A 72,089-nucleotide genomic window follows, 5' to 3' on the forward strand; every position below is an offset into this window, starting at 1 on the left:
ACCCTGCATAGAGATTAATGATCCATGCCAAAATATGTAATCATCTCCTTAAATTAATCCTTGATCATTAAATTATGCAATAAGTTGGCCAAAAATAGTTTACCTTAGTGTTTGTGGGTAAAAGTATAAAGTTGTGTCACCTTTCAGGCTAACTTATCAGAATGACTGAGTATTTCTATCCAAAAATCATTTTTTCTCAAACATATGATCAAGATAAGTTCATTCTAGCTAAGTTATATATGATCTCACACTTTTCCAATTGGAAATGTCTATTAAATGCATGTTTTATACTAGTTTGTAGCCAATTACTAAAGAAATAAAATTATTTCAGAAAACTAACATTTCAATAAATCTTACTATTTTCTATGATATCTTTTTAGTAACATATAAACACAATTTTATAGAGGTCAAAGTCAAGAATATTCTCATTTAGAATTTATATTGTTTTAATTAGATATAGTATATTGTAATTAAAAAATTGTACAAGCACGTATTTTAATATTCAAAAGTATGTTGATTTTGAGAAAGAAAAATATTAAATCAATCAAAAAAATAAAAAATTATATGACGTTCTAAAGGGCAGAGTCCTATTTCAAAATGTATAATTTTTCTTCTGGTTAGAATAGATTTGTTTTGAAAAATGTGGTGGGAGATGAAAACTATTGATTTCATGTGAGTTAAAGTTTGAATCATTATAAAAAAGAAAATAAAGGTCTAAAGTTAATTTTTATTTTTGATTGCTCTAATTATATATATTATCTATAACATAGTCTGAGATCAAATGGAAATAAGTTTATTTCCATATAGTTTTATGGTGGGAACTAAACCCCTAATTTTTAGTGTTTTCCAGCAACTAAAAATTTATCTATAAAAATTAGGAAAAAATATCAATTATTATTCCAAATAATTATTAAAAATTGTAATCCTAAACTTCATCTATTTGTACACATTTCATTAGTTTACTTCATTTTCAAATTCTAAATAATAATACTAGTTTTATGTCATTAAAGGTCAACAATTATATTTGTGTTAACCTTTTCCTTTACAAAAAGGTAACACAGGTTTGTGCTTTTACCCTTGTGAAATTTCAAAACAAATATGTTAATATTGGTTCACTCGACACATGAACACTTTGATGGTTGATCATGACTAATCTTCATGTTGTCCCCTGACTTCTGAATGCTTGACACTCATTGTATAACTCGACATGAACTGACTCTATGTTGCTCAATGCAAATTGACTTATGTCTTACTCAACATGTACAGGAGCATCAACAACCATAGAATTGATCAGCAATAACAATTGCTCAACCTTAAATTAAATAAGAACAATTTTAAATACATTGCTCAGCCTTAATAGGATGGCTTAGTCGTAGTGATAACCGACCAACTCTGCCAAATAAATGACTAAATGTTTGACTCTAATAGACAACAAACTATAGGGATTAACACCTGGATCTCGAAGACAGAAAGGCAACAAAGTAGAAACTCGAGAATAGAAGCAATCAAAGCATAAAGTGCATTGCTGAGCTAGGAGATCACAAAAGCGAGGGATAAAAGGTCTTACAAGGGAGTGCTTCTATTTTCAGATAGTATGATAGTTAAGAAAGATAATAAGTTTGTGGTCTATATAAATTACATAATATGTATAAATGGAAGGAAATCGTTATATTATAAAGCCTTTAGTTTCTAAATTTGATGAAGATGAGGATGAGATCAAAATTGAAATAGCCCGGTAGGTTATTGATTCTTTTAGCACTCACAACCCATACTTCAAGGATTAGACATTTCGACAAACAGTTAGCAACCAGGCACTGATGACCCTCACTATAAGAGTCTGAAGTATAAGCCTCTTATCAAATACTTGCCATGAACAAGACTAATCTTATGCAATGAATAATAATATGGACAAAAATCAGTAAGTGATTCAGTTGCAAAGAGCTATAGTATTAGCTATTCAGTTTTATGGGTAATCAAATGAAAATTACTAAGTCTGAAAATCGCAATAGCACAATCTTGGAAATAGAACCTGATGATTGTTGCTTCAAAATTTGATTAATTCATTCACAACGTCTATCTTCATATACTGTAGGAATTCTCTGCGAGTTTATGGGGGAAAGCCCGACTATTTCCGCATGTCTATTGAATCCACCGGTTGAGGAAATTATCGCGCCCAGCCTTCAGTGATTCAATGTTTCTTATGGCCATCGGACAAGTTCGGAAACTTCTCCCAGTCGATCACGTCCATCTATACCCGCAATATCTTCTCCTTGTTTTAATGGCCGACGACTTTTGTTTTCCTCCGCTGTGACTCCGCCGAAAAGACCCGTGCCGACACTGTACCATCTGCCGCAGGAGTTTAATGTGATATCCACTGAAATGGAAATGGTGATTGGTTAGCCTGATCCGGTGTTAATCAACCCGCAAACTGCTGATGGACGAGGTTCTCGTGATAGAGGGTTTGAGATCACGCAGACCCGGATGATAATGTGCCGCTGCTAATCAGTGGATAAAATCAAAGAAAAAATAACTGCCCATGAATATAATCCTAGCTCCCTTTTTTTGCCCTTCTGAGATGATATAGTTTTTAAAACTGCAAGTTGATTGTTGTTCTCCAGTGCTCGAATTCGCCACTCTTCAAGACTCCAAAACGTCACTCCTCCAGTATTCCAAAAAATAAATAATTTCCACATGAAATGGGTGAAGACCATCTCCAATGTGCAACCCTTCGGGGGAATATTTCACCTCCTCAGTTATGCAGATCCAAGGGAGTTTTTGTTCCCAGAGACCTAATGGAAATTTGCAGACAAACTACAAATTGCCTTAGTTGAAGAAGAAATCAAATCCACCAAATTGCCTGTTTCAAATGGGAGCCCTATGTCCTCTATTTATCTCCTTTGCTGAGAAGTTTCTGGAAATTCTCCAGAATCATCTTGCACTACAAATATTAACTTTATAAAATTAAATAATTAACTTTATAAAGTTAGAATACAACCTTTATTTAATATTGGAATGAGTAGGCCCCGCTTACTTAATTGGAAGACAAAATCGACCCTCTTCCCATAATCATTTTCCTACGAGAGTCAATGATAGGCAAATCCCCTGTTATAATTATGTTGCTAAGAGAGGGACATGACAGTCTGCCCTTCCAGATATTGCTTGCCCTCAAGCAATCTCAGAGCTGGATGCTGCAAAATGGTCTCATTCTCCCAAGTAGCATCTTCGACTGGTAGATCCTTCCATTTAACCAAATATTCTCTGATTACTCTTCGGCGGAGCTGTTTTTCTCTGCTTCCTAAAATGAATTTCGGTACTATGATCAATTTCCCTTCATCATCCAAAGGCGACAATACGACAGAAGGTATCACATTCTGTCCCAATGCCTTTTTGAGACGTGATACATGAAACACATTATATACTTTGCTGTCTGCTGGAAGCTCAAGTTCATAAGCCAATTCCCCTATTCGCCTAATGATCCTGAAAGGTCCATAATACCTGGGTTTAAGCTTCTCTGACCCACTCTTTTTGAGAGTAGATTGTCGAAATGGTTGAAGCATTAAGTAAACCATGTCGCCCACCTCAAACCTTCTCTCCGTCCTCTTTTGATCTGCGTATTGCTTATATTGATTCTGTGCTCGAGCGATGTTATCACGTAGAGAGCTAATGATATCTTTACTTTCTTGCAGTAAATCCCCAGCATGTGGAACCCGAACATCACTCATCAATAAGTCAATGAAACTGGGTGTATCATAGCCGTATAATGCTCGAAAAGGTGTTATTTGGATAGACATGTGGAAAGTGGTGTTATAGCAATACTCACACAAATAAATCCATCTTACCCAAGCCTTCTACTGATCAGCTACATAATTCCTCAAGTAGCCTTCCACCCATTTGTTTACTATTTCTGTCTGTCCATCGGTTTGCGGGTGATAACTAGTACTGGGTGTGAGCTCAGTGCCACATAATCGAAACACCTCTTGCCAGAAATGACTCATGAATCTACTATCCCTGTCACTGACAATACTGCGGGGTATCCCGTGTAACCTGAAAACCTCCCTAAAGAATACTTCAGCTACCTGTGCTGCAGTATAAGTAGTGGTGATGGGAAAGAAATGAGCATATTTTGTTAGCCTATCCACCACCACATAAATGCAATCACGTCCTTGAGCCTTGGGCAACCCGATAATGAAGTCCATGGATATGCATTCCCACTTCTAACACGGAATGGGAAGTGGCTGTAGCAGCCCCGCTGGAAAAGTGTGCTCCTGTTTATTCTGTTGGCAAACGGAACACTCACGAACATACTGCAAAACATCCTTCTTAAGTCCTTTCCATGTAAACCATTCTCGCACCTGTCTATATGTTTTAAAGTATCCAGAGTGACCAGCTATAGGTGAATCATGAAGAGCTCGCATAATGAACTGCCTCACCTTCGATCCTGGGACTAAAAATACCCTGCTCTTGTAAATAATCAATTCATCCACAAGTGTATACCTGGTATCAACAAGTGTCCCATCAAATATCCTAGATGCCCATGAATCTTTGGCATATTCTGCAATAATCAGATGCTTCCAATCCTCAGAGATCTCAATCATTGAACTAAGATGTGGTCTGCGTGACAAGGCATCTGCTACCACATTCTGTGTGCCCTTAACATAAGATATATCGAAGTCATATGCCTGTAACTTACTGACCCATTTCTGCTGCCTATCATTGAGATCCCTTTGCCCGAGGAAATGTCTTAAACTGTTGTGGTCAGTTTTTATGCAAAATTTGCCACCTACTAAGTACTGCCTGAACTTAGCTAGTGCATGCATGATAGCTAACATCTCCTTGTCGTAAATGCTGAATGATCTCTTTGGCCCACGGAGTTTCCTGCTTTCATATGCAATTGGGTGTTTATCCTGCATTAAAACAGCCCCAATACCATCTCCTGAGGCATCACACTGGAGTTCAAATGGTTTCAAGAAATCAGGCAATGCTAGTACCGGACATGAAGTCATGATCTCCTTGAATCTGTCAAAACAAGCCTGTTCCTTTGCTGTCCAAACGAAAGCTCCCCTTTTAAGCAAATCTGTTATAGGGGCCGCGTGTCGTGAATACCCGCAAACAAATCTGTGGTAGAAGCCACATAACCCAAGGAATCCTCTTAACTGAGTTAGGTTCTCAGGAGTAGGCCACTCCACAATAGCACGAATCTTATCAGGATCCATCTGTACACCTTCTCGGCTGATAATATGACCTAAGTATAACAACTCAATCATTCCCAAATCGCATTTGGACTCTTTGGCATACAAGGACTCTTCTTGCAAGGTCTTCAATACTGTTTCTAGATGCGCCATGTGCTCCTGCCATGTCCGACTGTATACCAAGATATCATCAAAAAATACCAACACGAATTTTCTCAGCTGATGATGGAAGACCTTATTCATGGTGGACTGGAAAGTAGCTGGTGCATTGGTCAATCCAAATGGCATCACTACAAACTCAAAATGCCCACAATGGCACCTGAATGCAGTCTTCTCAATGTCCTGTTCTCTGACTCTAATCTGGTGGTAACCTGATCTCAAATCAATCTTACTAAAGTAGCATGCCCCATGCAGTTCATCTATTAGCTCATCAATCCGTGGAATAGGATATCTATTCTTAATGGTTTTCTTATTCAGCATCCTGTAATCTATACACATCCGTAATGAACCATCTTTCTTCTTAACCAAAACTACTGAAGAAGCAAAAGGAGACTTACTAGGTCTGATGTGTCCCATCGCGAGAAGCTCCTTGATGGTTTTTTCTATCTCATCTTTAAGCCTTTTAGGATGCCTGTATGGAGTGATCATGAATGGTTTAGCGCCTTCTTCTAATTCAATGATGTGCTCGATCCCTCTATCAGGTGGTGTACCAGGTGGAATATCGCTGAATACCTTACTATACTTTTCCCTCAATATCTGTATGTCGGGATGATATTCTGTCTTTGGTTGTTCCTCCTGTGTAGGCATGAGAGTACACATGGCTGCCCATTCAAGATCCTCATGTCTCACCAATCTTTCCAATCGTCTAAGAGAGATCGTTCGGATATCACTATTCCGAATAGCTCTCAATACATGCTGCCTCCCATCTACTTCGAACTTAATCTCCATGTCCCTGAGTCGGAAGGTAACCTCACCTAATAAACGTAGCCATGTCATTCCCAAAACAATATCTAAATCACCCATATTGACCACGTGGTAATCCGCTCTGAACTCATAATTATTCAGGCGTAAAGGCATGTCTCTGACTATCTTGTTACACTTAAGAGTGTATCCGTCAGCAACCTGTACTCGAAGACCTTCGAATTCTTCTGTCTTAATACCACGACGCTCAACCAATCTTGCATCAATGAAGTTATGTGTAGCTCCAGTATCAACTAATGTAATCACCTTCTGTCTTGCTAGGACACCACGTAATCTGAAAGATCCTTCCTGTTGAATGCTAGACAAACGCCCTTGCTGTAGATGTAATTCAGGTTCTTCTTTCTGTTTTGACTTTCCTGTCTCTTCCTCAGATTCTGAACCAGTGTGTTCATCCTCTTTTGCCGCACTGTCAGAATCTGATCCTTCGTAATATGCCCACATAACTCTATTGGCTTTTCCTTTTGGTCGCAAGGGACAATCATGATCCCTGTCATATGGACCTTTGCAATAGAAGCATAATTTCTTCCTTCGCAAGTCATTTAATGCCTCTGTATCTAGGGGTGTGGTAGATTTCCCTTTGGTTTCAATGCTCTTCCCTTTATTTTTATCAAACTTCCTATTGTCTTTGAAAGAGGTAGTACTCCTGGGAGTGAACCGGCTAGAAGGGGCTGTAAGTTCCATACTTCGTGCTTTCCTCATGGCTTCCTGTAGTATTGGTGGGTCAAATGCCTTAATCCATCCCTTGAGGGGTTCAGACAATCCTTCTGTAAATAAGATAACTAACCTCCTTTCCGATGCATCTGGTACCATGACTGACAACCTCTGAAATTCACTAATATAAACCTCCACATTGCCAGTCTGTCTTAATTGTGCAAGGTCGCGAAAATAAATTTCTGGATCCTTCTTATCAAAACGTTCAACTAATCTATCCACAAAGTCTTGATACGTTGTTACCTGGTTGTGTTGCAAAGTAACCATTCCATGTGACCACCAGTCATGAGCTGCGCCTTCCAGATGCAAGGTAGCATACTTGATGGCATCTATTTCTGACATAGGCCTTAACGCTAGAAAGGTATCCAACTTATGAATCCAAGCTTGTGCTGTCATCTGACCACTCCCATCGAAAAAAGGCAAAGTAAGTTTACTGACAGCTCGTTGTAACTCACTTTCATGACCTCCTCTAGGTCTCCTATTCTGGCGGCTATTCCTCATATGTTCTCTTCTTTGGTTTAGATATCGATCAAAGTTCAATAATTCACGCACATGCGGGGGTAATGCTTGCCATTCTGTCGTAGCAGCCCTAAGATCATCCTAGAAATCTTTTGGTGCATCGTCTTCTCCCATCTCCTAAGCCTCTTCCCTTAGGAAGGTGGGACGAGTAGGTCTATTTGCTGTCCATGATCTGTGCCTAGGAGCACCTTGTGATCCTGCCACACTCCTATCATCGTGATCAGATGTGCCTCTTCCTTGATCCTGAATCCTGGGCTGAATAACTCTTTCCATTATGGTAGTCAAAGCCTGTAGTGTCTGAGTTATTTCTTGTTGTCCGGTAGTCATGGTTCTGTAAAATTCTCTGGTTTCATCATCGTCGACCCTGGGAAATCTTGGCGGACTCTGTGTTTGTCTTTCACCCATATCTCCATCCTTGAATATGGTTCTCTTGCGAATATAACACTGGGAATTAAAGTACCTTTACCCAATCAGGATGGTAGGATTACTGCTCTGATACCACTGAAATAGCCTGGTAGGTTATTGATTCTTTTAGCACTCACAACCCATACTTCAAGGATTAGACATTTCGAAAAACAGTTAGCAACCAGGCACTGATGACCCTCACTATAAGAGTCTGAAGTATAAGCCTCTTATCAAATACTTGCCATGAACAAGACTAATCTTATGCAACGAATAATAATATGGACAAAAATCAGTAAGTGATTCAGTTGCAAAGAGCTATAGTATTAGCTATTCAGTTTTATGGGTAATCAAATGAAAATTACTAAGTCTGAAAATCGCAACAACACAATCTTGGAAATAGAACCTGATGATTGTTGCTTCAAAATTTGATTAATTCATTCACAACGTCTATCTTCATATACTATAGGAATTCTCTGCGGGTTTATGGGGGAACGCCCGACTATTTCCGCATGTCTATTGAATCCACCGGTTGAGAAAATTATCGCGCCCAGCCTTCAGTGATTCAATGTTTCTTATGGCCACCGGACAAGTTCGGCAACTTCTCCCAATCGATCACGTCCATCTATACCCGCGGTATCTTCTCCTTGTTTTAATGGCCGACGGCTTTTGTTTTCCTCCGCTGTGACTCCGCCGAAAAGACCCGTGCCGACACTGTACCATCTGCCGTGAGAGTTTAATGTGATATCCACTGAAACAGAAATGGTGATTGGTTAGCCTGATCCGCTGTTAATCAACCCGCAAACTGCTGATGGACGAGGTTCTCACGATAGAGGGTTTGAGATCATGCAGACCCGGATGATAATGTGCCGCTGCTAATCAGTGGATAAAATCAAAGAAAAAATAACTGCCCATGAATATAACCCTAGCTCCCTTTGTCTGCCCTTTTGAGATGATATAGTTTTTAAAACTGCAAGTTGATTGTTGTTCTCCAGTGCTCGGATTAGCCACTCTTCAAGACTCCAAAACGTCACTCCTTCAGTATTCCAAAAAATAAATAATTTCCACATGAAATGGCTGAAGACCATCTCCAATGTGCAACCCTTCGGGGGAATATTTCACCTCCTCAGTTATGCAGATCCAAGGGAGTTTTCGTTCCCAGAGACCTAATGGAAATTTGCAGACAAACTACAAATTGCCTTAGTTGAAGAAGAAATCAAATCCACCAAATTGCCTGTTTCAAATGGGAGCCCTATGTCCTCTATTTATCTCCTTTGCTGAGAAGTTTCTGGAAATTCTCCAGAATCATCTTGCACTACAAATATTAACTTTATAAAATTAAATAATTAACTTTATAAAGTTAGAATACAACCTTTATTTAATATTGGAATGAGTAGGCCCCGCTTACTTAATTGGAAGACAAAATCGACCCTCTTCCCATAATCATTTGCCTACGAGAGTCAATGATAGGCAAATCCCATGTTATAATTATGTTGCTAAGAGAGGGACATGACAAAAATCCAAAAATAACGAGATGAAGTCTAAGTTTTCAAATAAAAGCTAAAGGGAAAAAAAAAAAAAAACATAAAAACTCATAAAAGGAAAATTTATGAACTCATTATCATACCTTATCTATGAAATAAAGTAAACTCAATATAATATGCGTAATAATAAATTTATCACTAATACATTCTTAAAATGTTTAAATAGAACTATATTATAAAAGTGTACCAAATCCAATTTTTAAAAATCTTTTTATAACAATATAAACTTTGATCTAAAAATAAATATATTAAATGTCTTTGAATATAAATATATAATAATAAATTACATATAATTATTATTATTATTTCATTATTCTTTTTACATGAATAAACATCATTGAAATACAAATAATTTAAAAATAATAATCATACAAGCATTATGAATACAAAGAAAGAACCAAAAAAGTAAATTTATAAGAAATATGAATGGAAACACTTTTTTTGACTTTACATAATTTTGTACCATTTAACTAAAATTAATTGTCATATTCATATGTTGAATGCCATTTTTTTTTAATTTAAAAAAATTGCAAGCAAGTTTGGTGACACATTTTATCACTATGCTAGGTACTGGATGGAGACATGTTGAAGGAGAACAATATTGTAAGCATAGTTATATTCCTACCAACCCACTAAAGTATGTTGCTTTATAACAACCTACTTCATTTCTTGGTAAATGTTTGGTATGTGTCGTTGCCACAACCATCATAAACAAGAAAACATTGTTTAGCTTGTGCCAAAAGTATAAAATTCTGCAAGTATATGCGAATCCCACCAACACCCATATATGTTCGTAATATTCACGGTCGTTATAGATGTGTATTTTACCACGTAGCGAATAACAAAAAAATTCTAGTTTAACAAACTCTTTCTTCTTTGACTTCATATATTTTATTTGCCTAACCTACACTTATTTCACCACTTTTCTAAAGTGCAATGAAGCTTCTTTCGTGGAGGAGAATCATGCGAGCAAGGGCTTAAATTTGAAAAAGTAAGTAAAACTGACTGATGTATATATAAAATGGAATTATTAATTTTATTTTGTCTTCATTAAAAATTTGAATCAATATAATTTTTATAAGATGGAAGACATGTTTGGAGTGATTGTGTATATTTATATAATAATACAATTATTTTATTAAAACATAATAAACATATTAGAATTATGATATGACGTTTAAACAAATTTAAGGTTTGTACTTTAGATATTTTACTTCAGATAATCTTGAGCATTTCATGTTAGTAGTTGTCCTTGTTCAAAGTTCATAAAGTTATTTTTTATCCAATGTAAATCAGTAAGCAATCAAAGTAAAATTAATGTCAAAGTACCTATAAAAAAAGATATTAAATATAGACATAGAATATATACTTGCTTCTCATAATTGAAAACAAGTTTCTAAATTCTTCCAATAATACCATATCCATGCAAAAAGCTTAAAAATCTCGGACATGTGGAAGCCTCCCAAAAAAGAGGTCGTACAAGACAAATTATTTTCAACCTACGAGATTTCAAATTAATAGTACTTTTTATAGGAAATAATTCAACAACAAAATTTAACTTTATAAAAAGTATGATTTTTTTTTTAAAAACAAAAAAGGTGACATGATTGGTAGAAATTAATTCACTAATTAGTACAAGTGAATACAATAGTATTGCCTACCACAAGCATAACAAGGACCACGTAGTGGTGTGTGCTTATAGGAGAATGTATTGTAATAGAAATAGTAATTAAATATTATAATAATTAATCAATAGAGTAAATGTATTATAAAAAGATAGATGTATGATAAAATTATTATTGAAATAAGTATTTCAAATCAACTAATCTAATTTCAATATTAAAAAGTAGTTAAATAAATAATAATTTTATAAATAATCTCATCAAAATCCTCACTTTTATTTGTGAAAGTTGAAACCAAACAATAATCTAGTAATAAGTTCAAACCTAACTTGAAAGTCAATGGAATTAGTGAAGTGAAGTGGTAATTCATTTGTGAGCAAACTCCTAGCATCATTGAATTATATCTACATTCTAATCAATGCTATTAGAAAGCTAATCTCATTTGATAAAAAAAGTGGACTATGAAATTGCTAATAAATTTGAATTGTTAGTAGATTATATTAATTTTTAAATACAAAATAGTTAAAAAAGAGCACTCTTAATTTTCCACTATTTCATTTGAGTTCCACTCTTCTCTAATTTTTTTTATTCAAACTAAATAGGGAAGCAATCTTTAAGATTTGTTTCCTTCAGTATATATTATTGTATTTGTTGGAGGCACATACTATTGCAATCACTTGTGGATAACGAGTGATTAATTTTTCCTACTTCAATCAATGAAATGTAAGTATTTTTATAATTAAGTTAATCTTTTTATTTTTTCTAATGTTTATATGTCAAATCTTAATTTCTTAAATAATGAAAAATATTTTACTTTAGTTTGATTTGCTCATATTATTTGAGTCTTATAGGAGTGGATTTCTAGGAACCACTACCTATATTTAAGGATGAAATATATAAAATATGAAACACATAATATTTATATCAAACTCATAAAACTTATCAAATAATTTTTTAGCTATAATGGTTACATATTATAAATTCAAAAATATTTTTATGTTAGAAACTATTATTTGATATATGTAGTTTGAATGATAATTGTTTTTAATCTTAATAATTTAAATAATTTAAAGGGAATAAATGAATTCTAACATTACTGAAATGAAGATATTTTTTTAATCTTAAAAAATATTGATTAAATTATATTAAATCACTATTAAATTTTTATTCTTAAACTATTATAACTTACCTCAACTCACTATTTTCTAACTATTAAATTTTTAATCTTAAACATTACAATTTTCGACAAATACAAGCCATGACGTGGCACTTGTTCTATTTTAGTTTTAGAACTTGGAAAGTCTAAAAAAACCTATTTCAATATAGAATTTTAAATTTATATGTAAATTAACTTTACATATATTTTCTAATCAAATAGCTTAAGAAAGAACTAGATCCAAAATCTTACTTTTAAATGAAATATATGATTAATTTCACTTTTACTTACAACTAGATTTTCTTCTCTCTTACATATATCAATATCTAAAGATACTTTTCAATAATATTTGGATAGCAAAAATAGTATAGGTATATATATATAGAATTCAATATAAAAATATTTGAGTAGGTTTCAATATAAAATTTAGTTTCTAAAATTTAAGGTGGATAAATGTTAAATAAAAAAATCAAATGTGTATTAAAATGAAAATGAAATTTAAAAGATTATGATTACATTTTTAAAAACTAAATGAATAATTTTTGAAAAAATTGAATACTTAATATTGTTGTCAACATAATATAGTTTATTAATTCATTCCTAAAATTGTGCTCATGAAAATGAGTAATGGAGCTATCTTAGAACAAAGAGGTCCTAATTAAATAACTTTCGAAACATGTTGGTTACATAAAAAAGGTGTCATTCGTGATTGGTGCAAATTAATTGAAAAATTAGAGCAACTAAATGCAATAGTATATTGCCTACAACAAGTACAATAAGAAAAACAATGTTACGCTTCAACTATCATGCAATATCAATATTTACAAAATTTAAAGATTATATTATATGTAAAAAACAATATAAAATTATAATAAGTATGATTTTAGTAATTATTAATATTTTATTCATTAACTATTTTTTAAAAAAAAATTAATATTTAATAAATAACTTCATATTAATAATGATAAAAAAATAATTGTCAAATTTAAATTCTAAATGAAAGAAATTTTTTAATTATTTTCTACTAGAATTAAGAAATATATGATATTTTGGTAAATAAGTAGCCAACACAAGGGGGTTGAACAAAGAACAAAATAGGATCTACAACTAAGACTATAGACCTACATAAAAACACATTAACAATATAGAAACAACATAAAAACTATTGGCAAGCACAACCCAAACAAGATAAACTAGACCTCACTGCTTACATATCAAAAATATTAACCAAACTAGGAGAGGAAGACAATAAATAACTCCTCTTCTACCTTCAAAAAACCTCTTATCCCATCTATAGTGTTAAATAGTTAACTAATAATAAATTGTAACAACTATGTGACATCTTACTACTAACCATAAACATATCATTATTTTTGTAATATAAAACATCCATAAACAAGATAATATAAAATTTTAGTCATCACACAGAATAATACCATAATTTTGGAGATTTTCATAATACTATTAAATAAAAAGACAATTTTCCCACTCCGACACTAGATATGGGACCACCAAATAATCCTTAACTTTAAAATGGTAGCAAGCATCAACACTTCTTTCCCTTCGTAGACATGGAAAACAACATCTTTGTCTAGTCATCTACAAGAAACTTAAAAAGTTCCATAGTGGTGTCATCTTCTTGATCCTTTTTATCCTCATTTTCCTTTTGCAAAAGGAAGAGTGTGGATGTTGTAGAGTCTATGACTTTGACAACAAAGTGGACCAATATGTTGAAGCTTTTTCTTCTAGATTCTATAGCTCATATTTCATTTTCTTCAACAACTCCTCTCCAGTGACACATAACACACAACATCTGTCACCCAAAGCCTTAGTGACCATCACATCATCTTTCTTTTGCAATCACATTTTTACTTTGTTCATGTGGTGAGAGAGGAGGGGAATCAATTTTAATAGGTTATCCATCCTTGCTATCCTCTTCTTGTTTCTCCTAGATCTCATTACATTCTTCTATCTTGATGCTCATAGAAACATGGGTGGAGATTCTACTATTCTAGGTGTCCAAATCCAACCTAGCATTACTCTTAGTCTTAGTGGTCTTATCCTCTATCCCGTAATTTTCTCTAGCTTCCATCTCCTTAGGATAAGTTTAGTAGTAAAACCTATAGGATTTATAAAGCATATCTTCCTCCACAATATGAACTTTGAGATTCATTTTAGGAGTTTTAGAAACTTTGGTTTTTGAGGAACCACTTGATCAATTTTACCCTTCTTTGCCAACTCTAACATGGATCTAGAGACATGGAAATCTTCAAGGGTATGTGTGTAGTCTTAGGTCTTTTTAGCCCTTTCATTTTTTAGGATAATCCAAAGTCCTACCTGTGGGAGGGGTCTAGGAGGGTGGATAAATTTGAACCATAAAAGGTCGAGGAGGGCACACATTCAAGTGGAAGTTGTAAAGCCTAAGCATAACACCCTGATGATATAAACCTCATTCTTACCCAACCTCTTGTATTCTCTAACATCCTTGAAAGTAGACTCAAGAAAATGGAGAAGGTAGAAATGAATAGAAATAAGATCATGGTTCCTAAAGTGATTAAGGAAAATAACATTATAGTAATAGTACACACGGTAACAACATTCTATAGTGAAATATTTCATGATTACAGAGAAACCCTATTCCTAGGGTTCTAGAAGCTCCTATTTTTTAAACCTCCATGTAGCTACATAGGTTCATCCTCTCTACAAAAGTAGTATTTGAGGCTATCTTGACCCATTACATGGCTCATATTCTTCCACTTACACTCTTTAGTACACATCCGAGTGGATTGTTCTATCATCAATTCATTGACTTTAAAGGTGATGTTTCCCCTCATGACTTTTTGTTCCTCTCAACTATTAAAAAATTGCATCATGGGGAGAACTCAATTTTGAAACCAAACATGGCTTCTATTTTAGGAAAAATTCCTCCATCATCCAAAACCATCAAGATCCTAGGGTTATTTCACATGGTTCTTCAATTTTATTTAGATCCACGTAGGCTAGCTCCCCCTTATCTCTTTTATTTCCAACTAGCTCTAAAATTTCTCTTTACAATAGTGCATAATCTACAGATCCTAAAATCCATACCAAAAGTTTTACTCAAATATTTGGTAATTAAATCATTAGATAGAAAAATGGAGTGAAATGAGTGAAATGCTTAACATATATGGTATCAATTAAATTCTTAAATAATTAAGGGTATGTGCAGGATAATGAGGGGCCAAAAGTGACAATATAAAAATCAAACAAGTTTTAAAACATCCAAAAGTGCTTTAAAAAAATGTGTTGATTTTTTCTCATCGATTCTAATACCAAAGCAAAGATAAAGTGTCAATCCATATCGGGTATGCGATAGGTATCACGTATCCCAAACCTACACTTGTATTTAGGAAAATCAAACATATGTTTTTCTACACTTCCAGTTTGTGTATTTGATTGTGTATAGTTTTTCTATCATCAATGTTTCAGATCATACTACATGATCCATCATTAGGATGCTAGAGAGAAAAGAACATGAATACTATATGTTTTCATCATTTCTTCATATTGGCTCATTGTTTCTAGCCAAAACTATAGGGTATTCTATCGTTATCGAGTAAACGATCTAGCATTCCATATATTTTGAGCATTGTATTACTTGTAAGTTGATTTTTGTTATTTTTACTTGTTTTCAGTAAAAAATTATTGAAATTTAAGGTTTTAATGAAAATATATGTATTTTGAGTTTTTTGATATAATTTGTCAATTGAATTTGCAATTTTATGTTTATTTATAATATAATCAACATGATTGATACCAACCAACCTCTAAACCTTGCCTTACCAAATAATAATCTCAAAAACATTCTACAACCACTTCCAAATGATCCACAACCCCCTTAAAACCCTTTCTAAATTGAAGATTTGATTGAAAACAATATAAGCAAATTGAGGGCTTTCCAAAAGACATATAATAATATCCCTACATTGGCTCCCATGTTATCTACCCTAAATGTCATTCTAGATAATATTGAGACACTTTGCAAGTAGCATAATGCTACTCTTCATTGGCATGAGGAAATACATACTCAGTTTGATGATGGGTTAGATTTTGATAGGGTTGTGACCCTTAATGTTACCAAAAAAAATAGAAGACCAATTTTTGAACCCTAAAATTGGACTAAAAGTTAAACCCAAGAAACCCAAATTGTCCATAAAAGGCTGCACCAATGAGGCCATGCATGCCAATATTTTGGACACTTGGTGAATAATTTTTAAAAAGCCACCATACAATAATATGAAGGCGCCCTTTTATTTCTTGAGAAAATTATATACTAAGTTTGTGAAAGGGAACAAAGTGAATTACTAAAGCATGAGGCCCAACATGGGCATAGGAGGAAGAGATCTGCAAGACATAACATTTTCCCAACACAATAAAGTCATCACTTATGTTCTCCCCACTAATGTCTCCCCCTCCTCCAATGCAACAACCTAATCCCATTAGTAAGGCTATCTTGAAGGCTATTAGAACCATCATAGATTTAGTAGTCTACTAGTCATCTAGACTAGGTTAGTGTTGCCTCCTCATGTTGATGATGTTGGTACAAGTACATTAGTTAGTAGCTCACATGCTTGTGTGCCCATACCTATGTCTAGGTCCCCTAAGTGATTCGAATTTCAATTTGTCATTGGGGATGATGATACTTCATCCATGGCTATAAAGACTATAGCATCTCCTGTGAGAGATGCAGGGGAGTAGGTAGAGTCATGGTCTCCTTCTATTGTGGTGAGTTCATACATTTGATTTGTCACAACACAATTAATTTAAAATAAATATTTATATTAGAATAATTTTGACAACTTCATACTTATGTACATGTATATGTGATTTTGTTATGTTGAACCGATAACTAAGGAGGAGATGAGATAGGTGGATGATGTCTAAACTATTTCATTTAGCTTCAAGACCTCCAAAGTATATTGGCTTTTTACTCATTACTCTTATTTAATACTAAACTATACATGATTTCTTATCTTCTTTTTCTCTTGTAGGTTTCACCTCTTAGTTGATTGGGGAGGGGGAAATGCAATGGGTGTTAAGACATTATCCATTGACAAGGGGAAGGTAACTAGGTGTTTTAATGTAATTATATACTTGTCACTTGTTTGTACTAATGAGTGGTTATTTCATTGTTTATTTACAAAGGGTAGCCTCTGATGATCTTATGAGGCAAATTCATCATCCTAGACCCTCATGTATTTCATTTTGCAGCCAAAGCCCTATTGTATGTATATTTATCATTTAATTATTATTTTTCCTTTATTTATTGATATTATATAAATATTATTTTCATGATCATAAGTGTTGAATCTAAGACTAGTTTTGACTATTTCATGTCAACACACTTAAGATGTTTACTAAGTTCATGCCAAGCTAGTAACACATGCCGAGTAAAATATGTATAGATGCCAACTAAATTGTTGATGCCAAGCCACAATGTATGCCAAGCTAGAAAGAACTACAATAGGTGTCGAGTGAACTTCAAGTGTCGAGTAATCTTCAGGTGCCAAGTGAAGTTCAAGTGCCAAGAAAAGTATAGGTGCCAAGTCACTATAGAAGCCGAGTGGAATAGAATTGCTATAGGAGCCAAGTGAGCTAGTTTTTCTATATGAGTAGAGCATTAGAGATAACTAGTGCCGAGTAACACAGATTGGACATAGTTTTTTGTAATTGTACAAACACCTATGTAAACTATTTTTTGAGCCAACATAGAAGAATCTCGAAGGATATTAAATATAAGAATGAATTTTTTGCATTACCTATGCAATCAACATGTAGCTAGTAAGAAAAAATGAAGAAGACATGCAACCAATAAGAAAAATGGAAGGAATGAGTGGGAAATAAAGATTTAAAATGGATTCTAGATTGATACCTAACCCTAAGTCTTTGAAATATTTAAAAGGAGGATGAAACCCCATTGTATGCATGAATGAGAGAAGTGTATGGGTGAACTATAGCAAAATTTAGAGGAAAGTATGAAAAGACTTAGAAGAATAGAGCAACATTGCAGTATTCAGTTGATGTAGAATAAAGTATCAGAACTTCAAAGAGTGACATATCAGATCAAGAAAGGATTAGGTTAGTTAGAGTAGAACAAGGATTTGGAATCAGCAATTGGAGATTGCAAAGCTATCAGATCAAGGACTTTCTAATACTCTCTAGCAATTGTATTAGATAATGGAAATCCTATGTACTTAGGTTGGCCTAGTAGCCATTTGTAAATCCTCTAACAGGGTGGCATTCCAAGTGAATGTACAAAATTCCTTCAACTAGGCCTACTTTTAGTAGGGTAGTGAGATCCTTTAACTAGGTCACTTTTGACAGAGTGTAAAGTCTTTAACATGAAAGGCCTTTTATAGGGCAGACCATTGGAAGTGGTCAAACATTGTAACCTTGAATAGTTACACATTGTTGTAGTGATATTTTGTTGGTGTCATCCCCACCCTAATTTTACCTTCTCATTTTGGAGGGTTTTTGGGTTACCAAATTTGTGTGTTGTCTATTTTCATGCATGTCTTTACTTTCAAGTTCAGTAGATAGATTAGATGGATGTGAATGGTTTTAGTTAAAATAATTTAAAAGGGTTAAAGTTAGTTACTTCTAATTCACCCCCCCTCTTAGAAGTAAATCTTCCCACTTGTTAATTCCAACAATTGGTATCAAAGCCTAGTTCTCACAAGAAGGAGTCCTATAGCTTGGAGAAAAGATCTAGAAATGGAAGTCTACAAACTTGGAAAGATCATAGAGAATCAAGCAATTGACATACAACTTACTTTACATGCTTTGGAAGAAGCTAGAGGAGAACTAAGAAAATCCTTAAAAAGAAGAAAAGAGATTGCCATAGCTGAGAATGACACACATTACAAGGATATTGACACCTCAAATCTATTTTCAAATGGAGATTCCAAAGAGCTTGATGTAGCAATAGAAAACCTAATGGAGAAGAATAGAGCTCAAGCAGAAGAAATTATAATACTCAAGCTTGAACAAGAATCACAAGCCACGATGCTTTGTGAAGTGACTGAATAGAATAAAAGAGCCATTGAAGAAAAAGCCATGATAGAAGATGACAAGATAAATCTTACTAACAGACTGGAGGAAAAGACAATTGAATTTGAAAGAATTTCAAACATGTATATGGACACCTTAAGTTAGATGATGAATGCATATCATGGATTAAATGTCAAGGATATTTAGATCTCTACACTAAAGATGCAAAATGAACAATTGCAAAATGACCTAAAAAGAGAAAAGGAGATTATAGAGAGCTTCAAAAAACCTAATGAGGCCATCAAGTACTTTGAGTAGCTACTAAAATCATGAAGGGATAGCAATGATACTTCAAGACTTGGTTACACCAGCATTGAACAAGGATAGTCCTCCAAAACTACAAAAGAAATGAGTAACAAAGGTAAGAACACTAAACCTACATGTCATTTCTGTGGTAAAAAGGGACATACTTCTAATGTATGTAGGAGAAAGAATGCCTATCAACGTAACAAGCCTAAGAATACAAGTTATTGTCACAAGTGCAAAAAGCAAGGACATCAAGCACATAACTATAGGACTAGAACTATTAGAACACCAAAATTTGAAGGTCACTACTACAATTGCAAGAAATATGGACATAGAGCATTTGAGTGTAGATCAAAGCCTATGTGGACATCAAATCAAGAAATAAGAGAAGGTAACCTTGGTCATCACTTCAATTGGGACTATAACACCAGGTATAGCTATCATTACTATCAAGAATATGGACACATTCCTAAAAATTTCATAAGCACACATTTTAGAGGGAACTATAGTAGATGGTTAAGTCAAATCACATGTTTTAGTTGCTTAAAGACTAGTCATATCAGTAGTGATTGCCCAAAAAAGTCAAAGGCACCCAAGTTAGAAGTCTACAAAGGAAAAGAGAAGGTAGATGTTGAACACATCAGAGGACAAATGAACAAGACTTGTAAGAAGAAAGATGAGGTTAGCACAACAAATGAAGGGATCACTTCACCTAATAGGTCAAGTGGTCACACTTCATCAAACTAAGAAAAAGAAGGGATAAGGGACTAATTTACAAAGTTTCCTCATGCATCAATCCTAGAAAAGATAAAACTAAAAAGAAGAGATCAGTACAATTAGAGATGAAAATTTGAAATTCAAACTTTTCACCAGTATTATCGAGTCGTCCTTAGTTGCCAAGTGAATGTTAGTATATGTCGAGCTATTAGTAAGAGCCGAGTGATTGGTCACAACTAAGTTGGCAATGAAAGTTGAGTAAAGAGGAAATCTAGTTGGAGCTGAGTGATGGAAAGTCAATGGAAGTTGAGTTATGTTGAAATCCTTAAGGAGCTGAGTGTACAACTATATACACACTAAGAATTTAATGCTATGTTTTGAAGAGTAAAAGGTCAATTTTATGACAATTTCTCATCATTCAAATGTAGAGCAAGAACAAGAAGAGTACATAAGTTATTGAAGAACAACAATTGAAGCTTTTGTATAGATTTCAACAAAGATCAAGTACCATTTTCATCAATCTAATGTATTCGTCAAGTACCAAGTTGCACAGTTATAAAGTTTAATATCTTTTGAAACCCCAGATTTGCAATATGGCTTCCAATTCTTAAAACCCTAAGGAAAAAAAAGGTTTTGAGGTTTAGTTAGTTAGAAATGAGGTTAAACAACCAAATTTTAGGCTGATACCAAAAGTTGCATATAAAAATGACCCTATGAGTACACTATCCATGATTCTACCCAAAGTTGTAATAGTGCAAGGCTATAGGAAATGTCACAATTGCAAGGTAGGAGTAATAGGAGACATGGAGATTCATCAAGTATATGATAAATTGTGTGAAAATGGAGTGCTAAAGGAAGAATTTCAAATAGTTGAAAGAAAGGGCTTAACCCATGCCCTAGTTTTCCCCATAGTTTTTAAAATTAAATGGATAAGAATTTTCCTAAGAAGAATACATAATGGTTGTTTATGGCTAGAAGGAGGACCTATCAAGATAACAAAGAGAATTGTGCATAGGGTTACATGTTTTCCAACCCTAGATTGGTACAAGACCCTACAAAGTAATTTTAAGGAAGCTATTGAAAAGAACATTGAGGAAAGATGGAACAAAAGGGGGATGACTATCGATACAATAAAAGATCCCCTTCTGGACTTTGCAGTAAGAATCATATCTCACAAGTTCTATCAATCAAGCAGATTGAATAGTGTTTTGTGCATTGCTATGGATGTAGCATACAAAATTGTTAAGAAGGATCATAGATATGATCTAGTAAAATCATTATTACAATAGATCATGGAGAATTTGGGAGCAATAAGAAGATCAAAAGGTGCTCAATGTAAGTTTGGATCAGTTCTAATCTATATATTTTTCTATGTTTTGAAGGAATTTCCCTCTTTTGGCAAAGTAAAATGGAAATCAGATAAGTCAGCTATTACTCAAATCAATGAGTACATTGAGAAAATGGGAGACAACTTTGAATCCCTAATGACTAGCTACTTTAAGGATTTCAAGAAATCCATGAAGCAAAGACTAAGGATACCAGTCTCCCTAGTAGAACAACACATCAATGATATTTGTTTCTTAGTTGATATTGATTATACTTATATCCAAGCATCAATTCCAAGGACTAGATGGCTAAGATCATTAGAATATGAGCTAAACATTGATGAAGCATCAACAACAATCACAAAATTGCTTATAGAGGAGATTGATAAGGATACACCACATTTTGGAACATATGACGTGGTGTAATCCAAAGTGGATATCGAGTTGAAGACTGCCTCCACTTTAAAGAAGAAAGACAAGCTTGTGAAGAAGTTGAAAGTAAAGTTTGGAGAAGGCACTATAAAAGAAGTAGAAGGTGAAGATTGTAATACTAAGGAAGAGGAAGATGATGATGATGATGAAGAGGAACATCAACCTCTTGCATTGACACAAAGCTTAGGTGAGGATTAAGAAAAGGAAGAGGATGCCGATGAAGAAGAAGAAAAGGAAGCACCAGCTCAAGCCAAGCCCAAGAAGAGAAAGGCCAAAACTCAGCCTACAACCCAGCCTAAAAGAAAGAAAGTTGCAAAGCCAACCCAAGCCAAGCCAACTATACCAGTAACAAGAGCCACCACAAGAGCCTCAACTCAAAAGGCTAAGGAGCAAGACAAAGAAAAGAAGAAGGCTACTAAGCATACTAGTCCTATGTAGAAGAAACCAAAGAGAAAATATGTTGCACAACTAGATTCAGATGATGAGGAAAGGACAAAATCTAAAGATATCAACCAATTTAGAGTGGTAAGCTATGCTCCTAAGTCAAATATTGATAAAATTTGTGATAATGTTAGGAAGAATGGAAATTTTTCTAAATTGAAAAATATTGATTTTAATAAATTGAGTAGAGAAGATTAGAATAAAGTTGAAGAATCAGTATATGCCATGATGGCAGAATGCAAGAACACTCCTCTTGCATAAGAAAATACAATGCCTAAGGAATTATATGAAATTGTTGAAAATAAATGGCATTATTGTTTAAAAATGGAAAAAGAGATAAGAGAATCCACATTAGCACAACTAATGTCAGAATTGAGTAAAGGTCAAATAACTAAGAAACATGGAAGCAAGTTTGCACCAAAATATACAGCCTTTAGCATCTTGCAGAATAAAGTTGAAGAAGTTGTCAATAAATCAACAAGAATGTGGAAGTTGATATATGGCTTGACTACTATCAAGGATGAAGAAGAAGATCCCTTTGAGGTGTTAGTGTAGTTTTTTATTTTTCCTTTTTTGCTAAGTTTTTCCTACATTTTTTAATAATCTCGCTTAGGTTAATAAAGCATGTCTTATTAGGTGAATGGTTTTGAGGTGTCACCTTCCTACATGTGAGCATCCATTAGCTATCTTGGGAAGATACTTTGCTATCTTTAGTCCGATAGATGGTTTCTCCTCATTGGTTGATGTTGACACCTCCTCCCTCTTCCTAGCCTATATAAGCATGCTACCTAGCTTGTATTTGCATCTCTTGTATTTGCATCCTCTTAATGCTATTTTGCTTCCAGCATTTGCATTACTCTCTTGGAGACTAACTCTATGATGCTATTTTGATTTTGTATCATTTGCATTCATAGTTTAGATATTTACTCTTTGCACTAGTTTTTTGGGTTATTAATCTTTTCAGATTCTAACATGGTATCAGAGCTTTTCTATGTGCAAGAGTAGATTTTAGTTTCCTTATTTGAGAGATTTGGGAGGGGCAAATAAACTTTATTCTAGTTTTTTTGAAAAACGAATTATGCTCTTCTCTTGCATCTTTGGATGATCTTGAGAATCAGAAAAGTTTTGACAAAAACAGTTTTTCTCTGGGGTTTCAATCTCAAATCTGACAACCAACTTGCATATTTGGAGTTTTCAATCAGTTTTGCAGGTTCCAGCATGCCATTGATGGACTTGAGAAGCTGATCCAGCATTTGCATGTCAAATTTTGGTTGCTGGGGTCGTTTTCTGATTTTTGGAGCCGTTTTTTTCTGTTAAAGGCGTCTGATTTACACTACAGCAACATCTTTTGTTCATCAGCAAGAAAAATGCTTTCTGGGTTTTGTTCGCAGCCTCGAAAAACCATCTCGGTATCTTTTAAATTTTGCATGCAAGCTGTATATTTTTCATAATCGAGCATGCAAAGCTACAGCCATACCCCTCTCCGTTGGCAGCCGCAGATTTGAATGCAGTTTTCAAATGTCTTGTTCTTGCTCATACGGACTCCGATTTTGATGATTCTTGTTATGAAATTTGCTATTTTTTTGTGCTCTATCCACTATTGGAGTTATTTTTTGATTTTCATGCATGAATTCTTCAGAAATTGCAGATTCTCAGCCGTGACTGTGCACAGTTATTGTTTTGGAAACTTCGGAGGATCATAACTTTCTCATACGACCTCATATCGAGGCGATTCTTTTTTTGAAAGTGCATAATTTTTCGAGTAGATCACAGTGGTGCTATTCGTTTCTTTGATTATTGTGCCCAAGTTTCACTTTTAACATATGCTCTTCATGAGGGTTTGTAATGCATTGAAATCAAGACCTACTTGTGGTTTTTTGGCCATAACTTTTGCATATGGAGGTATTTTTCCGATCCAAAAGAAGCGTCGAAAAGCTGGTTCTGAGACAGAGATACTGGTATAAGTTTTTTTGAGTTTTGATACAGTTTGGTTGCCTATTATGGCAATCAAAGTCAGATGTTCTATTTTGCACTCTGAGAGGCGTATCTTGAGCTTCCGATCTCCATTTTTGGACTTCTTTATATCGCTGGAAAGCTCTTTCTGTGCTCTTTCTAGTGATGTTGGTTGTTGTTCCAGATTCTGTTCCAGACACATCCTATTTAGTCTTTTGCATTTTAGCATTCTGGTGGATATTCTGTTTGTTTCAGGTCCAGAGATCGATTTTGTTGCTTCAGTTGCTTCGTTTTGGGCTTTACCTTCTGTTGTTTTAGCCTTATGTTTTTTCTGATCATTGTTGATATTCACTGTAAGCATCTTTATGCAACGCACTGAGATAAAGTGCCACTCTTGTGATTCGGGATCCTTTTCATCATTGTGATTCATTGTACTCGCACTATTATATAAAGTGCCATGGGGGGGATAGTTGTTTGCCGCTTATAGGCTCTCTTTCTCTAATTCCTCATGCAGTGTCGATGACACATGCCTTTATTTGTGTTTGTACCTCACTCTCGATGAGTTTGGCTCCTGTGTTGTAGGAGATTTTTTGGCCCATCTTTTCAGCTGCCTGTCACCTCACCTACCTTAAGGGGAGGTTATATTGTTGTTCTATGCTTCTTTGGTTGATGGTTCGTGCCTTCTATTTCCATGGAGGTTCCTTTGGTTGATGGTTCGTGCCTTCTATTTCCATGGAGGTTCCTTTGGTTGATGGTTCGTGCCTTCTATTTCCATGGGGGTTCTACAGATCAGCATTTTGACAGAGTTTTGCGGTTCTTCATGCTTCAGTGATGCTGCTTCTTCATGATCACTCATTGTTCCTATTTTAGGGGACAATTTCCCTAGCAGGAAACTTCTTCAGTTCTTCACTAGGTTCTTACCTCTTTTTGGGGGAGGGTTTTTCCCTTGTGGTTTTCTCTCTTTCCCCGCTTTCAGAGGTTGCATCTTCTTGCATTGTACTTGGGTACCTAACATGGCCTCGTTGCCGGGACCCATTTCTACATCCACCTAAGCCTCGCTTATGGGGGGGTGTTAGTGTAGTTTTTTATTTTTCCTTTTTTGCTAAGTTTTTCCTACATTTTTTAATAATCTCGCTTAGGTTAATAAAGCATGTCTTATTAGGTGAATGGTTTTGAGGTGTCACCTTCCTACATGTGAGCATCCATTAGCTATCTTGGGAAGATACTTTGCTATCTTTAGTCCGATAGATGGTTGCTCCTTATTGGTTGATGTTGACACCTCCTCCCTCTTCCTAGCCTATATAAGCATGCTACCTGGCTTGTATTTGCATCTCTTGTATTTGCATCCTCTTAATGCTATTTTGCTTCCAGCATTTGCATTACTCTCTTGGAGACTAACTCTATGATGCTATTTTGATTTTGTATCATTTGCATTCATAGTTTAGATATTTACTCTTTGCACTAGTTTTCTGGGTTATTAATCTTTTCAGATTCTAACATGAGGAACAAAACACTGAAAAGGATGAAGATGCAAATAAGGTTGATGACAATAAGAAAGAAGAAGAAAGCAAACAAGAAAAATATGAAGGAGAAAAAGAGCTAGAAAAAGAAATAGTGGAGGAGGAAATAGAAAAAGAAAAAGAAATGGAAACAATTGAAGAGAAGCAACAAACTGAACATAATGTACATGATACACAATTGCCACCTCCTAGTCCTCCATATATAGCACCTATAGTTACAATCATTATAAAGGATGTTCCTGACACCTCTACTTAGAATATCAACCCTTTAACTACAGTGGATCTCAAGAAGATCCTTCACCAATCAACACTACAAGAACAACTTTGCACAAACCTAGTATTGGTGAGTGTTGATGAGCTACATAAAGTTGTAGCAGTAATCACAAGGGAGAAGGAAACTATACAAGAACAGTCCTCACAACCTCCCACTGTTATAGAAGATTAAACTAAAGAGCAAGAGGTACAAGAAAAAATTGCTAAGGTTGATTCTACAAAAAAAATGACAACTACTACCAAGGAGCCTACAAAGGAACCAATAGAACAAGATGTTCCTGTAGCACAAACCCAAGGTGCACCTCCTCAAATTGTCATCATTGATCAAAGTAGTAGAGTAGAGGAGAAAGAAGTAGAGAAAACCCCTAAGGAGCAAGAGGAAATATAAACATTGGTTAACTTGCCTAGCTCAAGGACTCCTCAGAAGAAGCCAAGCATTGATGCAATGCCATTGCAAATATCTGCACCAGGCTTGAGCACTACCAAAATTGCAAGGGTACTTCACTATGGAGACCCTGCACTTGATGAAGAAATAGTCATACCAAGATATGACTCAAGAACAATGAACTTACAATAGATAAAAGAAGTGCAAGAGGCACTAGAAAGGAGAAAAGGGTAAGAGATACTCAGAAGTGAGTATAAGTAGAAGCAAGCACTAGTGGAGATCAAAGAAATATTTCTTGATGCCTTCAGCTTGCAGACACCTGATGAAACCAAGCCTATATTGGAACAACTAATAGATATTGTAGAATAGGTGACTAATGAAGACCAAGAAACCAATGTGAAACTCATGGAATGGTCTGAGAAGTAATTTCAAGGAAAAGTAAATGAAAAGATATCAAGTGAAATAGCATTGTCACAGGTTGAATTGGCAAAAAAGATTGAAAAAGTGAAAAAGGTACCTAAGAATGTATTCTTATTGTACAAAAAGTTGTGTGATTTCTCATATTTCACATAGGAGACAAGCCAAAGAATAATGAGCTTGGAGAGAAATATAAAGATTTCCAACACTCAATTGCCAAAAGATCCAACTCAAAGTGAGAAGCATTTTTCTCAAACACTTAACACATAGAAAAAATTAGCTGTGTTGATAGTAGAAGAGGCCAATATCAAGGCCAAATTAATGTAAATTCAGTCTTCCATAACCCCACATCTATAAGTACTGCATAAAGAACAAGCATATGCAAAGAATGTTCTAAAGAAAGATCCTAATCTTTCTACTTTGGAAGGACTTATTCCTCTTGCAGCAGAGATAGTTATCTAGCATAAATCATTGGAAATTGGTTTAAACAATTGGGATGCTTCTCTCAAGATGATTATGGAGGTCAATAAAACATTTTTGGCAAAATATGGTCTTAATCCTTAGAACCCTTTGACATAAGTATCAAAAAGGGGAAGATATTGTTAAGGGGGAGATATAATGTTTTGGGGGAGTTGTAAATAAGAATAGAAGGCAACAAAAATACAAAGTACATGATACATAGATACATTAGTATGAGATACATACAACACAAGAATTTAGGCTATAGGAATAGACATGACACATCAGCTCTGGAGGAGTTACAAAACTTCTGAGGTATATATAGATAGATAGTTTTCATAGAATTTTGAGAAGTTTTGAAGTTTTTATATATGCCAAACTATATGCATATTTTACTCAAAGAGATTAGACTTTGATATACTACTAAGTGTTTTTGACACTCATGTCAAAGGGGGAGATTGTTGAATCTAAGACTAGTTTTGACTATTTCGTGTCAATACACTTAAGACGTTTAGTAAGTTCATGCTAAGCTAGTAACACATGCCGAATAAAATATGTATAGATGCCAAGTAAATAGTTGATGCCAAGCTACAATGTATGCTGAGCCAAACAAAACTATGACACGTGCTGAGTGAACTTCAAGTGTTGAGCAATCTTCAAGTGCCAAGTGAAGTTCAATGTCAAGCAAAGTATAGGTGCTGAGTCACTATAGAAGCCGAGCGAAACAGAATTGCTATAGGAGCTAAGTGAGCTAGTTTTTCTATATGAACCAAGCATCAAAGGTAACAAGTGCCAAGTAACATAGATTGGACATAGTTGTTTGTAATTGCACAAACACCTATGTCACCATTTTTTGAGCTGACATAGAAGAATCTCAAAGGATATTAAAGATAAGAATGAATGTTTTGCATTACCTATGCAATCAACATGTAGCCAGTAAGAAAAACTGAAGAAGGCATGCAACCAAAAAGAAAAATGAAAGGAATAAATATGAAATAAAGATTTAATATGGATCATAGATTCATACCTAACCCTAAGTCTTTGAAATCTTTAAAAGGAGGATGAAATCCCATTGTATGCATGAATGAGAGAAGTGTATGGGTGAACTATAGTGAAATTCAGAGGGAAGTGTGAAAAGACTTAGAAGAACAAAGTAACATTGTAGTATTCAGTTGATGAAGAACAAAGTATCAAAACTTTGAAGAGTGACAAATTAGATCAAGCAAGGATTAGGTCAGTCAGAGTAGAACAAGGATCTGGAATCAACAATTGGAGATTGCAAAGCTATTAGGTCAAGGACTTTCTAATACTCTTTAGCAGTTGTATTAGATAATGGAAATCCTTTGGACTTAGGTTGGCCTAGCATCCATTTGTAAATCCTCTATCAGGGTGGCATTCCAAGTGAATGTACAAAAGTCCCTTAACCAAGCCTACTTTTAGTAGGGTAGTGAAATCCTTTAACCAGGTCACTTTTGATAGAGTGTAAAGTCTTTAACATGATAGGCCTTTCACAGGGTAGACCATTGGAAGTGGTCAAACATTGTAACCTTGAATAGTTACACATTGTTGTAGTGATATTTTGTGGGTGTCATCCCCACCCTAGTATTACCTTCTCATTTTGGAGGGTTTTTGGGTTACCAAATTTGTGTGTTGTCTATTTTCATGAATGTCTTTACTTTCAAGTTCAATAGATAGATTAGATGCATGTGAATGGTTATAGTTAAAAGAATTTAAAAGGGTTAAATTTAGTTACTTCTAATTCACCCCCCTCTTAGAAGTAAATCTTCCCACTTGTTAATTCCAACACATAAGAACTATAGTTTTGAGTCTTGTAGCATACACTAGTTGTGATGGAGATAGAACAATAAAGTTCTGTATATTTATTAATCCAATCGACACTTCCAAAGGAAAGATCACCATAGGTAAGTTTTACTTTAAATTCTTTATTATGTTATAAACTTATTTATCTATTAATAATAATGTTATAGGATAAGTCATAGATCAATCTCACAACCATACAAATTATTGGTATCTCTAACCATTATTGTCTATTAGTGTCAACCACTTAGTTATTTATAAGGTAGAGTTAGATGCTTATCACCATGACCAAGCTACTCTATATAGGTAAAGTCATGTATGGTAGGAGTCAATTGAGTTTTTGGTCACAGAATAATTTTCTATATGTGTCAAGCTCATTAGTAACTGAGAAAATTCCAAGTATACAAGTGCTGAGTTATATAGTGTATGCCAAGAACAACACATGTTGAGTATCAAAAGAGTAATATAGACCAAGCAAAAACAACATCAAGAATGTGGAAATAGTAAAGACCCAAAAAAGTAGAGTTTACATATAAGTTAGGAATAGAACAGAGTTTGAGGCAAAATGATTATCAAGCTGACTTGGAAGGAATATTTAAATTTTATAGAGGTCATTAGAAAACATTTAATATTGGAAGAGGTTGTTACAAAATATTTACATGACATGGATCATGAATCCCTATGTTATGTGTTCAATGATCAAGATGAAGACACAAAATGTGGAACCATCTAGAAAAATCTTTACAAAATTCTTTAAATAGTGATGAGCTTAACCTAGATCATAAGCATGCAAAGTAAGAGAAAAGGAAGAGAGTTGTATCCATGTGAACTTGAAGTGTTATGCAAGAGAAGGATTGGGACAGTAAAGGGTTATGTTATCATCTAATAGAGAAAGTGACCTAGTCATGGAAGTGAAGTGAAAGGGAAAGACAAGCATATAAGATCGGATGAGAGGATCGAATAGCAAGGAGAAGACTCAAAATTAGCTTGTTGAGAAAATTGAGAGTTAGGTACTAAATTAGTTATTTTGTAATTGAGATAGGGTAAATCTTTTAATAGAGTTATCCTAATAGGCCTATGTAAATCTCCTTATAGAATCCTTACTTTGTTCTAAGTGTTAAATGTTGGAAATGTAAAGGAGTAATTGAGAGGGGTTGGGGGGGGGGGTGAATTAGTTACAACAACAAAAATTCTAAGTCCCTTAAGATGTCAATAAAATACAAAACCAAACTCCACTGTAATTGAATATATTATTGTAACTCAGTTAGGACAGGATCACTCAGTTAACACAATGAAGCTCGATTAACACTAGAAATTATTGTTACTTGGTAAACACTCAATTAATATGGAATATATGCACTATTACTTGGTTAACACTAAGCATGCATATCTTAATAAATTAAGTGTAATTAACCTTAATTAACTTAGTTGCATAAATATAAAACAAATAACATGAACACATGAGACACCAAGATTTAATGTGGAAACCCAATTTAGGATAACCACCAATTGCAACTAGTTATAGTTTTTCACTCTTCTAAAGTGAGCCCTATTAGGAGCCAACCCTATTAAAGGTTACAAAAAACACTCTTAGGTGTGACCCTATTAAAGGATTTAGATCACCCTATTTGGAGTTGCTTTGTCAGAGGTCTTTAGACATTTCAATCTAGAAATTCCACCTTGTTAGAGGATTTGGAAAATAGCTGTTAGGCTAACTCTATTAGGAGATCTGATTCACTACTACAATTATTAGAGAGTAATAATGACTTGACCTATTTGTTGATGCAACTGACATTGCTGATTTTAGATCTCTGTTCATTGGTTAATGCAATACATCATTTTCCTTTTGCATAATAGGGTTTATCATTTCCAAATCTGTCACTCCCACAATCATAGTGTACTAAGTGCTTAAATTTTGATTTTCCACCATTCATGTGGTGAGAATAACCACTCTCTATGATCCATGTGTCTTTCTTTCTAATATGATAAATGAGGGCCATATTATCATTTTTATCATCAGATTCATCTTTAATAGCAATATAAATCATTTCATCATCATCACTACTTTCAAAATCTTTACCCATGTAGCAAGATTTTTTACCTTTATCCTATTGGAAGATTGGGAAGATTTTTGGAAGATTGGTTGGAAGCATAAATGATAATGATATGTTACATTCATGACTGAGTTTGTCATTGATGTCAACATAGCATGTTTGATGTCTTCTGTGGTATCTAATAGAAGAACAATGTAAAGATCAAGTTAGTACATACGACTAGTTGAGCATGATAACCACCCAAGATTATGGGAGATGCTTCTGAGTATCTAGTATATGTAGTTAACATTGAAAGAAGAAAGGATAAGTCTAGAAGAAGTTATTTAAGATTTGGTGATGTCTATTCTGAGATAGAGATTATAGAGGCATGTTCTGGAAAATTTCTTATATCTCTTAGTAGAGTTGATATCTTGAGGATCGAGGTTGAGGACATAAAGAAGACATGTTGTTGATTATGTAGATAAGCTTACTCATCATAATATTGCATGTATGGAAAGTTATTCAAGTTTCAATGTGGAAGATTAATGTTATTGCTAAGTGTAACATGTTCTTAATGTAGTCCTATAATAGTTAATTGAGAAGGAATAACAATCAACTCAAGGAATTATTTTATGGACTTGATATAAAGGAAGGACATTTTCCTTTATCATGGAAATGAAAGTGTGAGTGAATGAATGATTGATGATAAGCAATAGAGAGTGCAAAATGTGAAGTTGTGTAGAGTAGTGCAAAAGTGAAGGAAACTTCATTGCCGAGTTTTGTTGAGTGATCTAAGGTTTGGTATTTGGATATGAGGTTCCTAACCTAGTCTAAAAGGTATAAAAGTGGTTGATCTAATTGATAGGATAGAGGAAAGGATAGAGGAAAAAGAAGATAATAGTAAATTACTTGTTTGAGAAATGAGCTCTTCTTGTAGTTGAAATTGCATGTTTGGGCAGTGGGCTTTTCTTGCATACATTATACCACAACTCATAACAAGGTTCGCACAACTCCTAATAGCATTGGAATCTCCTAATAGGGATGTAAAGTCTCCTAATATAGACTCATTATACTAAATGTTGTAATAGACTCCTAATAGGGTCCATCCTCTAACAAGGAATATTTATATTAGTACATCATCTTGTGGGCATTATTCCCACTGGGGTTTTCCCTCTGATCAAGGGTTTTCCTAGTCAACATATCTAGTGTAATTATCTATGTGCACTTTATTATGGTTGTTGTTTACTTTGGTTGAATGGTTGAGTTTGTTTAATGAAGATAAGTGTTTTAACTGTTGGATAACTAATTCACACCCCCCACCACCATTGTTTCTAACAATTGGTATTAGAGCATAAAATCCTGAAGAAAAAAATTAATAGCTTTGAGAGATCCATGGTGAACATGTTTAGGAAAGATAGCCTTAAGTTCAATGGAACAAACTATGATAGCTAGAAGGAAAATATGAAGACACATTTGTTGTGTATGGGTCTAGGATATTGGATCTTGACAAAATCATCAAGGACAATCATTGAGGAAAAGGATTTGGAAATTTTCATCGAAGTAGAAAGAGATCTTTTCATGTGTAACATGAGAGCTAGAGAAGCATTATTGACTGCACTTCCTCAAATTGAGTACAATCAGGTAAAATCACTTGCTACTTCACATTTGATTTGAAAAGCTTTGGAAAATAGTTTTGAAGGTGATGCACATTCTAAGAAGTTGAGGCTACAAAGTTGGATTTGTGTATTTCAAGATGCAAAAATGATGGAAGATGAGTCTGTCAGAACATATATAGATAGAATATCAAAATTTACTATAGGTATTAAAACTCAAGGAGGAACCAAATAAGATGATGAGGTTATATGAAAGATATTGAGGACTCTAACACCACCATTTAAGTTAGTAGTTCAAATGATACAATTGTTGATATCATGTACCAAAGATTTCACAAAGAAAACATTGCTTGGAAGACTTGAAATAGTTGAGAATGAACTTAGACAGTCTGGGGAATTGACTAGAATAGAGACAATGTTCAATGCCTTGAATATTTGACTTAACTTATCAAGGAGCACAAGTGTTAGAGGATATTTTGCTAGTAGTAGAAAATCTAAGGAAGACAAAAATATTGATGAAGCAATAGCCCTTCTAGTAAGAAGAGAAAAAGGAAGTAAGAAAATATTTAAATGTTGGACTTGTGATGAATATGGTCATTATGCATCTAAGTTTCCTAAAAGGGAGAAAAAGTATAAGGGAAATCATAAGCCTAGAAAAGATAGAGATTGCTTGTATGCAAATGGAGATAATGATTCTAATGATCAAGCATTAAGTGATAGTGATGATGAAATTGGATTTGTGGCAATTACAGAAGAAATTCAGAGAAGGTAGCTTTGGTATCATAGGTTGAGAAGAAATCTAATTGGATAATTGACAATAGTTGTTCACACCATATGACTAGTGATATGAACAATTTTGTTGACTTCAAAAGTCAGGATGGAGGAATTGTCAGAGTTGGAAACAATGTAACATGCCAAGTAAAATGTATTAGATCTATAAATCTTGATGGTAAAACTAATACTAAGGATGTATACTTTATTTATGATTTAAAGCACAATCTTTTGAGTGTTGGACAACTCGTAGACAAAGGTAATCAATTGCAATTCACCAAAATGACATGTATGATCAAAGATAAAGATGGAGAGGTAATTGGAATAGGAACTAGATCAAGAGGTAATGTATTTTAGTTGAATCCTAGTGAAATGACAAGTTTGATTACAAAGGTAGATGATAGTTGGTTATGGAATAAGTGATTTTTTCATATAAACTTTGATTGTATTGTGAGAATTAGTAGAATGTTTGTTGTTAGAGATTTGTCAAAGATTGTAAAGCCTACTAACACAATTTGCAAGGATTGTATTTTGGTAAACCATAATAAAACTTCTTTTTCCAGGAGGAAGTTTAGCACTATAGTGAAGTTAGAGATTGTACACAAAGATCTCAACAGTTCTAGAAAGACTAGAGGATTCTATGGTGAAAGGTATTTTATGATTCTAGTTGATCATTTTTCTAGAATGATGCAGATTGCATTGCTTAAAGAGAAACTTGAGGCATTTGATAAGTTTAAGATATTCAAGAATAGAGTTGAGAATGGATCTGGTATGAAGATTAAATTTTCAAGATCAGATAGAGGAGGAGAATTTACTTCAAATGAGTTTAACATGTTTTGTAAAGAAAATAGAATTAAAAGATAGCTATCAGCTCCAAGAACCCCTGAACAAAATGGCATTGTAGAGAGAAGGAATAAATCTGTTACAAAAGATGCAAGAGCTATGTTAGCAAAAAATAATGTATCCAAGATATCTTTGAGAGAAGCTATGAATATATCAGTCTACACTATGAATAGAGTGCAAGTGAAGAAGGACACAAACAAGAAACCTTATGAACTATGATTTGGTCATTCACCTATAGTTAAGTATTTTAGAATATTTGGAAGTAAGTGTTACATAAAGAGAGATGATGACATTGGTAAGTTTGATCCTAGAAGTGATGAAGTTATGTTTCTTGGTTATTTATTGAAAAGCAAGGCTTATAGAAGTTATAATTAGAGAACCAAGACTATTACAGAAAGTGCAAATGTGAGAATTGATGAGAAATTTAGAATACAAGAGAGAATAGTTGATTACAACTTAGTTGATGATGATCATGTTACCCAAGGAATGATGAGGTATTTCTTGAGACTAACAATGATTTTTAGAGAGAAGGAGAGCAAATGTAGGAACAAAGCTCAGAACCTTTAGTAGAGCCAAGAGTTGAGATAACAACTCCTAATTTAGGAAAAAAAACATGATAAACAATCACCCATCCAAATAGATCATTAGAAGCAAAGAAAAAGGTGTGATGAAAAGAAGCAGAGTCAATGAAGAGCTATGCTTGATGTCTCTAGTTGAGCCTAAGAATGAAGATGAAGCATGTAAAGATGACTATTGGAAGCAAGCTATGAAAGAGGAATTGGTTCAGATAGAAAAAAATGAGACATGGGAATTGGTCTCTAGACTAGCAGACACGAATGTGATAGGAACTAAATGGGTATTTAGAAACCAGGTGAATGAGCAAGGAGAAGTTGTACAAAACAAAGCAAGACTGGTATGTAAAGGTTACTCATAGCAAGAAGGAATAGATTATGAGGAGACTTGTGCTCAAGTGGCTAGAATAGAAATAGTAAGATTATTCTTAGCCTATGTAGCACAAAAGAAATTCAAAGTATACCAGATGGATGTCAAGTTAGCATTCTAAATGGAAAACTTAAAGAAGAGGTATACATTGATCAGCCTAAAGGAAAATTACAAGGACATAGTATGCAAACTAAGGAAAGAATTGTATGGATAAAAGCAAGCATCCAAATCCTGGTATGTAGGGTTAGACAAGAATTTGACAAAGCTTGGATATAACAAAGGTATGGTAGATAGTAATCTATCTTGGAAATAAACTAATAATGGTTTGATGATTTTGATAATATTTGTTAATGATATTATATTTGGAGGAAATGATGAAGAAACTAAGAAACTTGCAAAAGAAATGAAGAAATAATTTGAAATGAGTATGATAAGAGAGATGAAATATTTCCTAGGATTACAAATTGTACAAAATAAAGAAGGAATCTTTATTTCTTAGACTAAGTAATTGAAGAATTTGCTAAAAATGTTAGGCTTGGAAATATGTAAAGCTATTGGAACACCTATGGTAACTAGACACAAGTTATCTATGAAGGATGAAACATCTACCATTGAGCAGAAGAAGTACATATCTATGATTTGAGGATTGCAATATCTAACTCACACAAGGTTGGATATAGAAAATACAGTTGGAATTGTTGCAAGATTCTAGGATGATCCCAGAGAAGCACATTATGTGGTAGTGAAAAGGATATTTAGATATTTAAAGGGAACATCTAAGTTTGGACTATGGTATGATAGATCTAATGATTTTACTCTAAGTACTTATAGTGATGTAGATAGGGTACGTAGTATGGATGACAGAAAGAGCACTAGTGGAGGAGCTTTCTTTCTTGGAGGAAGATTGGTTTCTTGGTTAAGCAAGAAGTTAGATTGTACAACTCAGAGTACACTAGAAGCAGAGTATGTTGCAACAACAAATATTTTTAATCAAGTCATTTGGATGAAGTAGTTGCTGAAGGATATAAGGATATAAATCAATGAACCTGTTGTTATACATTGCGACAACACAAGCATGGTATATATGTCTAAGAATCCAATATTGCATTTGAAGACTAAGAACATTTCTATTAAGTATCATATGTTGAAAAAAAAAGTTGCAGAAAAGGAAATTAGATTGGAGTATGCAAGCACTAAAGAGTAGATTGTAGATATATTCACTAAGCCTCTTCCCAAAGAGACTTTTGAGTATTTGTGAGGTATGCTTGGGGTTATGCCCCTTCCTACATTAGAGTAGAGGATGCAAGAGTGCATCAGTCCAAGGTAACAAAGCACCATTATTTGTCTAGACTGGATGTTGCTGCTTCTTATATGGGGGAGTATCTATAATGGACATAGTCATTTAGGACTCTTGTTGATGTTATTCTAAATAGTTTATTTTGACACTCAAGCTAAGTAAGTATCAGTTATTGCAGAATTTGATGCTGAAATGTTGGTTGTAGAAACCTTTGAAATTGATTTCAATGGGGGAGAATTTTGGCATGAAAAATATTATATTAAGTAGAGAAGTTTGGTAGTATGCTGAGGAAGATGTTCAACATAAACATAGTATATAGAATGACAGTTTGACACAAAAAACATTGATGTATATCAATGGGGGAGTATGATTGATGAAGAGGACTTGAAGGTTGATAGTATTTTGTTGGTATTCTTGGAATTAGATGTTTTTCATCTATGTTGCCATCAATGCCAAAGGGGTAGATTGTTGAAAGATTAGGAAGATTGTTGGTATATTGGTTGGAAGCATGAATGTTGATGATATGTCACATAAATGATTGAGTTTTTCATTGATGTCAACATAGTATGTTTGATGTCTTCTATGGTATCTGACAGAAGAACAACAGAAAGATCAAGTTGGGACAAACAACTAGTTGAGCATGACAACCACCTAAGGTTATGGGAGATAATTTTGAGTATCTAGTATATGAAGTTAATGTCAGAAGCATAAAGGATAAGTCTAAAACAAGTTATGTAAGTTTAGGTGATGTCTATTTTGAGATAGAGTTTATAGAGGCATGTTTTGATAAACTTGTTATATCTCTTAGCAAAGTTGATAACTTGAGGATCAAGGTTGAGGAAATGAAGAAGACATGTTGATGATGATGTGGCTAAGCTTGCTTGTCATAATATTATGTTTATGAAAATTTATTCAAGTTGCAAGGTACAAGATTAAGGTTATCCCTAAGTGTACCATGTTATTAATGTGGTCCTATAATACTTAATTGAGAAGGACTAACAACCAACTCAAGAAATTTTTTTATGGACTTCGTATAAAGGAAGAAAATTTTCCTTTATCATGGCAATGAAAGTGTGAGTGATTGAATGATTGATGATAAGAAACAGAGAGTGTAGAATGCAAAGTTGAGAATAATAGTGCAAAAGTGAAGGAAACTTCATTACTAAGGTTATGTTGAGTGATCCAAGGTTTGGTATTTGGATCCATGGTTTGTGACCTAGTCTATAAGGTTTGATAGTGATTGGTTTGGTTGATAGGATAGAGGAAAAAGAAGATAACAATAAATTACTTGTTTGAGCAATGAGCTCTTCTTGTAGTTGAAATTGCATGTTTGGGTAGTGGGCTCTTCTTGCATACATTATACCATAACTCCTAATAGGGTCAGCACAACTCCTTATAGGGTTTAAATCTCCTAATAGGAAATCAAAGTCTCCTAATAGGGACTTATTGTACTAAGTGTTGCAATAGACTCCTAATAGGGTTCATCCTCTAACAAGGAATATATATATTAGTACATGATCTTGTGGGCATCATTCACACTGGGGTTTTCCCTCTTATCAAGGGTTTCCCTAGTCAACATATCTGGTGTAATTGTCTATGTGCACTTTATTATGATTTCTATTTACTTTGGTTGAATGTTTTAGTTTGTTTAATAAAGATAAGTGTTTTAATTGTTGGATAACTGATTCAACCCATCCCTCCCCCCCAGTTATCTTGGTGGACTATTGTTTCTAACATATCCTTGTTATCTTTGTAGCTTTTAAAATCTTTCTTGCCTTTGTACTTGTTGTACTTGTTTTTTTCTTTTCCTTCTTTGTTTGGACACCTTGCAACAATGTGACCAACTTCTTCATAAGAAAAACATATTAGAGGTATTTTATCTTTGTACTTTCCTTTGCGTTTTGAGAATCTTCTTGTAAGTAGGGCTTCAATGGTTTCAAGGTTATCATTATAATCTTCTTCATCTTCACTTTCAGATTGTTTGCTTTTAGATTTTCCACCTTTCTTTTTTAATGATGGCTTAGCTTGAAATGCAGACTCAATGCTACCAGAGTTAGGAACATAGTTGTCAAAATTATCTAGCTCAAAGGCTATCAACCTTCCCACGAGTGCATCCAAAGTTATATCACTTTTGGGATTACATCTCATCTCTTCAATTGCTAAAACTCTAATTTCATAAATAGAAAGAAGAGTTTTGAGTACTTTTCTGACCATTGTCACATCTTTTATTTTTTCTCCTAAGGCTCTGATTGCACCCACACGAGTTTTGATTCTTTCACTGTATTGTGCAATGTTTTCATCTTCTCTCATCTTTATTTGATCAAATTGACCTCTAAGACTTTCTATCTTAGCTCTTCTCAAAATTTTATCTCCTCCATATATAGCTTTTATCTTGATCCATATTTCACGAGTAGAAGGAAAATCTTTAACTTCATCAAATTCAACATAATTGAGAGTAGGGGCAATGTCAGCGATCATTATATTGTAATTCTTCTTTTCTACAATTTGTTCCATAGTCAAAGTTCTAGTAGGTGTCACATACTTGTTCTCTAGGTACTTTAGGCCTAAGTCTCCAATGGTTTCTAAATGAAACTTCATGAGTTCCTTCCATGCTTGGAAGCCATCTCTTTTCAATTTAGGAATTTCCCTTCTGTAAGGCATCTTGATCTTTAGCTTAGGTCCTTAAAACCTTATCTACAAGCACCAAACACTTTGATACTATTTTTTGGAAATGCAAAGGAGTAACTAAGAGGGGAGGGGTGAATCAGTTAGCACAAAAATAATTCCAAGTCCCTTAAGATGTCAATACAATAACAAACCAAACTTTGCTAAAACTGAATATTCTGTTGTAACTCAGTTAGCACAAGATAACTCATTTAACACATTGAAGCTCGGTTAACACTAGAAATTACTATTACTTGATAAACACTCAGTTAATATTGAAAATATACACTCTTACTTGGATAACATTGAACATGCAAATCTTATCATATTAATTATGACTAACATTAATTAACATAGTTGCAAAAACATAAAACAAATAACATCAACACATGAGACACCAATATTTAACATGGAAACTTAATTTAGAAAATTACCAGTTATAACTAGTTATAGTTTTTAAATCTTTTGAAGTGAGCCCTATTAGGAGCCAACCTTATTAAAGGTTACAAAACACACTGTTAGGTGTGACCTTGCTAAAGGATTTAGATCATCCTATTCGGAGTGACCTTTTTAGAGGATTTAGAAAATATCTATTAGGCTAACTCTGTTAGGAGATTTGATTCACTACTACAATTCTTAGAGACTAACAATAAATTGAATTGATTTAGATCTCTATTCCAGCTTGATTACTTGATCCTCCTTGATCAAAATATTATTTGTAACTCAGTTAATTCAAATACTCTATCTTGTTGCAGATATCCTTCTAATTTGCTTCCTTAGTTCATCTTCTTCAATTCACTGCTTCACACATTCAATTCTCAAATTGACCTTATACTTATATGAATTACCTTATCAAGTTGGTTTGAACAAACTTATAAAAAATCAACAATCAACCCTTGAGTTAGCTAGAACTAAAAAATTAATTCATCAGACTTAATATGTTGATATAGGAAAATCCTTTGTTAGCCAACCCAACTCAGTCAATACTAGCTTAGAAAGAGTTTCCTTTGGTAATTGAGTGAACTCATTTAACACTGGATTTTGCAAACTTTTCTTTGGTAATTGAGTGAGCTTAGTTAACACTAGTTCCATGCCAACTTTGCTTTGGTAACCAAGTGAACTCGGTTAACACTAGATTTTATTCGATGCCCTAGTGAGCTTGACAAACACTGACTCTGAACTTGATTATCACTAGAACTCTCGGCATACATTGGAAACTATCTTCAATGCCCCAGTGAACTAAGAAAATACTGAATTTCTCGATAAGGCTTGACATTTTGTGTAACATCAAAGATAATATATAATTGAAGGGTTATGCTATCATGTAATAGAGCAAGTGACCTAGTCATGACAGTGAAGTGAAAGGAAAAGACAAGCATATAAGATCAAAGGAGAGGATCAGTTAGCAACAACAACACTCAAAATCAACTTATAGAGAAAATTGAGAGTCGGGTACTAAATCAATTAATTTTCAATTGAGATAGGGTAAATCTCTTAATAGAGGGGTCCTAACAAGCCTATGTAAATCTCCTAGTAGAATCCTTGCAGTCTCTTAAGCCTTTAATAGGATAGAACCCTCATAGGATAGATCATATTTTATGGTCAAATAGTATAAACTTAATTGGTTAACTTTATTACTGTGGTAGTGAAGATTTGTGGGTGTCATCCCCACCCCAGTTTCACCTTCAGCTTGGAGGTTTTCTAGGTAACAAATACTATGTTATGCGTTTTACTTTCATGCATGTGATTGATCAAATTTATATGTTATAACAGATTTACATTGTAAATTTTACATGCATAAGTTATTGATAGATGTGGATGAATTGGCAAAAAGTTAATGAGCGTTATAGATTATGATTCACATCCTCTCTCAATATCTAGTTCATCTTGTTTGTTCCTCCATCAATCAACAAAAAACATATTTAGGTTGGAGGTAGTAAGTTCCCTTCATCTCATAAGACATATGCAAAGACTCTTGGCTGCCATAGTCATGGAGATAGTTATATGAGAGTTTCAAATTGCAAATTTTCATTAAAATATTGATTAAATATTCATATAAATAAATTTATGTTTCATATGTAAAAATAATATAAATGAACTAGTCTAAAATCTTGGGGTTTTACTTTTTTATTCATGTAGGAACTATCAGATCCAAACAATACATCAAAGAGGTTGCATTTTGACGATCCAACAACAATATAGGATATTATAAATGTTTAGAGATTCCTCATGATACATTTTGAGATGGAATATGCCACATTTTTTATATAAACTTTGATTTTATAGACATATTTCAATGGCATGTGCACATTTTGTATATGGATATACATTTTGATATACATTTTCTTCATATTTGTATATGGATATGTATTTTGATATATTATATTAATGTGTTTTTTTGCACATGTGTATTTGAATGGTTTATGGAATTTTTTTTCATCTCAATCATTTTTCATTTTTTGATTTTCTTACTTTAATTTATGGAAAAAGGTCAAATAAGTCAAAGCAAACCAAATAGGTCTTCTAGGTGCTTAGTGCACCTTAGAGATACTTTGGTGTGTTAGGGTTGTGAACGTTGTAGTAATTTAGTGGTCAAACAATGTTTTTATGAAGTATCACCATCTATTAGGATCTAACTAGTGGAAACTTAGAATTGGAACAAGTGTTGTTTTGTCATTGATATGAAATCTATTGATAAGACATATTGGTACCTAATATAAATGTCATATCTATTTGATTAATGGAGAGGATTTGAAAAATTTTTCATAACAATAGCACCTAGAGGAAAGGTTGAGTTATGAAAAGGGAGCTACAATGGACATTTGATTGGTTAGACTTTGATGAGACAAAGTGATTTTTTATATCAAGAAAGTTAAGCTAACCCAAGCAATAGAGTATATTGTTAAGGAAAGCTAGATGATGCTAGTGACAACTGAGCATTGATTTTATTCTGGCTTTGACAAATGAGTGAAAACACACTTAAGTCATATTCAAGAAGAAACATAATGTATGTCACGTGATCAGAGAAAGCTAAGCAATTAGAGTGAGCTGAGTGATCAAATCATGTTGAGAATTAGTTGCCAAATAGTGCATGTTGAACAATATACTTAGTTAGTACTGAGCACTAGTATGTACCAAGCATTTAGCTAAGTGCCAAGTCACTCTAGTGACAAGCAAGTCTATATATGTTGAGTGATTTAGGTACCAAGAAAATAATTTATGCTTAGTCATTTGGAAGCCAAGTTACAACATTTAAGAGTTAGTGAATGTTGAGCATCAGAGCCTTTGGATGCTGAGTAAATAGTTCTTGTCATAATTGTTTGTAATGGCACAAAATTCTATGTGAACCCTTTTTGGACTGACTTAAGGAGACTTTTATGATTCTAGAAGATACATATGAATTCATATTGAGTATCCCTATGCAAATAATACAACTAATTAGATAAAGGGATGGAATTAGAAGCAATATGGATGAATCAAAATCATTGATTCTAATCTAACCATAGTCCACCAATGTTTTTATAAGGATGAAAAGCCCTAAACAGCTTGTATGCATGTGTGAGAGGAGAAGGAAAAATGCTAAGTGTAGAGAGAGGATTCATGGTGACTAAGGAAGTTTTAAGAAAGGATTGAATTGCAAAATCAGTTAGAGGAGAACAAAACATAGTAGAGACAGGATAGAGCAGACATGTCTGATCATAATGATCAAGCATACATTAGAAAAGAGAAGGTCTCACATCTAGTAGAGAGGTGCTAATTGAAGGATCATTGTGCTAAATAATTTTAATGGGTGATGTAGAGTAAATCTCCTAACAGAGTAGCCTTAACAGATTTTTGAGTTTTGACAAGCTCTTGTAAATCTCTCAACAGAGTAATTACTTTATTGTGAGTTTAAGTCCTTTAACATGGTAAGACCTAACAGTATTTGTAAGCCTTTAATAGGGTAGACCTTTCATAGGATAGATAATAGTTTAAGATCAAACAATTGTAACCTTTATTGGATATAATTTATAACTATAGCAGTGAAGATTTGTGTGTGTCATCCCCAACCTAGTTTTACCTTCTCTTTGTAGGGTTTATGGCTAACCAATATCTTGTGTCAAGTTTTATATACTTTATGTTTTGAATGACATGCATGGATAGTATTATGAGATGGATATGTGGTAAATATATTTTGGTTAAATTTTGGAAGTGTTGATTCACCCCCACCCCAAGTTACAACATTTAAGAGTTAGTGAATGTTGAGCATCAGAGCCTTTGGATGCTGAGTAAACAGTTCTTGTCATAATTGTTTGTAATGGCACAAAATTCTATGTGAACCCTTTTTGGACTGACTTAAGGAGACTTTTATGGTTCTAGAAGATACGTATGAATTCATATTGAGTATCCCTATGCAAATAATACAACTAATTAGATAAAGGGATGGAATTAGAAGCAATATGGATGAATCAAAATCATTGATTCTAATCTAACCATAGTCCACCAATGTTTTTATAAGGATGAAAAGCCCTAAAAAGTTTGTATGCATGTGTGAGAGGAGAAGGAAAAATGCTAAGTGTAGAGAGAGGATTCATGGTGACTAAGGAAGTTTTAAGAAAGGATTGAATTGCAAAATCAGTTAGAGGAGAACAAAGCATAGTAGAGACAGGATAGAGGAGACATGTCTGATCAAAATGATCAAGCATACATTAGAAAAGAGAAGGTCTCACATCTAGTAGAGAGGTGCTAATTGAAGGATCATTGTGCTAAATAATTTTAATGGGTGATGTAGAGTAAATCTCCTAACCGAGTAGCCTTAACAGATTTTTGAGTTTTGACAAGCTCTTGTAAATCTCTCAACAGAGTAATTACTTTATTGCGAGTTTAAGTCCTTTAACATGGTAAGACCTAACAGTATTTGTAAGCCTTTAATAGGTTAGACCTTTCATAGGATAGATAATAGTTTAAGAACAAACAATTGTAACCTTTATTGGATATAATTTATAACTACAGCAGTGAAGATTTGTGTGTGTCATCCCCACCCCAATTTTACCTTCTCTTTGTAGGGTTTATGGCTAACCAATATCTTGTGTCAAGTTTTATTTACTTTATGTTTTGAATGACATTCATGGATAGTATTATGAGATGGATATGTGGTAAATATATTTTGGTTAAATTTTGGAAGTGTTGATTCACCCCCACCCCAAGTTACAACATTTAAGAGTTAGTGAATGTTGAGCATCAGAGCCTTTGGATGCTGAGTAAACAGTTCTTGTCATAATTGTTTGTAATGGCACAAAATTCTATGTGAACCCTTTTTGGACTGACTTAAGGAGACTTTTATGGTTCTAGAAGATACGTATGAATTCATATTGAGTATCCCTATGCAAATAATACAACTAATTAGATAAAGGGATGGAATTAGAAGCAATATGGATGAATCAAAATCATTGATTCTAATCTAACCATAGTCCACCAATGTTTTTATAAGTATGAAAAGCCCTAAAAATTTTGTATGCATGTGTGAGAGGAGAAGGAAAAATGCTAAGTGTAGAGAGAGGATTCATGGTGACTAAGGAAGTTTTAAGAAAGGATTGAATTGCAAAATCAGTTAGAGGAGAACAAAACATAGTAGAGACAGGATAGAGGAGACATGTCTGATCAAAATGATCAAGCATACATTAGAAAAGAGAAGGTCTCACATCTAGTAGAGAGGTGCTAATTGAAGGATCATTGTGCTAAATCATTTTAATGGGTGATGTAGAGTAAATCTCCTAACAGAGTAGCCTTAACAGATTTTTGAGTTTTGACAAGCTCTTGTAAATCTCTCAACAGAGTAATTACTTTATTGTGAGTTTAAGTCCTTTAAAATGGTAAGACCTAACAATATTTGTAAGCCTTTAATAGGGTAGACCTTTCATAGGATAGATAATAGTTTAAGATCAAACAATTGTAACCTTTATTGGATATAATTTATAACTATAGCAGTGAAGATTTGTGTGTGTCATCCCCACCCTAGTTTTACCTTCTCTTTGTAGGGTTTATGGCTAACCAATATCTTGTGTCAAGTTTTATTTACTTTATGTTTTGAATGACATGCATGGATAGTATTATGAGATGGATATATGGTAAATATATTTTGGTTAAATTTTGGAAGTGTTGATTCACCCCCACCCCAACACCCCCCCCCACCCCCCTTCTCTCAGAATTTACTTTCCCATTGTAATTCCAACATTGAGCTACAAGTAAGTGCTGAGAAAATCTAGTGATGATCAACCATTAAGTATTAACCAAGCAAACTAGTCGATAACAAGCCAAAAAATTTATAGTGACCACATACTTTAGTGATGATCAATTGTTAAATCTTAGTGATTGTCCAGTAATATTGTTGAGAATGAATATGAGGAAATCATGATTCCTAGATGACTCAGTTGATTTCTTAGGAGATATAAACCATGTTGAAAATAATATTGATGAGTTAGATCATTAAATTCAAGGTGCAAATTAGGTAAATACCTAATAGTCAAATTCTAGATAAGTTTCTAGAAGAAGGATAGATATAATAAATTATGTTGAACCTAATCATAAACCTTAAGATATATGGTAATTGTGGAAAATGGTAAAGAAAGAAATACCTATATAAAGAGGTACAGAGATAAGTGTGAGAGAAAGTATGTGTGCAAGTGAATGTGAGAGGTGCATATAGAAGAAGATGGATCAGAGATACACAAATATGAGAGTGAATGTGAAGTTAAAGGAGATTTCTTATGCAAATGCTACTGATAATGATAAGTGAATCTGATGTAATGTTCCCATTATAAAATAAATAATAAATCAAACTTTTGTAATGGGCTAATTGATTTAATGTATCTTGGACCCATTTTTATTTTTGTTTTCGTAGTTTGTGTCATTGTCAACTATATTTGTACACCCTTGGAAAGTTTCCCGATGGGTATTTAAGCATGGCTTGTAGGCTATAGTTGGTAGGCTTTTGGATTTTTTTTATCTGTACTACAAATTCCTGTTGGAGTTCTCTATAATTCGTCATTCTAGAAGTGAAAGATCTTCCCTATTTGGCTTGTGCAGTTTCAAGGGGATTCAACCCTTACCCTATTTCATTGTTGCATGTATTACTTTGCTCAGATCTAGCAAATAAGAGTACCATATTTCAGCATATATATATTACTTAAGGATCATTTAGACTCAAGCCTTTATTATTGTCTAGATTCCATCTAAATTTATTCTGTTTTGTGAATGAACAAGGTTGTCTTCTATATCGAGCTCAGATACCTCACCGTGTGGCCTCTTATCATTCTCATATTGTTCATTCCTTGACCATACGACCTCATTCTCATCCTCCCCCCCATACCTTCCTTACTTCCTCCACCCACTCACCTTGCACTTGTACACTACTCACCATATGACCATCATCTATACTACCCAAATCTGACCTCTATATGACCATCATTCATACTATCCATTTTTGACCTCTGTATGGCCATCATCTGTGCTACTCACTATACGACTCACTATTATCTTGTACAATCATCATCTCCTGTCTATAATATGGTGCCAATCTTAGCCATACAACCTCTTCAGCACATCATACAGCTCCCATAGACATTGGATAGTCTACCATATAGGCTTCCACAATGGTTTATCTTATGTTGTTTACCATTGTTCAGCTATAGATACCTAGGTAGAACATTATACTGGTATCAGAGCTTTTGATATTGCCTACCTATGGAAGTGAATGCAAGTTTATACTTAGAGGAGAAGATGAAATAACCCTATTGATAGAATGGTAGATCATTAGGATCCTACGATAGAACTCATGAATCTTTTAAGAGAGCTGAACAAAAATCAAATGCAAATCAATGAAACCCAAAGGCTTATGCAAGAAAATCTACAAAAATTGGCCGAGGGAAAGATAAAAGGAGAACAAAATGGGCATAGAAACAATTCTATTTCTGGAAGGAAAAACTTTCAACCCTCTCTCTCTCTCTCGATCCTTGATACCCATCTTTCTTTGAAGGATAGAAGCACCACAAAGGAAGAGAGGCCACTTTTGAGGAAATGCAAGAAAAAGTTTGGGAAGATTGGAAAAATGCAAATATGGAAGGAGATATATCTTACAGAGACTATATTGATCTAAGAATAAGATATTCTGGTGGAGGAAATCACAGTTATTTTAATGACGATCTCAGGAGAAAGATCAAAAAGGTGAACTTATCGCCATTTGATGGATCTAGAGTCATCACCATACAATCATGGGTCTTAAAGGTAGATATCTATTTCCAACTCAATCTAATGCTCAAAGAGGAAGCAATCAAGTACACAACACTTCATTTGGAAGGAGTGATACATGAGTCATGGTATCATGGACTAGTCACTCTCAGTCACAACCAAGTGACCTCTTATGTTGAGTTTACTAAGAGACTCATTGATCATTTCGATGGGAAGGATCCTAAGCTAAAATTTAAAGATCTAGCTCAGCTAAAGCAAACAAACATGGTAGACAACTATGTCATTGAGTTCCAAAGGTTGTCAGTATTAGTCATAGACATCTCTAAAAGACATCAAATTGTGTTATTCATGGATGGGTTGAGAGAGCCTTTGAGAGGTTGGATCAAAGGGTTCAACCCATGTACACTCAACAAAGCTATTAGGAAGGTGAATGACATGGCTGCATCTTCTTGCAAAACTCATGTAGTTACACCAACACCATCCCCACAAGAAGACAAAGACAAGGAGGCAATTTAGAAAAAACCTCAGTTTGATGAAGATTCTTGGCAAGAACTTCGGAGGAAAAAAGCTCTATTTAATGTGTAAAGAATAATGGGGTCTGATTCATTGCTACCTAAATATTCATTACATTAAGGTGATGCCTAATGATGATGAAGAACAAATACCTATAGTGACTGATGAAGAAATTACCCAACAGGAGAGAATAAATGCCTTGATACGAAAAGGGGGTTCCATTGCTACCCTCACTACATCGAATGGAGGTGGTATCTTCAAAGTTTATGGCACACTTCATGGAAAACAACTCCCAATCATAATTGATAGTGGTGTCACACTCAATTTCATCAAATTCATTTTTGGTCACTAGTAAAGGCTTGCACGCAGTTGAGCACAAAGGATTTGAGGTTAAGATTGCAGGAGGAACCTTGTTACCTTGCACTCAAGTGATCCCATGGCTACAAATTTCCATGGGAAACTATACCCTAGCAGATGATTTCTTTGTTATAGATTTAGTTGATACTGATATCTTTTTGGCAATATAGTGGTTGGAAACTCTTGACTAGTACACTCAAAGTTTCAAAAGGATGGACTTTTCATTTGACATGGATGGCAAGAAGGTGTTGCTAAGAGGAATGATAAATAAAGGATAGAGGGAAGTCACAATCAAGAAGATGGAGGAAATTTTTAAATAGGACTTGGCCCTAGATGCTGCAAGTAAAAACAAGATAGTCAACACCTCACTACATTCCTTAGATAAGTGGCAGGCTCATCTATTGGCCGAGTATTTCAAGAACACTTTTGGATGTGAGTTGATGGATGGTTATGTACATGAAGAAAACAAAAAAGTTATTGATGAAATCATTTACTTCGATGGGAAGATCTACTTAGTGCCTAACTTGGAACTGAAGGAGTTGATAATGGAAGGTTTCTTAGAATCGGGTTGGCATTTGCATGAGGAGAAACAAATTTTGGGATGGGAGGACTGTAATATTATTGTTATAAAATAAACAATAAATCAAAATTTTGTAATAGTCCGATTGATTTAATGTATCTTGGACCCAATTTTCATTTTTTTTGTATAGTTTGTGTCACCATTATCTATCTTTGTACACCCTCAAAAAGTTTCTTGACAAGTATTTAAGCACAACTTGTAGGTTGTAGTTGGTAGGCTTTTTGATTATTTTTTCTCTATATTGCAAATTCCTACTGGAATTGTCTATAATTTACCATTTTGGAAGTGAAAGATCTTCCCTATTTGGCTCGTGCAGTTTCAGTGGGATTCAACCCTCACCCTATTCCATTGCTACATGCATTACTTCACTCGGATCTATTAAATTGGAGCACCATATTTTGACATACATATATTACTTAAGGATAATCTGCACTCAAACCTTTATTATTGTCTAGATTCCATCTAAATTTATTATGTTTTGTGAATGAGCAAGGTTGTCTTCCATATTGGGCTCAAATACCTCACCATGTGACCTCTTTTCATTCTCATGCTATTCATTCCTTGACCATATGACCTCATTCTCATCCTCCCCCCATACCTTCCTTACTTTCTCCACCCACTCATCTTACGCTTTCACACTACTCATCATATGACCATCATCCATAATGCTCACATCTGACCTCCATATGACCATCATCCATATAGTCCACATCTGACCTCCATATGACCATCATCTGTGCTACCCACCATATGACTCACCATTATCCTATACAACCATCATCTCTTATCTACTATACAACACTAGTCTTAGTCATACACCCTCTTTAGCAAACTGTATAACTCCCATAGGTATTAGATATTCTACCATACAGGCTTCCACAACTATGTATCTTACCTCATTTACCATTGTTTGGCTATGGGTACCTAGGTGAAACATTACATCTGAGCATAAGTCTTAAGTGTTATTGAGGGGGAATATTGATTTCTTGAAGGATCACCAAGCAAATCAAGAACACAGATGACATTGGAAATCTTATCAATGTCAGCACATGAACCCAAGGTAGATCTAAACTTGCAAAATGAGTTGTAATAATATAGATAAAAAATGTACTATTTTATTTCTAATCATTCTAAACTAGGAGAACTTTCCTACATGGAAAAGCTTGATGAGATTGCATATATCTTGTATCAATGATGCTACTATAAAATTTGTGGATTATGAGTATGTGAAGGTAACCACTACTCCCCTGATAGTTGATCAACTAAAGAAAAAGAAAGAACACATTTAAGAAATGTTGGATATCTCCTTAGCCCTAAGTTATGTTGAATTTGATGACTTGAAGGACTATGATAGTGAAAAGAAAATGTGGGATAGACTAAAAACCATATGGAGGTGATGGAAATGTCTTGAGAGCCAAATCAAAAAGCTTGAGAGGTAAATTTGATGACATGAGAATGATGGAAGGTGAGAATAGAGTACAATACTACACAAGAGTTAAAGAAATTGTTAATTTTATTCATGGTGCAAATGGAGAAATCAAAGATGAAACTATGATAAGAAAGGTATTGAGGACTCTAATCTCTATTTATGCCATTAGAGTATCTACATTTCAAGAACTGAGATGCACACCAAGTAACACTCTGACCTTGTAAGATGTAATTTTTAGACTTACCACTTTCGAAATGTCCAACTTTAATAACTACACACCTGCTACTATTGAATATGCCTAGTCATAATTGGTCCTTAGCAAAAGAAAAGGAAAACATGTGAAGAGTGATAGTGACAGCTCTAATGATGAGATTGATGAATTTGAAGCTCTTATTACAAAGTGATTTGGAAGAGGAAAGGGAAAGCTACCTATTATCTAATTTTAATGCAAAAAAGTAGGCCATATTATTGCTAGGTGTCCTAAAAGAGGATAAGGATGAAAGGAAGGAAAGAAAGTACAAAGGAAGAAGAGATGACCAAGACTTCAAGAGAAACAAGGATGACAAAGGTAAAAAATCCTATTATATTGTCAAAGAAGAAACTCATAATGAATCTAAAAGTAATGATGATGTCATTTGTCTATGTTGCTATGAAAGAAGATTATGATGAAGATAAGAAAATTGCATTTATTTCATATGTAAAAAAAATTGAAAGATGGATAATTGATAGTGGATGCTCCAATCATATGATTGGTAATAAAGACAAATTTGAGGATATTGGTCCATGCAAAGGTGGATGTGTTAAATTTGGTAATTATATTTAATGTGTTGCAAAATGTAAAGGAACTATTCAACTGTCTAACAAGATACAATGTGATAATGTTTACTGGGTTGAAGGACTTAACTATAATATGTTGAGTATTTTACATCTGAACAAATCAGGTTACAGAGTTGAATTCAACAATAGGAAGGCCAAGATACATGATGTTAATGGTAAGCTAGTTGGAAGTGGTGATTAGACAATAGGTAACTTGTTCTATCTAGATTTAGCTAATGAGATATGTTTGTTTTCACAACAAGATGTTTGGTTATGGAACAAGAGGATATGTCATTTATACTTTGACAATTTGGTAAATATTAGCAAAATAAAGAAAGTAAGAGGAATCCTTAAACTAAAGAATCCTTACAATGCTATGTGTAAACAATGTCAATTGGGAAAAATGACCAAGTCTAGTTTTAAGAGAAAAACATTCACTGCTAGTGATATTTTGGAACATGTTCATACTAACCTATGTGGACTCATTAATGTTCAAATCTATTGTGGAGATAAGTATTTTATTCTATTTGTTGATAACTACTCTAGGATGATGACTATGATGTTTCTTAAAGCTGAATATGATGCTTTTCAATTATTTAAGTAGTATTTAGCTAGAGTTGAAAAAGAAAAAGAGAAGAGTCTTAAGTGTTTGAGATCTGATAGAGGTGGTGAATTCATTTGAAATGAGTTCAATAGATTCTACAATGATAGAGGAATCAAAAGATAGTGTCAGCACCAAGGACCCCTCCTCGGAATGGGATAGATAAAAGGAGAAACAAATCAATAATGGACTATGAAAGGACATTAATGATGGAGAAGATTGTATCATAGATATATTGAAGACAAGTTATTAGTATTGCTTTCTATACCCTGAATAGAGTACAAATTCTACAACTTTTGAACTATGGTATGGATATGTTCTTAAAGTAAAATATTTAAGAATCTTTGGAAGTAGATTCTATATACTTAAAGGTAATAGGAATGGAAAGCTTGATGCAAAAAGTGATGAAGGTATATTCCTAGGATATTCCACCAAGAGAAGATCTTACAAGTGTTTGAACTCTAACACTAATAAAGTTATGGAAAGTGCAAATGTGAAAATTGACGAGTTTGTAGAAAGAAGTGACACTGCATGCACAGAATAACCTAAAGACTACAATACATTCATCTATGTGGATGATAATTCTCCCAACACTCCTAATAAAAAAGAAAAAAAAGTTGTAGTATCTTAGCAGAAAGGGAATGATGAAGTGCAAAAAAAATTTGAGCAGAAGAGAGTGGGGTGTCAAGCGACAGATTGAAGATGTCGAGTCACAGATAAGAAATAGAATAATCAAATAGAGAATTCTAAGCATAGAACCTATACAAAAATAGATAAGGAAACCACCTATGCTAGAAAAGTATGTAAGATGACATCACAAATCTAAAAAAATAAGTTCCGATGTTGAATTAAGTGTTATGAAAAGAGAAATACTCAAAGATGATACATGCTTACTTTGTGAATTTAAGCTCAAAATAGTAAAAGATTCTCTATACAATGAAGATTGGATTCAAGCAATGAATGAGGAAATTGAATAGATTAAGAAGAACAATACTTGGACTCTAGTGCCAAGACCTAAAGAAAAAAATGTTGATTGGAAAAAGTGGGGTTTTAAAAATAAAATCAATCATAATGGTGAAGCAACAAGAAATCAAGCAAGAATACAAAGGATATACTCAAGAAGGAGTTGATTATGGAGAAACTCTTTCTCCTATGGCAACACTTGAAGGAGTCAAAACTCTTCTTGCATATTCAGGCTACAAGAATTTCAAGGTATATTTGATGGATGTCAAATCTACATTTTTGAATGGTATACTTGAGGAAGAAGTGTACATTGAACAACTTGAAGGATTTCTAGATCTAGACAAGAAGAATATGATATGTAAACTAAACAAAGCCCTTTATGGATTGGAACAAGCCCCAAGAGCATGGTATAAAATATTACATAATTATTTGGTGAAGATTGGTTTTAAAAGAACAAATGATAACAATAATCTATATTTGAAGAATGGTAAGAACAATAAAGTACAACTATCTGAAATATTTGTTGATGACATTATATTTGGAGGTAGAGAAGCATTATGCAAATAATTTTCTAATGAAATGAAGGAGGAATTTGAAATGTTTATGTTTCATGAAATTAAATTCTTTGTTGGATTATAAGTATGCCAAATGAAGTTTGGTATTTTCATTAGATAATCCAAATTCATCAAGGAGATACTAAAAACATTTGGTATGGAAGATTTAAGAATAGTGATGAGACCAATGTCAATAGGACATAAGTTATCTAAGAATGATGAATTTGTTGATGTGAACTAGACCTTATATAAATCCATTATTGGAAAGTTACAATATGTTATTTGTAGTACACCTAATATTGCATTAGTAGTTGGAACAGTTTCTTTATTTTTAGGAAATCCCAAGGAGATTCACATGATGGTAGTGAAAATAATAATGAGATATCTGAAAGGTACAAAAGATTATGGATTTTATTACAAGAGAAGTGATAGATTTGAATTGAAGGTATTCAATGACTCAGATTGGGTAGGAAATATTGATGATAGAAAAAGCACTAGTGGAGGTGTATTCTTTCTAGAAAAGAGATTGGTGTCATGGAAAAGAAAGAAAAATAATTGTATTTCCCAATCTACAGTTGAAGCCAAGTATGTGGCAGCAGTAGTGAATTGTTCAAACATTGTGTATAAAGAAATTACTAAAGGGTATGAAAGAGAAAATTATAGATCCAGCAATTATTTATTGTGATAACATAAGTGCTATTAATATTTCATAGATTCTAGTGATGCATACTAAGACAAGGCAAATTTATATCAAGTATCACTACTTGAGGGAGCTAGTTCAAGATAAAGAAGTGAAGCTAGAATATGTGCACACCAAAGAACAAATTGCTTACATATTCACAAAATCCTTACATAAAGATGCTCATGAATATCTTAGAGGTAAATTAGTGGTGATTCCCTTAAACAAAGCTATTTAAGGAGGCAAGGTGCATTGCATCAAATATGCTAATATAAATATCTTACAAATTGATGCAATGAAACTCTACTTTGGGAAATGCCTAAGGTAGATAGTTAAGTACAACCTAACATATTAGTCATAGACCAATGACACAAATCAGCTAGACATGCAAAATCTACATAATTCATATGTATGAAGAGATCAAAGCTAATAAAGCTAAGTGTCTTTGGCATTTTTGTCAAAGAAAGAGAGATATATAGTAAAAGAGGGAGAGAGAGCCATAGAAGAGCAGATAATGTACAGTAGAAGAGATATATTAGAGAGGGAGAATAGGAAAATAGAGAGATTTTATTATCTTAGTGGGAGAAAATATTTTTGGATTGTATGGTAACAAAGTGAGATATATTTGATACTTTAATATATTGCTCATATTGAGATGTATAGATGTTTCCATCCATGCCAAAGAGGGAGATTGTTGGAAACTTACAATTCGAACAATTATTGTTTTTTTATTAATGTCAAAGCTATTGATAAGACATATTGTTACCTAATCTAAGTATCATATCTATTTGATTGATGAAGAGGATTTGAGAAATTGTTCATAACAATAGCACCTAGAGGAAAGATTGAGTTATGAAAAGGAAGCTATAAATGGACATTTGATTGGTTAGACTTTGATGAGATAGAGTGATTGTTTATATCAAGAAAGTTAAGTTAAGTTGAGCAATAGAGTAAATGGTTAAGGAATTTCAAGTGATGCTAGTGTCAACTGAGCTATAGTAAGTACTGAGAAAATCTAGTGTTGGCATAGCATATTGTCTTGATTGAGCAAGCTAGTCAATGTCAAGCCAGAATTTTTATAGTGACTAAGTACCTTAGTGGTGACCAAGTGTCAGAACTTAGTCATTGTCAAGTAATACTATTGAGAATGAATTTGAGGAAATTATGATTCCTATCCAACTCAATTGATTTCTTGGTAGATGCAAATTTTTTTGAAGATAAGATTGATGAGTTAGATCATTAAATTCAAGGAAAGGATTAGGTAAATACCTAACAGATGGATTCTTGAGATGCTTCCAAAAGAAGAATAAATAAAATGAATCATGTTGAATCATAAACCCTAAGATCTATAGTGATGATGGAAAATAGTAAAGCAAGAATTGCCTAAATAAAGAAGTATAGAGCTAAGTGTCAAAGCAAGTGCATGTGAAAGTGTACGTGAAAGGAACATATAGAAGAAGATTGATTAGAGACAAACAAGTGTGAGAGTGAATGAGAAGCTAAAGGAGATTGCTTACATAGATGCTTCTGATATTGATAAGTGAATCTAAGAAGAGGGCTTAAGTGTTATTGAAGGGGAATATTTATTTCTTCAAGGGTTTCCAAGAGAATCAAGAACATAGATAACATTGGAAATCTTATCAATGACTCAACACATGAATTTAATAGAGATATGAACTTGCAAAGTGAGTTGTAATTATATAGATCAAAACCCTATTGTTTTCTTTCTAATCATTGTAAATAGTTTGTATTGAAATCCTTTTAATAGAGTTTGACCTAAAATTCATTAGAATGACTTAACAATCTATGTAAATCCTTTGACTAGGTGACATTCTAAGTGGAATGATCAAAGTCCTTTGAAAAAGTCACTTCTAATAGGGTTATTAAATCCTCTAACTAGGTCACATTTAACATTGTGTATTGTAAAACTTTAATAGAGTTTCCTCCTAATAGAGTTTACTTCAAAAGAGTGAAAAGTAGTGACATGTTCTTGGTGGTTTGTCTCAAATTGGTTTTTCACATAAAATCCTAGTGTCAAACTTATTTTGAATGTTTTATATGATTTGAATTTTATATTCAACAAAATATGTTATATTTGGGATAGTACTTTTTTTTATCAATACAATAGAGACCGAGCAATAGAAAGATAAGCATTATAATGAGAGTTTTATGATTAATTGTTCAAATGGTACACACACACACACACACACACACACACACACACACACACACATATTCACACCCCCTCCCCCCCCCCCCCCTCCCAATTATTCTAAAAATTTATAACACTAATTACACTCATAAATAAATATAATGATGAATGGTTAGGAAGTTACACAATGGGACATCAGTGCATTAAGCTCCACTAGAAGTTTTGGCATCAAGAGAGAATATTGTTCCAAATTCTAAATAATTGGAATCTCATATAATTTCAAATTCTAAAATGGTCTTGTAGCATTTAATATTTTATTAGTACCCTCACAATATTTGAGTTATGATCCTTTGAAGATCACAACTTATCTTGGGGACACTTTGGTGTGTAGTGGTCACAATGTTCTAAAAGCTCCATTGTCAAAAATAAGGTGTCACTAGGGTTCACTTGCACATCCTAATCCAATGATACTAATGAATCAATGTTATTATGAATGATTAGAGAGATACACACTATTCTACCAATGTACTAAGCTCCAAGTTAGAATGATTTAGAATAACTAGGGGGTGTTGGGGGTGAATTGGTTATCCTAGGGTCCAAATGTAGCGATTCAACTTTTAACATCTTCACACAACTTAATTAATCCTACAAAAATGTCACTGGGAAAAAGTGGGTTTTTAAAAACAAACTCAATGATAATGGTGAACTAACAAGAAATAAAGCAAGATTGGTATGCAAGAAGGAGTTGATTATGGAGAAACTTTTTCTCCCATGGCAAGGCTTGAAGGAGTCAAAACTCTTCTTGTATATTTAGCCTACAAGAATTTTAATGTATATCTGATGGATGTCAAATTTGCTTTTTTGAATGGTATACTTGAGGAAGAAGTGTATATTGAAAAACCTGAAGGTCTAGACAAGAAGAATATGGTATGAAAATTGAACAAAGCCCTTTATGGATTGAAACAAGCCCCAAGAGCATGGTATAAAAGATTACATAATTATTTGGTGAAGATTAGTTTTGAAAGGACAAATGATAATAGTAATCTATATTTGAAGAATAAAATATTTGTTGATGACATTATATTTGTAGGTAGAGAAGCATTAAGCAAATCATTTGCTGATGAAATGAAGAAGGAATTTGAAATGTCTATGTTTGGTGAAATCAAATTCTTTGTTGGATTACAAGTATGCCAAATAAAGTTTGGCATTTTTATTACACCATCCAAATACATCAAGGTGATACTAATTTTTTTTGGTATGGAAGATATAAGACTAGTGAGCACACCTATGCCAACAAGACATAAGCTATCTAAAAATGATGAATCTACTGATGTGAACTAGACCTTATACAGATCCATGATTGGAAAATTACAATATGTTGTTCGTAGCATACCTGATATTGGATTAACAATTGGTATAGTTTCTTTATTTTTAGAAAATTCTAAGAAGATTCACATGATAGTAGTGAAAAGGATAATGAGATATTTGAAAAGTACAAAAGACTATGGATTTTATTACAAGAGAAGTGATAAATTTGAACTGAAGGTATTCACCAACTCAAATTAGGCAAGAAATATTGATGAAAGAAAAAGCACTAGTTGAGGTGCTTTCTTTCTACAAAAGAGATTGGTGTCATGGATAAGAAAGAAACATAATTGTGTTTCCCAATCTATAGCTAAAGCCGAGTATGTGGCAATAGTAGTGAACTGTTCAAGCATTATGTGGATAAAGCAGTTACTAAAAGGTATGAAAGAGGAAATTACAAATCTAGTAGTTATCTATTGTGATAAAACAAGTGTTATTAACATTTCAAAGAATCTAGTGATGCACACTAAGACAAAGAAAATTTCTATCAAGTATCACTACTTGAGGGAACTATTTCAAGAAAAAGAAGTCATTGGCCTAATTTTTCACATAAATTTTTTTGAGACATCCTTAGTGAAAATTATACTTCCTTTTCAACAATTAGGGTTTTAATTTTTATTATTGACCTTAGAAAAATCCCTAAATTTTGTCATGTTATTTTTCTAGTGATTAAATCTTTCCTTGGAGGACCTTTGAGTTAGGTTTGCATGGTGTTTCATTTAAAAAGGAAGTGCACGAGAAAAGTTATTTTAACACTTTTCTTCTTTTTCTTGGGTACTTTTAAAACTTGTTTACATTACCCAACATTGCCCTAAGTTCCTGCAAATTTTTTTAACCCAAGCTTTTATTTTATTATTCTATGGGTTTGTGTATTATGTTTGAAAAATTGGTTAAGTAATGATAACTCTTGATCTTCCCTAAGATCAAGGGTTGTTGTTATGTTGCTAACAAGAGTTGCAAAGTATTTACTCTTTGTGACATAACAACAAGGAAACACTTTTCCATAGGACCTAGCTAGGAGGAGTAAGGTTTTAAAAGAAAAGTTTGTATTGTAGATCAGATTGAACATTGATGATCCTTGCTTTGTTTCCATAGGAAGCTACAAGGTTCTTCTCCTTAGTGACATAGTGATAGCCCACCACGTGGATATATGGTGAGACTAGCCCTTATAAAAAATCTTGTAGGTTCCATGTTATCAAAGGTTGTCCAAACATCAAAATTCTATTTTCTATAAGGAACATACTTGATAGGGATGAAATGTTTGCATGTTCTTTTGGATCTTTTAAGATCATGTGTAGTCACTTTGTTGCCAACTAAAGTTAAAAGGTTTTTATCCTTGGCAATATACCAACAGCTTGACACATGTTTGGATACATAAAATAATGTTGTGTAAGTTTCCAATGAGGAAAGAAAAGCCTCATGTGGTAAGACTTAATTGGATAGACTACCAACTAGGAGGGTTATTGCTAAGTCAAAAGGTGCTTTATTTCTTAATCGTTAGATTTTTCAAAAATCAAAAACCAATTTTCAAATTTGAAGGGGAGTGCCACTTTGTTTTCTCTACTATCCATTTATGGGAATTAAAACTCCTCATACAAAATAAAACAAGGAATGTAGTACAAATAGTCAAGAATTTCCTCATACAAATATATTTTTCGATTTCTTGGAGCCAGAACCTATTGAAGAACCTTTTTTTCCACCTAGTTGAATCGTAAAATTTTCTATATCAATGATTCATTGTAGTATTTAGAGAATAAATAAGAAAGCCAAGTAAGTATCTTAGTTTGCATATAATTAAAATAATTTTGATCTCTCTTCATTATTGTTCCAATATGCCTCCAAAAAAGGGTTTCTCTAGGAAGGTAGAATATGCTAGTAGAAATATTCATGATGATTTTCTAGAGCATTTAAGTGAATCTATTAATGAATCCACCCAAATAAATAAATCAGTTCCTGTAAAGCCTAGGCTCTGAATTGTAGACAATTTATTTGACAAGGGAAATTGGGCTAGGGTGCCATAACTTCTAAAATAGGTTTACAATTATTTAAAAAGTGGTTTTCAAAGAGGAAGTTTTTTGCTCCCCACATAAATATTTGGAATTTTGACTTAGGTAAGTTAGTAGTTCTTGGAGTTTTTATGGATTCATACTCCTCACAACTATAGCCCAAAAGTATAATCTAGTAGCTAGGATGGTGAGGAGAATAGATGGGGAATGCTTGATGAAAATTACTATAGAGGAAATACAAGAAGTTCTTAGAATGGAACCAACCATAGATTATCATGAGGTTATTAATTTTTAAGGATTGGAGAAAGAATACTTTTCTTGTAAGGATCAAATTAGGTAAGGGGCACTAAGAGGACACTTTGCCACAATATGTAAATTAACTTTTTCTACAACATCAACTAAAGAGCCTTTCAAGAAAAAAAATTTCAATTCTATGGCTATAGACATCTATATGACTTTGTGCAAGTTTTATGGTGAAGATGAATAGGATTTTGTACCAATAAAGTTTATGTATATGGTGGTACAAATATCTTCCTTTGGTATGGATATTATTTTTCATTTTACATTATTTTTGGTAGAAGAAATTCACATAGGTCTAATTGGAATTGCAAAGGCAAAAATTGAAAAAGCGTTTGGTTTCTACTCTTTATTGATGCATATGTTTTTGTATACAAGGTTTACTTTCTTTGAAAAGGAAATGGTATTAACAAGAGAATATGATGGATAATCTCTACCAATTCAATTGTGGAGTGAAAATATGACCTGGGATGTAGAGGAGGCTAGATTTCTAAGGTTTGATAGATATTTTGCATCTAGATTGAGGAGCATGTTATTAAAAGATAACCCCAGGATACCTAAGGAATTGCTATGTTTTATCAGGCCTAAGGATAACCCTAATAATTTGAAAGTGTCTCATAATTGGGAAAATATCATACCATACCCCATGTCAATAGTATTTAGAGTATATGGATTCCAAGGAACTCCACATGTGCTTCCCTACCAGGTATCTCTTAAGGTGGGAATAGCTGAGATGTTATGGGAAATAGGTTTTTTGGAGAAAGAAGAACTGACTAGTAGGTCTAGAGGCTCTATTTTTCCATATTGTACAATGTCTCATTAGTTCATAATTACAAAGAGTGGTTGGTTGTTTCTATTTAAAGTTTTAGAACCATACAAAATGGTTGTCTCCCATGCTTGTTTCAATGACAGTGAAGGATTTTTTGAAATATTTAGATAGAGGGCTAAGACTAGTGCTTGAAAGCATCAACCCTATTTTCCTAAAGATGTAATAAGAAATGAATTTTCTCTCCAAGAAAAAGAGATTAAAAAAGAGAAATGGAGAGTTTATTCTATAGTCTTAGAATTGATTAATTGTTTTGATAAATATTATAGTCCTTTGGAAAATGTAAAGACAAGAACAGACAAGTTGAACAAGTTGATGATCACCTTTCTAAAGATTATGGAAGCCATAAATGAAAAGAAGACCTTTTTCATCAATTCTTATCCTGATAAAGGAAGAGAAGTAATGAAGAAGCTATATTTTATCCCTATAGTAGGATTAGGACAATTGGTCATTTAGAGGAGGCTTGGCTATAACATTATCAAGAACAAAGAGCATACAACTGATAAGGGGAAGTAAATAGTTGGATCAACTAGTGATACTTTGGAAGAGAGGCTTGATGAGCCAAGGCCCAAAAGGAAAAAGATAGAAGAAAAGAAAGTGTCCCAAACAGAAGAATATACACCCACTTAATCTCCATTACATATAGAAGATGAATAGCTTAGTAAGGAACAAATGGAACAAATAGGATCCCAAGGGGGAGTGTTTATTACTATTGAAAAAGTAGAGGAAGGGAATCCTCAAGAACCTCTCATGCCTAGCCTTGAGCTAGCTATTGCTAAATATAGAGGAAGGGAATTAGACCCCTTTGGTAGAACAAGCTAGTGATGAATTTCTTTTAGATGATAGTTTTGTCAAATCAATAACTTTCTACCAATTTCCATGGAGGACAAATATTGAACAATTTGAAGAAAGGTGTAATAAGAGGAAGGCAAAGAATCTAGAAATTAAAGAGGTATCAATATAGTATTAGATAAGGAATGAGATGATGCAAGAGTTTAGAAGTTTGACACCTAAAGAAGGAAGAAGAATGATAAAATCATCCAGGGTTTTTCTTTTACCAAATTGGGACATTGTAGTTGTCATGGTTTTTAATACTATCACCAAGAGGTTAAATTCTAAAGAAAAGGTGAGAAAAGGACTTAGAGGTGGTAAATTTAGTGAATATCATGTTGCCTTTGTAATTTGGTCTTTGAGAAAAGGATCCAGAGCTAGTCTTTCTCAGCTTGATGGTACTAGAGTTATTGAAGACTTGATTGTTATGAGGGTGGAAGATACTCCAACTGATGAGGCTACAGAGTTAAATGTTGGGAAAATTCATCTCACATTAGCTATAGCTATGAAGGAGAAAAAGAAAATATTGGAATTAGAGGAAAAATATGAACACATTCTAGATGCCTACAACAAAGAAGTATAAAAGAGAATTGAACTTGAAAATAAGATGGCAAGATATCAAGGACAATCTAGAAAACCTAGGATTACTTATCCTCATCCTCTAGTTTAGCCTTTTAAGTCAACTCCTCTCATAGAGCTACCAGATACTCCACAAAGACCACACTTTTATATAGCTAAGGATTTCAAAGAGGAAAAAAGAAAAATTTTGGCATTACATGTGGAATTAAATATCCAATATGAGGATAGAATGAGAAAAACAATCATGTATCTAGTAGATAAGATTAGTTTGCCTACTTTTTTATGAGAAATTGTTCAAGATAATGGATATGTAGAATGAGATAAAAAGTAGTGAGGATTCTTTGAAGCCAATTGTGAATAAATGGAATAACAAGGATGAAGATGTCACTCTTTTATGTTTTTTAGTTATTATTCTATCTTGTGATAAAATAGAAAAAGCCTTTGACATGACTAATGATCTCTTTGATTTTGATGATAAGAGGGTTGTACTGCAAAAGAGAATCATAATATATTTCTCAAAGTATCTTGATGAAAAATTTGAGCTTTCCCCCATGCTCTCAGAAAAATAGATAAATTAAAAGACAAGGAAGAATGGGCCAAAGAATTAATAGGGTCATAAATGAAAAGGGGCATGCACAGTGGGCAAAAACAACTAAGGAGGTTGTTAAAGTTCAAATATTCTATGATTCTCTTAGGGAGGAATTTGTTGAGATAAATAGATTAGGATTTTTTTTTTTGAATAAGTAATGGGATGTAATGAGTTTCAATTGGCTAGATGACACACTTTTTGACAAGTGGATGGCAGATTTTATACATTCAAAATAATTAGTACTTGGTGAAAATTATGAAGATGAGGTGGACCAAGATGTGTTACAAACGATTGATGCATTAATTAAAGAAGAAGAAGACAAATATATACAATCAACTACAGTAACGAGCACAAAAGTTCAAACTAATGACTTAGCTATAGGCGAATCAAGTATAACTATTAGTTTGTTAGTACAAGATGATTTGGATGGAGAACCACGAGTTAAACTTAGTTTTCAACTATCAGAACTTGGTCCATCACAAGTAAGTCCAATGGTCACACACTCTAAGGAATGAAAAATATGTCAAATCCAATCACAAATTCCCTAGCAACCAAAAAGTTGCAGCAAAAGTGTTCCCACAAAAGGAATATTCATGATGTAAATCATTCTGTTGCACTAAATTTTGTTTTTTGTGATAGTAACTTTTGTAAATATCTTTTTCTCTTAAGGACATTTGTCATTGTTCTCTAGGCCTAAAGCTTTTTGCATCTCATGCTATGCAAATGAGATCCCAAGGCTATAGAGAGGGTTCAAACTATTATGTAATTTTTAGCTTTTACTAGGTTTACATTCGGTACATTTTTCTTGATGTAAATTTTTGTGATGTATTTTCTGTGCAAATCTAAGAATACATTAACATTCAAGGATTATTCTATCTTGTCCTAAGTTGTTCTGAGTTATATTCCAATATTATATATTTTTCAAAGAAAATTAATACAAAGATGAACTATTACCACATCTTTTTGTCTAAATATTGTCTCCATTGGTATTGATTGGTTATTTTGAAGTTGTATGGGAAAAGCTTATTAAATTTAATGCAACTAGGATAGGTTTTATATCAATTCTCTATTGCTTTTAAGTCAATGAATTAAGTAAATGCTTCAATGATATGATAGGGTTTCTAGGCAGTAATAAGGATATGCATAAGAATGAGTTTTAGGTTAAATTGCTGATAATATTAATCCAATCAATTAGGTCAAAATAGTTGGGTAGACTCTGAATCCCAATAGATTAGACACTAATTAGTTTGCATATGAAGAGATCATGGATAAGCATCAAGAAAAAATATAAAAAATCAAATAAATTTTACTTTAATGTATGAAGAATATCATATTTGGTCAATACTTGGTTGCATTTAATTTTTGTGTTTTGGTTAGTTGTTGTTACCTAGAATTACATGTAAATCTAAGAAGAACTATGACCAAACATCTGTTATAGGGGATGAGTATTGTAAGAGAATATCAAAAAAATGAGTGAAATGTGAACATAGTATCAAGTTTTGAATCATTTTATCGCTCGAGTGCACCTGCCTTGGTTTTGCAGAACCTAAAGAGTAGAAAATCCTTGTGGTTTTGTTGAAGTTGGGTCTAGATTTGAGAACTTCTTAGTTGAACATAGGGAATAGCTAATCCTTAGACTAGGTTTTTCTTCATCATCTTGGTATCAAGTATTTTGTTGCTTGGTAGTTTAAAAGCACCAATAGAAGTGAAGCTATAATATGTGCACACCAAAGAACAAATTGCTAAAATATTCACAAAATCCTTACCCAAAGAGGCTCATGAATATCTTAGAGGTAAATTAGTGGTGATTCCACTAAACAAAGCTAATTAAAGAGGCAAGGTGCATTGCATCAAATGTGCTAATATGAATATCTTACACATTGAAGAAATGCAACTCTATTTTGGGAAATGCCCAAGGTAGATAGTTAAGTATAGCCTAACAGATTATTCATAGACTAATGAAACAAATAAGCCAGACATGCAAAATCTACACAACTCATATGTATGAAGAGATTGAAGCTAACAAAGCTAAGTTTCTTTGGTATTGTTGTCAAAGAGAGATAGATATACAAAAAAAGAGGGAGAGATAGCCATAGAAGAGCAAAGAATATACAATATGTTGAAATTTAATTAAGAAGATCATTGATTATAAAGATTGTTATGTGTTTCAATCATTGTTTTGTCACTGATGTCAAATCTACCATTTTCTAGTAAGATAATTGCTTATATGTTTCAAGTACTATCACTTAGTTGATTGATGAGGAGGATTTTATCAACAAGATGTAACAAAAACACCTAGAGGAAAGGTTGAGTTATTATTATGTAATGAAGTACAAGGATCAATTAAGATAGTGATAACATGATGTATTGATGATCTACTTAAGGTCACAAAATGGCTAGCTACACTTAGAAATTTTAGAAGAATAAGTTAAACAAAGTTCATCTGCCAAGCTTGATTGAGTGGATAGTAGGTGCCGAGCAAAAAGTCAGTTGAAGCTGAGTGAAAGAAAAGTCTAATGGATGCAAAGAAAGATAGTAGATGCTGAGTAAATTTTAGTTGATGTTGATCACCAAAAAAATTTAGATGATACCGATCGATTTTACATTTGATGACGAGTGACATAGTATGCATCGAGCATTAGAAGATTGATAATGTCGAGCTGTTGCATTATGACAAAGATAAAAAATATTCCAAATAAAAGCCAACAAGCTTTTTTTCTTGGAACTTGTGAATCAGGAGGAAGATAAGATTGATGAGTTGTGTTGGAAATGATTGAAAAGATCATGAATGAAGAGAAATGGAAATGGTAAAGAATGTTTCAATCATTATTTTTTCATTGATGTCAAACTTGCTACTTTCAGGAATGGCAATTGCTTATGTGATCCAAATACTATCAATTGGTTGATTGACAAGGAGGTGGCAATCAATAAGATGTAACTAGAGTATCTAGAGAAAGGTTGAAGTTATGATGTTGTAATGAAGTATAAGGATCAGCTAAGCCATTGATAAAATAGTGTATTGATGACATACTCTAAGATATAGAGGATGGACACACCAAGACACATCAAAGACATAAGGATTAACTAAGTTCATTGGAGAGAGCTGAGCTAGCTAGTTAGAGCCAAGCAGATTCTTAGTTGAAGCTAAGAAAGTTCAACTTTAATATGTGCTAAGAAACCTTTAGGTGTCGAGTGAAGATCAAGTGCCGAGTGACTTCAAGTGCCAAGCAAGATACAAGAGCCAAGCGATATTTAAGTGCGAGTAATATTCAAGTGCTAAGGAAAGCATAAATAATATAGGTGCTAAGCACTAGTAAAATAATAATAGAAGCCGAGTAACAGAGAAGGAGCCAAGCATCAGTAAATCAATGATGGTGAGTTGCTGCATTATTTGTTAAAGTTAAAGATTCACCAGATCAACAACGATAAGTTTGTTACATTGAATTTTGTGAATTAGTTGGATGATAAGGATGATGAGTAGATGTCACAAAATTTTATGTAAATCATGCAAACCAATTCAAGGCGAATGCTAATAGATTTATCATGAAGTTTCTAGAAGAAGCAAATTGGGGGGAAAACAATACCATTTTCTCAAAAGATTTGAGTGGGAAATCTAGAACAGAACTTCTTTATAAGGAATTATAGGTCAGAGATCAAATGCGCGTCCATGAGAGGGAGTTGGTCATAAGTGTGATCATGCAAAGAATCCAAGAGGAGTAAGAACAGAGTATCAAGACTCTGAGTTGATCAAGTGACCATAGAATGCATTAGCATAACAAGTGAAAGAACTCAAGTAGACAAATCTTGAAGAGTGAACAAGCTATCAGCACTGCAAAGGAGGAAAGACAAGCAAAGAAGAGAACTAAAGAGTGATCTAAAATCTACATAGTTAGGGTTGCAATCTATATTAGGTCAAAACCCTTCTAATACTTTCTTACCATTGTATTAGATATTGAAATCCTACATTGCTAGGTTAGCTTAACAACTAGGTGGATAAGCCTCATAAAAAGGACAAAGAGATCCCTAGGAGAAGGATAAAGAGATCCTTAGGAGAAGGATATGATATCCTTAGGAGGATAGGAGATCCTTAGAGAGGGATGAAAGATTTTTTTGAGAAGGTGACTGTAAATCCCATAGACTTGGATGAGCCTAACAACTCTATGTAAATCCTTTAATAGGGTGACATTCCAAGTTGAATGTTCTTAAATCCTTTAATAAGGTCACATTTAACAATGTGTTGTAGCCTTTAACAGGGCAGACCATCAGAAGTAGTTGAAATCAATTGCACAGTTATTCAGTGGGCATCATCCCCACCCCAGTTCTACCTTCTTATTCTTGGAGGGTTTCTGGGTCATCAAAATCCTTAGTGTTATGGTGTGATGCATGTTTACTTTTCATAATTGTTTAATGTTCAATTGCATGCATGATAATTTCAGTTATGTGCCATTAAGGATTAGAAGAAAAAGTGGTATTGGACATCATTGGACCTTGGATAACTGATTCACACACCCCCCCCCTCAGTTATTCTAAAGAATTCTAACAAGTTGGTGGTACAAAATCTTATGTAAACCATTTTGTAGGAAAATTCAAATGGATTCTAATAGAAGTTTCTAGAGAAGACAAGATATGGGGTAGATATATTATATCCTACCTAATCCATCCAAAACCCTAATTTAGATGATGGATAATGAGTGGGAAAATGTTCTAATTTCCTATATATAGGAATATCTATTCATGAAGCAAAACAGTTAGAGTTTTTTTTTGTACAAGAACCTAAGAAGGAGGAGAAAGGGGTTTTTCTTTGACAAGTGACCCAAGAGAAGTGTCTACAATGGCGTGCTAAGAAAGAAAGCTTAAAGTGATAAATAATTGAAGGGTGAACAAGTTGTCAGATTTGCAAAGAATGAAAGCCAAGTAGAATTGAGGACTAAAAAGAGATCTATAATCTACAAGTGAAGTTTTAAGTCATATTAGATCAAAGCTCCATTGTTACTCTCTAATAATTGTATCAGTCTAGGGTAAATCCTTTGGAGTAAGGTTGACTTAACAGTCATTGGAAAATCCTTTACCAAGGTGTAATTCCAAGTGAATGACCTAAAGTCCTCTAACAAGGTTCACTTTTAATAAGATGATTGAAATCAATTAGCCAGGTCACATTTAATAGTGTGTATTGTAACCTTTAAAAGGGTTGGCCTTTCACAGGACATCATTTCAGAAGAGTGAAAAGGGAGTAGCATGTTACTGATGGTTTTTTCCAAATTGGGTTTCCACATTAAATCATTATGTCAAATGTGCTGATGAATGTGTTGTATTTCATGCTTTATATTTTTGCAAATTGATTTGATAGTAACATATAAGTTTTAGTTGATACACAATGAATGCATGCATGAATATGATTTTTTTTATGGGTTTGCTAAGATAACAAAAGTTTTAATTGGATATCTAGACCTTGAATAACTAATTCACCCACCTCTTATTTATTCTAAAAGAATTCTAACAATTGGTATTAGAGTCATTTTCTTAAGAGGACTAGTTTTAAGGTACTAGAAGGATAAAGATCAGGATGTGTAAAAGAGAAGTACCCAAGCTCAACAGAGATAACTTTCCTGCATGGAAAAGTTTGATGAATCTATACCTTGGAGGACTTGGAGATCATACACAATCTTCCATTACCATGGAGCATGTTGATCTAGCAGGAGATCTAACTACTAAAGATATGAAGATAAGGAAAGAACACAATCAGGCGATGTTGGAGATGGCCTCTTCCCTATGCTATGCCAAATTTGATGATATCAAAGGTCTTGACAATGCAAAGAAAATAACATTCAAAGAGCCAAGTTTGAGAGTCTTAGAGGTAAGTTTGATGACAGGAGAATGGAAGAAGGTGTGAATATTGCTCAATACATTGCTAGGATAAAGGAAGCTATTAGTGCAACAAAAGGTGCTATTGGTCAAGATGATGATACAATGCTACATAAATTCTTGAGGACATTACAGCCTATTTATGCTATTAGAGTTTCTACAATCTAAGAGTTAAGATGTATAGTAGGAAATAATCTAACCCTTGAAGGTCTGGTAGGTAGACTCACTACTTTTGAGCTATCTAACTTTGACAATTACAAACTAGAGAGTCTCGAATCAACTTTCAAAGCTATATTATTATTGATAGATTATGAGGAGGTAAAGCAAAAGAAGAAGAAGAAGAAGAAGAAGAAGAAGAAGAAGAAGAAGAAGAAGAAAAGAAAGATAAAATATGCATCCAGTGACAACAACATATATGAGAAAGACATTGAACAATTGGAAGCACTACTAGTAAGAAAATTTCATAGATCAAGAAAAGGAAAGTTCAAAGGTAAGTTACCCATCATTTGTTTCAATTGCAATGAAGTTGGTCATATTGCTGCAAGACGTACATAGAAAAAGAACTAAAGAGAAGAAAACAAGCACAAAAATAGAAGAGAAGATGATGGTAGAGACTATAGAGACAAAGGCAAGAAGTCATGCTACATTGCTGATAAACATGATTACAAAGTGATAAATGTTGCAATGAAAGATGAATCTAATGAGGATGAGGCAACTGCACTTGTGACTTGTGTAAACAAGAATGATAAATGGATCATTGATAGTGGATGCTCACATCACATGATTTGAGACAAAAGTAAGTTCATTCCCTTAACTTGTTATGATAGAAATAGTGTAAGGTTTGCTAATGATGCACCATGTTTGATACAAGGAAAAGGGTCTATCAAACTCACAAACAAGATGTCATGTGACAATGCTTACTATGTTGAAGGATTAAGTTATAAATTGTTATTTGTGTCACAATTGAATAATTTGGGATGCAAAGTTGAGTTTGAAAATAAAATTACCAAGATATATGACACAAATAGGAAGCTAATTGGTAAAGGTGATCAAACCAGAAGTAATATATTCTATCTAGATATAGACGATGCTACTTGTCTTATTGCAAAATTTGATGATGTATGGTTTTGGCACAAGAGATTATGTCATGTTAATTTTGATAATTTGGTTAGTATTAGTAACATGAAAAGAGTTGAGGTTTGCCTAATTTGAAGAAACCTGGTAATATAGTATGCAAACAATGTCAGCTAAGAAAAATGACAAAATCAAGGTTTAAAAGTATAGCTTATACCTCTAAAGAAATACTAGAGGTTGTTCATACTGACTTGTGTGGACCTATTGAAGTGCAAAGCTATAGAGGAGATAAGTACATGATGCTAATTGTTGATGATTACTCTAGGATGAGGATAGTCATGTTTCTAAAGAAAAAATCTAATGCTTTTCAAATGATTAAGTGGTACTTGGCAAGAGTTGAAAAAGAAATAGGTAAAAGTCTAAAATGCTTGAGATTAGACACAAGAGGAGAATTCACTTCAAATGAGTTTGAGATGTTCTATAATGATAGAGGAATCAAAAGACAAACATCTGCACCTAGGAATCCTCCACAAAATGGAATTGATGAAAGAAGAAATAGGTCTATAATGAATTGTGCCAGAACACTTATGATGGACAATAATGTTTCTCTAAAATATTGGAGAGAAGCTATAAGTACTAGCGTATAGACCTTGAATAGTGTGCAAGTCAAGAAAGGTTCACATTGAACACCTTTTGAACTTTGGTATGGATATCCACCTAATCTAAAATACTTTAAGGTATTTGGAAGCAAATGTTATATTCTTAAAGATGTTAGGAATGGAAAGCATGATGCAAAAAGTGAAGAAGGAATACTCCTTGGTTACTCCACAAGAAGTAAGGCTTACAAGTGTTTAAATACTAACACTAACAAAATTATGGAAAGTGAAAATGTGAATTTTGATGAGTTTATAGAAGTACATAAGGCTGAACTTATGAAAGAACCAGAAGAATAAAAATCATTTCTGTACTTATATGAAGGAATGCCCACTAAAGAAGATGCTACAAATCAAATTGCAAACCAACAACAAGTTTTAGTGACTCTTGAGTCACAACCTATGAATGTCGAGTTTCATTTAGAAATTGAGCTAGATTCAGATGCTGAGTTGTAGAATGAAGAAAATGCACATTCTAATTTTGAGATCAGTATACATGAAAGAGATGCTGAAATACCTGATAGAGATGTACTCAGTGACACTAAACTTGAGAGACATAGTGAAGTTACAAGAACTGAGCCAAGATTGTCTAAATATGTCAAAAGACATCATACTATAGATCAAATCATTGGAAACAAAGATGCAAGGCCAATGACAAGAAATAGATTGAGAAGTGAATCATGTTTGTTAAGCATGAATAAACCTAAGATAGTAAAAGATGCATTGGAAGATGACGACTAGTACAAGGCCATGGAAGAAGAAATTCAATAGATAAAGAATAGCAAAACATGGAGTCTAGTTCCTAGAACAAAAGAAAAGAATGTGATTGGCACCAAATGAGTATTCAAAAATAAGCTAGATGAGAATGGTGAAGTTACAAGAAACAAAGCAAGATTAGTTTGAAAAGGATATGCAAAGGAAGAAGGAATTGAGTATGGTGAGCCATTTTCCCCTGTTGCAAGAATTGGAGTGAGAATTCTACTTGCTTATGCTACATACACAAGTTTCATATTTTATTAAATGGATGTTAAATCTGCATTTCTAAATGGCATATTAGAAGAGGAAGTCTACATGGAACAACTAGAAGGATTTGTTGATGAGAATAATAAGAATATAGTATGTAGATTACACAAATCCCTATATGGATTGAAGCAAGCACCAAGAGCATGGTATGAGAGACTTCATACTTATCTTGTGAAGATTGGATTTGAAAGGATTGATGATAACAATAGTTTGTACATGACGATGGACAAGGACAAAGGTATACTATTATCTAAAATATTTTTTTGATGATATCATATTTGGAGGACAAGATGCATTGTGTAAGGACTTTACAAATTAGATGAATCAATAATTTGAAGTGTTTATGTTTGGAGATATCAAATTCTTTGTGGGATTACAAGTATACTAGATGAAGTATGGTATATATTACTCAGTAAAAATATGTCAAAGAGATATTAAAGATATTTGGATTAAAGGATTCCAAACTATTAAGTAAACCTATGGTGACAGGACTCAAGCTATCAAAGAATTATGATTTAGTTGAGGTGAATCAAATGTTGTATAGATCCATGATTGCAAAATTTCAATATGTAGTACATAGCAGACTTGATATTACATTAGCTATGGGGATAGTTGTAAGATTCTCTACTAATCCTAGAGAGAACCACTTGATTGTTGTGAAGAGAATAATGAGATACCTAAAAGGAACAAAAGAGTTTTGTTTATATTACAAGAAGAATGAAAAGTTTTAACTAAGAGTCTACACTGATGCT

This window comes from Cupressus sempervirens, chromosome 5, assembly GCF_028749045.1.
Source record: "Cupressus sempervirens isolate cs-2001-9-10 chromosome 5, ASM2874904v1, whole genome shotgun sequence".
NCBI classification, from domain to species: Eukaryota; Viridiplantae; Streptophyta; class Pinopsida; order Cupressales; family Cupressaceae; genus Cupressus; species Cupressus sempervirens.